General features: G+C 35.8%; 2 protein-coding genes and 1 pseudogene across 2 annotated transcripts; all 3 read left to right on the top strand.

The window, feature by feature from the left end:
- The first annotated feature begins 1,954 nt into the window (after positions 1–1,954).
- LOC149249592 (3-ketoacyl-CoA synthase 1-like) lies at positions 1,955–2,637 on the top strand. Its single transcript, XM_089453416.1, has 2 exons — positions 1,955–2,230; positions 2,278–2,637. The coding sequence occupies exons 1-2, from the start codon at positions 1,955–1,957 to the stop codon at positions 2,635–2,637; spliced, it is 636 nt and encodes a 211-aa protein (XP_089309542.1).
- A 69-nt stretch (positions 2,638–2,706) lies between these two features.
- Positions 2,707–17,099, top strand: LOC149249591 (3-ketoacyl-CoA synthase 1-like). The gene is made up of 2 exons (XM_089453415.1): positions 2,707–3,013; positions 16,930–17,099. Exons 1-2 carry the CDS (start codon positions 2,707–2,709, stop codon positions 17,097–17,099), a joined length of 477 nt encoding a protein of 158 aa, XP_089309541.1.
- Positions 17,100–34,422: 17,323 nt separating this feature from the next.
- On the top strand, positions 34,423–35,950 carry LOC149249590 (3-ketoacyl-CoA synthase 9 pseudogene; annotated as a pseudogene).
- The last annotated feature ends 36,139 nt before the right edge of the window (positions 35,951–72,089 follow it).

The following is a 72,089-nucleotide window of genomic DNA, read 5'->3' as shown; positions in this document are numbered from 1 at the left end:
AAAATAAAAAATAAATCTTCATAGACTTAACCACGACATCACATCAAGGTTCACACCAACTCTCACGTAACATATCTTGATGCATATCCCAAGCTCCACTAAACAATCACATGATTTGTGCCAATAATGAAGACCAAATGACTCTCACATGACAACAGGCAACTAAGTTCCAAAAACACAGTCTAATTATATAGTTTATATATATATATATATATATATATATATGACAACTTTGATTATTGTAAGAAAACTAGTTTATATTTCTATTTCAGATTAATGACTTTGATTGATTATGAGAAAGCGCAGTTCATATTTCTATATTAGGTGGGTGGCTTTGATTGACTACAAATTATGAATAGTAGTTCATATTTTTATTTCATATTGCAATGTGCAAAAAAAAGAAAAACAGTGATATTATCACCCCTTCATTTTTGTTTTTTTGTTGTTTATGAGATAAATAGTTTATATTTTACTTTTTTGTTGGCAACTTTGATTATTGTAAGAAAACTAGTTTATATTTCTATTTCATTAATGGCTTTGATTGATTATGAGAAAGAGTAGTTCATATTTCTATATTAGGCCGGTGGCTTTGATTGATTACAAATTATTGGTAGTTCATATTTTTATTTCAGATTGCAATGCGCAAAAAAAAAATAAATCAGTGACAGTGATATTGACACCCCTTGGTTTTTGTTTTTTGTTGTTGTTTATGAGATAAATAGTTTATATTTTATTTTTTTGTTGGCAACTTTGATTATTGTAATAAAGCTAGTTTATATTTCTATTTCATATTAGTGGCTTTGATTGATTATGAGAAAGGGTAGTTCATATTTTTATATTAGGTCGGTGGCTTTGATTGATTACAAATTATGAATAGTAGTTCATATATTTATTTTAGACTGCAATGTGCCAAAAAAAAAAAAACAGTGATATTGCCACCCCTTCATTTTTGTTTTTGTTGTTTATGAGATAAATGGTTTATATTTTATTTTTTTTGTTGGCAACTTTGACTATTGTAAGAAAACTAGTTTATATTTCTATTTCATTAATGGCTTTGATTGATTATGAGAAAGAGTAGTTCATATTTCTATATTAGGTTGGTGGCTTTGATTGATTACAAATTATTAGTAGTTCATATTTTTATTTCAGATTGCAATGTGAAAAAAAACCAAAAACAGTGATAGTGATATTGACACCCCTTGGTTTTTGTTTTTGTTGTTTATGAGATAAATAGTTTATAATTTATTTTTTTGTTGTTAACTTTGATTATTGTAAAAAAAACTAGTTTATATTTCTATTTCAGATTAATGGGTTTGATTGATTATGAGAAAGAGTAGTTCATATTTATATATTAGATTAGTGGCTTTGATTGATTACAAATTATAAGTAATAGTTCATATTTTTATTTCAGATTGTAATTTGCAAACAAACAAAAACAAGGATTAGTTTTATTTTTACTGTTTATGAAATAAATAGTTTATATTTTATTTTTTTGTTGGTAACTTTAATTATCTTAAAAAAACTAATTTATATTTCTATTTCAAATTGATGGCTTTAATGGCTTTGATTGATTATGAGAAAGAGTAATTCATATTTCTATATTAAATAGGTCACTTTAATTGATTACAATTTAATTTACTATGAGTAGTAGTTCATATTTCTATTTCAGATTAATAGTTCATATTTCTATTTCATATTGTTTCAGATTGACGGCTTTAATTGATTATGGAAGCAGTAGTTCATATGTCGTTGATTATCCATTCAACTCTAAGAAAGCGAGGCCCGACCTGCTTAAAGAAAACTTATAATTAATGAACATTTGTTGGGGCAGAATTAAGGAAAAGACAAAAATCAAAACAAAAGAGACATCTTCAGCAAATTCAAGCGAGGCCCGACCTTGCGCCCTCGTCAATCAGGCTGAGACTGATAGTCTGCTAAACAGTTCAAATCTGGCATGGCTGGACTAGCGTCTATAGAAATTGATTTGGTGGTGGGAGTCTTGTGGTTCGCGTGCGTGAATGCTGCGGCGGCGGCTGAGCCGGAATGGCTTGAGCTGGAATTTCGTTATCTGAAAGAAATAAGGGCGACAGAGATCCTTGTGTTGTGCTCTGTGGTCGTTGTAGTGCTGTTTTATATCATTCCCCCACGATATTCCTGCCACCAGTGTTATCTCGTGGACTTCGCCTGTTACAAGCCGCCGGAGGAGCGAAGGGTTAACACAGAGCTGAGCGTATATCTTTCGGCGAGGAATGAGGATAAGTTTTTCGGTGGTGAGAGAGCAAAATTTCAGTGGAGAATACATCGGCGATCCGGGCTGGGGGAAGAAACGTGCGGGTGGAAATGGAAGAGTGCTTCGTGGCCGTTCTGGACGAGCTGTTCAGGAAGACGTGCGTGGAGCCTTGGGAGATTGACATTCTCATCGTCAACGTCTCCACTTTCGGGCCGGCGCCGTCGCTGACAGCGTGGATCGTGAACCGCTACAAGATGAAAGAGAACGTGAAGACCTTCAATCTCTCCGGCATGGGTTGCAGCGCCAGCCTCATAGCAGTGGACATGGCCAAGGACATTTTCAAGGTCTACCGCGACTCCTATGCTCTGGTAATCGGCAGCGAGAACATAACGGCCAATGGGCAATAAGTCCATGATGGTCACCGAGGCTATGCATTGCTTCTGTCCAACAAAGGCAACGACGCAGCTCGCGCAAAGATGAGGCTCTTGCACGCCGTCAGGACGAACGTGGCCGCCGTGGATGAGGCCTACGACTGCGTGATGGTAAAGGAAGACGACCAGGGGATCTCTGGTGTTTTCCTCGGCCCGTCACTCATGGACGTGGCAGGAGGCGCCACGAGGAAGAACATGGCCACCTTGGGCACCAAAGTGCTCCCCATAACGGAGCAGCTCTACTACGCCTACAATATGATATGCATCAAGGCCTCGAAGATGAATTTGAAGCCTTATATTCCTAATTTCAGGCTCGCCTTCCAGCATTTCTGCGCTCATCCCGGCCGTCGAGGTGTGATCAAAGCTGTAAATGGAATATAGAGATAGATGCTTAAGCTATCTGTGTATATGTGAGCTCAATTAAAAAATAATAAAAAAGTAAAAGTAATATAAATCTATAGGTTGGAGATGTTATATTATAATTTTGTTTTGTAGTTTAGTTTAGTTCCTCTAAGTTAGAAATTATGCTCAAGTAAAGTTGATAAGTAAATAGTTGTTTCAAGTAGAAAAATTTGCATAAATTTTGGTGGGTAGTAAAATTCTACACATTTATAATTTTAATTCTACATAAGTGTTAAAGAAAACATAAATAATGGTGGGAAGTAAATCCTGTAAATCTTATTTCTATCCTATTTTTATGCAAAGATCTGCTTGAATTATGGTGGAAAGGAATTGACGGTAGATATGTTATTTATTTGAAAGTAAGTTATTAATCTTTTATTTTTGGAAGGTTTTTTTGCATAGTTTAAGAATAAAAAATCACTACACAACTATATAAAAATCATGCATGAATATTGCAACCATATCCATAAATTATAACATAAAATATGAAAGTCAATTATCCACATGACATTGCATTATGCAAATGTTGCAATAAGGCCTCAAGTTATGGTCCAATCAAATGTTTGATTTTTTTTTTTAATAATATAGAAAAATAAATATTTATTTTTCAAAGTAAACATTATAATTTGCATTATTCAATGCTAAACTAATAGCGATCAACAAACAAATCAATTCTTAGAGTCTTGCCTTGGTAGGGACTAATAATGATTCCATAATCATATTTAAATTTAATTAATATGCACATAAAAACTAATGCTTACAATAAACCTACAATATAACAAGTTTCTTAACCATGGATATCAACCCCACTTTACCATGGATATTATTAACTTCTAAATAGGTTTTGTTATAATATAATGACTTATCAATACCACATGCCGAAAAACATAACTAGTTTCACAATAAAAAATTAAAATGTAAAATACTTTAGACATTACATAAAACATTGATTACATAGAGTGAAAATTCTCAGTAATATGGACGGAGGGAGGGGGAGAGAGGGAAAATGTGTGTGTGAGAGAGAGGGAGAGAGAAAGATGGATCCAACCTAGATATGGTATGTGTATATAAAAACTAGCCTAGATCCATCTTAATCCCAGATCTATTGCGGAGAGGGATAAAATCTCTTTTCACTTTAAAGGAGGATTGTATCTCAAGATATTTGATAAAATCTCTTTTCACTTTAAAGGAGGATTGTATCTCAAGATATTTGATCCCTCTAAAATGTAGGGTTAATATAGATCTAGGCTGGTATATAATAATTATTAAATTATTTTTGAGTATCATTGTTTTCATTACCTTGATAGACAAACCACCTTGAGATGAAATGAATAATGTTGGCCTGAAATATGTAGCCTATGACTTTGTTGGGTTGCATTGTGTGGATCCTAAGCTGATAAATAAGATTACTATTCAAGTAATGGTTGTTGTTTTGTCTTCTTTGCTTAAACTTCAAATGCCGTTTTAGTAATTGGGTTATAGCCAAAACAAACATAATAGATAGTTGTCCAATCTTGAATCATTTGCTATATTAAATTTCACATTCACTCTTTTCACTATAAACATATTCAACCAAGAAACTTGCCAGACAAAATGTGCCCCACCTCTATTGTTCCAAACTATAACCAACCTAAAAATTATAAAATAACTCCATATGCACCTTCATAACAAAATATATAAAAAGCTATGACTTATTAAAAAAATTAAAAATTAAAAATTATTTTTACTCTTCATTTATTTTCTCTCACAACATACCAAAAAAAATATATGATTTATTTTAAGTTACAAGCAATTTATTTTAGGATAATTTTAATGTTTCATTCCATTCAGAAGATTATAACTTTTAATTTTAACTTCAAATACTAGTATTGGTTGGTATATCAAAATGTGAAATTATATTTTAATGTTAGAAAAGGTATTGAGTTTTATTTGAATTTTTAAATTATCTTATTAAAAGCACGTCACTTATTAAAAGTATGTTCACAAATTACAATGAAAAGGATAATACTAAATTTTCATGCACTTCACCACGACATCACATCAAGGTTCACGCCAAGCCTCACTTAACATATCTTGATGCAAATCCCAAGCTCCACTAAACAATCACATGATTTGTGCCAATAATGAAGACCAAATGACTCTAAGTTCCAAAAACAGAGTCTAATTATAATGGTCGCCACGTACGACGAACCCGCAACAGCGAAAAATGATGCACAATGGCTCGGAAACTCCTATTTTCACCCTTATAGAAATGTAAATGTGCTCTGAGATGCGAGGTAAATAGCGTTTTCTCTTTTCATTTTTTATTCATTTGTTCAGATGCTGTCGCTCATAGGGCGAGCTTATTTCCTTCCCTCTCTTTCCATCCTCCATTCATTTGTTCACGTGCTGTCATTCCAAAGACAAGCTTATTTCCCTAACATGTGAGAGGGCATTTAAGACAAGCTTATTTCCCTAACATGTGAGAGGGCATTTACGTTTCTATAGGGTTGAAAATAAGAATTTCCCAGTGCTCAAGGGTATCTTACTCCCTGCATAACACGTTGTATCTTGCTTTATTTAAGGAATCACAATCAACCAATCGCACAGTGCTCATGTCGGAACTTACTCCCTGCATAACACGTTGTATCTTGTTTTATTTAAGGATTCACAATCAACAAATCGCACAGTGCTCATGTCTTCCAACAAGTTAAGGATTCATTGGTCAAGTATTCCAGAAAATGACTTCCTTCCTGTGCAAGTAGTATTGATGTCAAATAAAATGGAGAAATATTATTTTTAAGGGAAGAAATCGTACTTGGAGCAGCTTTGAAGACAATGTTTTTCTTGGACTACAAGTTTTCTAGAGCTCAAACTTCCTACATAACCGTTAAATCATATCCTCAAAAATAAAATAAAAATATCTATTATCTAGCTCAAACTTCCTACATAACCGTTAAATCATATCCTCAAAAATAAAATAAAAATATCTATTATCTTTAAGTGCAGTCACATTCTAACCATCTGTTTCCTACATAACCGTTAAATCATATCCTCAAAAATAAAATAAAAATATCTATTATCTTTAAGCGCAGTCACATTCTAACCATCTGTCTCTGTAACAAATAAATTGCACCACGCCAACTGCTCGTAGCAGGAAGCCTACAAAGTAATGGACATGTAAGCAATAATATTAATGGAATACAGCTAATTACCCTTTTTCAAAGGATATATGAAAGGAGATGGAGAAAATTATAGCTGTGGAAAGTGTATGAAAAGGCCTTCGAATAGAGAGTGCTTATGATTTAGCTTTGAGAAAAAAGACTTAAATTATTATGAAGTTGTATCATGCTTAATATACCCAGGTATTTGATGGGAAATAAACTCTATAGTCTTTGAGAGTAAGTCTTTATTTTTTGATATGGGTTGGACTTAGCAGTGTAAAATTTTGGATTTCGAGGTTTTTTTAAATGTATATTTGAAAGTTTATGGTATGATAGTATTTTTATGGAATTTTTTTAAAGAGATCAAAATTTAAATTTTAATAATACTAATAGATCATTATATTTTTTAAAGGAATACTTTATAAAATTTGAAATGAATTTAGTTGATAAAAAATATATATTAAATTACAATATTTTCTATTCATTGATAACACTGAGTTACATAGAAAATAGGTTCACACTCATAGCGAACCTTACATTCTATACTTCAGAAAATAAAGAGACACACCAATAAAACTATTCTTGAAGATCGTAAGAGACTAAAGACCATTTTCCAATTATAAGATAAATCACCCAAAAAGACAATATAATTTGTACCATAATACTCAAATCCAAGACGTGGGAGCATTTCCAGAATAATATAGCTTCCATTCTTCTCCACATACCATACATCACTTAGGAATGAAACAATAGTGCACACCCAAAGCACCTTGTTTAATAAAACTTGACTGAGGAAACTTCGAAGTCATAAGTGTTATAGCACAAGATTTTTCTCTCGCATGGAGGGAAAATCAAAACCACACCAACCATTAACATCATATCAAGATCATAGACAATATGTGCAAATAGAGGTACAAGGCGAAATGGATGCCAATAAACGTAGCCGACTAGGGTGAAATGGATGCCAACCCAAAATCCAAAATAGCAGGGAGAAGTGCCAAGATAACATAAATGAACTAGCAGATGATGGGTCTAAAAAATAGCCATCATTAAAACACCTACTATGAATCGAAGGACAAGCATGATATTGAAATGGCTGCTCCCATCAACACTACATAAAATCCAGAGAGGCCACAAAACCACCTAATGCCCAACAAGCCCATATTTGAACAAACAAGAGCAACATCGTGCACGTAAAATAATTATTTTAGGACAAACCAAGTTTCCCCATAAAAGTGCACTTCATATACAAGAATCATAAATCGTTTCATTTAGCGTAAAAGACAAAACAAGTTGAAACCACCATGACGAGATCATACCTAGAGATTGATTGCCAAAATGGGAACATACAAGCATAATACCAACCAATGTTGTTAATGGTAAGAGAAGATTATAGTGAGATCTTGAGCACTGTCAACTAACATGTCAGTAGGATCAACTAGCGGATCAGCGAGATCACTTGAAGTTGAGTCCGACGCTAGAGAGATTTCCACCTGGTCCAATCGAGAATCCACATTATCTAAATAGAATGGTTCATGAGCATACATTTGATATCCTCCAGTGAAGAGAACACATTATAGTTCTCATCTTGTTTGCCTTTAAAAATTAAGTGCAACAAGGTGTCCATTTTTTGGTATAGAGCCAAAGAATTCAGGAAATTAATTATCCATTTCTTGAATTTGCCAGGATTAGGAACCCTGTTCATAACATCTCCTGCAACATCTGAATATGAGTGATACAAACGTTCCCCAATCTTCTTAGAATCTAACAAAAGGATTTCCTTTTTCACTTCTGGAGGAACAACATCAAAGAAAGTACCAACTAAATCATATGAAAAAGGGTGAATTCGTTTGAAATTGACATTACCCACTTCACCCCTTCGACTTACCATTTTTTGGCGAGAAGGCATGATTACAATGACAAGGGAACAAACTGGAAAACCATTGAGAGACCTTATACTACTAAATTAAGAAAAAGGATGAGACATGTCCTTGTAACCCCAACCTAAAAATCAACAAATCATCCCCCAATTGCCACATCAGAGGACCAAATCCATCAAATTGTTAAACTCACCATAACACAAAGACATAACATACAAATTTCCCCAAAACCATAATAATAAATGAAAGCTACAAATACTCAAACAAAGGGCAAGAGTAAATTCAACACCCAAATCATTCAACATCGCTAGCAATGCAAAATGCAGAGTAATTGAAAAGGATATCACAACATTGACACACAGAAACTCAAATTTATTGACTCAAAGTACATTGCTTCAAAGTAACACATATGCACCCAAATGAGACGCTATGATAATGACACACCTCTATTAACATAGCACTAACACTCCCAGAGACATGTAAATCCTATAAGATGAACAAGCTAACATTTACATAATTCAAAGCTGGAAAATGGAGATTGGATACCTCTCAAATCACTACCAAATATCTGAACTAAAACTAAAATAAGGGTTGAATCTCTACATGAGGTCATGAGAAATAACGCGTTGCAACCTTATATTAAAATAGATGAAGGAGGTCGAGGATAAATCCCGACCTCCACTCCCACAAAACACGTACTTTAGCCACCCCGACGCCATAACTAAGCATTTAAATCGATGAGACCCCATTTAGTAATCCCAAGCCCGTCGGTAGTCTAATTCCACACCTCCGCTAGGCTGAGACATCTATGATGCATATAACATAGTTTCCAAGGAATCTCTCCCTCTTTCTGTGTTATCACCCCCATCGAGGAATGGAACACATATATTTCTTGAACATATAGCTTAAGGTTGTTAAGGAAATGTATATTGCATTTCAAAGATACTAATATGAATGTTAAAATCACATTTTAATTTTTTATTTTATATGCACATGTATACATGAAATTAAATATAATAGGAGACTGTCTATCAAAGGAAGGTCAAAGGTTTTGATGGGTTCAATAGGATTTAAGGAGGTTATAGATGGTGAGTCAAGTTTTTTTCTCCAATGTACTTTTTGAAAGTTAGGCTGTGTTTCATTTTAGGCCAAATCTAAAGTTGGATGGAAAAAGGAGTTATCCAATAGCTTGATACTGTCATCAATATTATACAAGACTTGTTTGAAATTAAATACTCGTTAACATAATTTAACCCCACAAATTAATTGTCACCTTCAATTCCTCGCCATAAAATTTAAAAATAAATCCTAATAAAATTAAACCCTGTACAAATCAACTAGTCTAACAACTTATAATGAATCCAAACACTTTTTATTTTATGTTTATCTATTTTTCCACTACCATTTATTGTTTATGGGAACCACTCTTTCATATTTCTGTTTTTGGTTGGAAACTTTGATTGTTGATGGGAAGGAGTAGTTCATATTTCTATTTTAAGTTGACGATTTAATTGTAAATGGGAATGAGTAGTTCATATTTCTATTTTCGGTTAGTCACTTTGATTGATTAGTATACTCTATTTGTACTATTCCTATTCCATTCAAGTTAAAGTAATTTAGCCCCACAAATTAAGTGTCACCCTAAACTCCTCGACATTAAATTTAAACATAAATACTAATAAAATTAAACCCTATACAAACCAACTAATCTAACAACTTCTATGAATCCAAACACTTTTTACTTTATGTTTATCTATTTTTCCAATATCATTTATTATTTATGGGAATGAGTAGTTCATATTTCTATTTTATGTTGATGTCTTTGATTGATTAGCATAGTCTACTTGTACTATGCCTAGTCCATTCAACTTAAAATAATTTAAACCCCACAAATTAAGTGTCACCCTCAACTCCTCTTTATGAAATTTAAACATGAATCCTAATAAAATTGAACCCTATACAAACCAATTAATCTAAAAACTCATAATGGATCCAAACACTTTTTATTTTATGTTTATTTATTTTTCCATTATCATTTATTATGTCACTACCAAGTGACATATTTTTTGTGTTCTAGTATTTATGTTCTAGTATTAGTTTGGGAACAAAACTATATATATATATATAATTTTTAATATAAACATTAGACTTTTGGATTTCCAAGACCCTGAAGTCATCATGCTGCCACCACTAGGGCTATAGAGCACAAGGCGTGAAGTCAACATTCAGTTGTGTCAAGGGTTAGTGAACGACTATTTTCTGTCGACTGGCACGCCTGATATATGTCTCCCGCTCGTAATTCAATATTTAGTACAACACAAATGGGGCCCACCCTGTCACTTTTGTTGAACTATTCTACTTTATATTTGTCCCTCATTTTTATCACCATGTGTTCTTTAGTGTAACCTGTGAAGTGGAAAAAGTAGCTGTTTTAGCATTTAAAAACATTAAATATAAAACTAATATAAATTTAGATTAAATATATAACCATGTAAATTTTCATTACAAATTTATATCCTTCCATTAAAAAACATATATTAATATTTTATACCTTAATATTAAGTAATATTTTATAGTTTAGAATTAAGCACTTAAAAAAAGAGAGAATATATATTTATTTTTATTAATGAATTATGATTTGAAAGTGTTTGAATATATAATTATTAGAAAAATTATTGTAATTTAATTATCAAATTAATAATAGAAATAACCATTACTAACCTCTAATAATGTAATAAATTATCTTTGTAATTTAATTTTTATGTTATATGCTTAGTATTAAGTGATAGAAATGCAATTTACCACAAAACATGATAATCCCCTTCTAATTATTTAGTGCCGGCACAAGAGACAACATAATCCCCTTCTAATTATTTAGTTTTGGCACAAGAGACAACATTCGCCTTCATAACATTATTAACTTCTATTCTATTTGCCCAATCAAGAAACCTGCATGCTTGCAAATCGAAGCTTACCTATCTAGGTATAGGGTTGTAAAGTGACACTAAATATAGGTATAAAAGCTTACCTATCTATGTATAGGGTTGTAAAGTAGAAACTAAATATAGGTATAAAAGCTTACCTATCTATGTATAGGGTTGTAAAGTAGACATTAAATATAGGTATAAAGGTGTTTGTTTTGTACTATTGTGTTATGTAAATATTTTGATTTGGTCAAATTATAGAAAAATAAAAATAAAAGAAGATACAATACTTATTTTATTCCTCTAGAGGTTTGGTCTATTAGGAGTTAGTCCTATTGTGTTATGTAAATATTTTGAATTGGTAAAAAACCCCCGAAAAACACTCCCAAAAAAATCACACTAAAAACAACTCATTAAAATATTTTCACAAATTACCGTTGAAAAAAATAAATACTAAATCTTCATGGACTTAACCACTACATCGCATCAAGGTTCACGCCAACTCTCACGTAACATATCTTGTGCCAATAATGAAGACCAAATAACTCTGACATGACGACTAACATTACTGGAAACTAAGCTCCAAAAACACAGTTTAATTATAATGGTCACCACGTACAATGAACCTGCAAGAGCGAAAAATGATGCACAATTGCTCAAGGGTATCTTCCTCCCTGCATAACAGGCTCTCCACAGAGCTGGGCCGACTTCCTTTCTTTAAGGCAGCATTTCTACACCATATAGTGAACGTGATTCTTCTTATTTGTTGATGATATGTGTTTCCTAGCGCTGAAAGGACAACAAGAAGTCTTCCAGAAAATGAATCTCTTTATGTCAAAATTTCCTTGACAGTGTGGACTTCCTTCCTGTGTAGGTTATATTGATGTCACACAAGGAAGAAATCGTGCTTGCACTTCCTTCCTGTGCAGGTTGTATTGATGTCACATAAGGAAGAAATCGTGCTTGCAAGCCTTGCAGTAGTAAACCTTCTACGTAACGATTAAATCACAGATCAAACCTTCTACCTAACTATTAAATCACATCCTCACAAAATAAAGAAATATCTATCATCTTTAAGTGCAGTCACATCCTAACCATAGGTGCCTCTGTAACAAAGAAATGACGGCAGTCGGCAAACATAAATTGCACCACGCCGACCGCTGGTAGCAGGAAGCCTACAAAGTAATGAACATGTAAGCAATAATACTAATGGAATACAGGGCGATTTGCAATAGAACCGTCCCTTGAAAAACAAATTAAGGAAAAAGAAGGATTTCACTTTTGGAAATGTTGATTTTCTTTGGTTTTGCTTTCATCTTCTACGAAGATATCTTTGTTACAAAAAATTTAAAAGTAATTAAGATGTATTCCAGTCATGCTAATTATGTTAAGCTTAGACTACACGTCGACTTTTATGTTAGGCTATTGCTTTTAGTCACACTATTTATGTTAGGCTTATGTTTCCTAAGAACAACTTAGGAAACCTAATTTTAGATGGAGGGTAAAATGACACTTACAAGAAAGGCCATGCCACTCTAAGATAGTCTTATCTATTTAGTGAATGAGTATTTCACTATGCAATGTTTTTGGCATTGAGAAGCTAGTTGACATCATGTAGTGATAGTTTTAAATAGTATAGTGAATTTAATGGAAGGATTTATGTGTTTTATGTTTTAAGTTCATTTAATGGTATTAAAATACATGTGTATATGGATTTTGAACATTAAAGTATCTTAGTTGTGTTAAGTAAATTATTTAACTTCTTAAATGAAATATGGATTTTGAATATTAAAGTATATCAATTGTGTTAAGTAAAGCATTTAGCTTTTTAAATGAAATACTAAAGGGTTTTGATAAACATTCCAACTATGAGGGGCTTACTAGTGTACCTACTTGCCTTGATAAAGAAATGTTGATCCTCAAATAATTGAAAGAAAAAAATCATCTAGAACATAGACTCTAGGAAATTCAATGCTAATAAAATACCAAATACAAATAAAGTAGTCTTGGAATCTTTCATACTATTATACATAAAAAAAACAGAAATACTAAGGTGTGCTTGTGATGAGTTAGCTAGTAAAAGGATAATTATGGAACTAGTATTGGCTAGTCTTGGGTCAAGGATAATTGTGGAACTAGTATTGGCTAGTCTTGGATCAAGGATAATTGTGGAACTAGTATTGGCTAGTCTTGGGTCAAGGATAATAAACAGGCCTAGTGCACATGGTGCCAAAAAATGAAAATTGTGGAACTCATATTGATGCAGGAGCATCCAGCTCAACATTATCAATGTATTCTAGTAGGTATAGGGGGTCTTGTGTTTCAAGGAAGTTGGTTGCCTGAATATTGAGTTAATGTAATTACTTAATGTTTTGAAGTGATTTTAATGAGAATAGAAATTAATTGAATAGTGTGAGGCTTTATTGTAAATGTTCTCGAATGTAGGAGAACATGAGAGATTTAGGATAGTTGAGTGATGACAGGATTGAAAATTGATTGTAAACCTCATATTAGGAATCAGTTCATGATTTTGTGGATTTGAGAGAATCCTTAGGGATGAGAAAGAGATTTTAGGAATTTGGTTGAGGATTTCATGGATCTAAACTAGAAATTGGTTTTAGAATCCCTTGGTATAAATGTAAGCCTAAAAGGCATGAACAAAGGTTAGAGGAGGTTGAATAGGAAAATAGATAGCAGATTGGAGTGTTTGTAAGCCTATGGGCAGATTAGGAAATAAAGGCCACTGATATTGAAGATCAGGCCAGAGAGATAAAGATCTCAGTCTGTAATTCATTGTTGTAATTATATAGATACATAGATTAATTAAAATCCTATATAAGCGCGTGATTCAGTGTTGAAGGATGAATTGAATGTATTTGAAAAGTGTACATATATATTTATGTAGGCAAGTGAAGTAAACACAAGGAGGAAAAGTCGAGGTGGAGTACACAGAGAAAGACATGAAGAGGAGAACCACAATGGACGGTGAAACCATTAGAAAGATCAAATTCAAGCTCACGAGGAAGTGCGCAGCTAAAAACATTAAGAGACCAGAACTTTGAAGAAAGTCGAAATCCACAGAGACGTTGAATAAATAACGCAAATACATTTTAATTGTATTAGCGGAGAAGTGAAATATCCATGCACAATAGCCGTCGGATCGGGGTGATCGACGGCCAGGATTAAATCGACAGAGTGGATTCATTGGGACCACATCACATATCCCAAAGGGAGGAAGTGATTATGACATGCGATCTATAGCCGAACTCGAAACCTTATCAGATGTAACCTATAAACCTATCGGGTCCGTAATGTATGTCGGATCAGAGCTTAAGTGGAAAGGGTCAATTGCTATGGTGAGATAGCGATTGCCGATAGCGATAATCGCTGATCGGAGGTCGGCCATTGCAGAAATTTTAGCGGAAAAGCTCAAGGAACCGGACCCGATGAAGTTATAGTTGCAGGTACATATTATTTGAGGTCCGCGGATATGTTTCAAGCGGAATTTAGTGTAATTCCTTTGTATTTGAGTTAAAGCATTGTTGAGTCGTGGAAGACATAAAACATATATTAATGTTTCCTCGTGAAACATCAAAGTCGGAGGGGTAATGGTACATAGGTAATGCAACCGTGGAGTTGCGATGGCCGATTGCGATAAGAGCAATCCTCGGTAACTGTGCCAAAGGCTGAGAGTCAGTGGAGGAAGGTATGTTGTGCCTATTTTTGCGTGTATTCCCTTATAAGGGAATTACAATGGATTTAAGCGCCGATAGAGGGACTTTATGTGTAAGTCCACTTGTAAATGAAGGTTTAATTATATATGCGGCTTAAATGGATTGTATGAGGCCATTATTAAGGGGGATAAAGGTTAGGGGGCGATTAAAGTCCTGAAATGAGGGTTTAGACTTTAGTTAGTCTATTAATATATTTCCACATTAGATTAGAGGGAAAAGGGCCTTAACCATCACCATTAGTGAAGATATGACCTGGTAGGTCATATTAATTCCTGGGAAAACGATTTATGCATAATCATACATGCATACTGTGGGTAAGGCAGGGGTAATCCTGCGTCATTTTGGTATCAGAGCTGAATTATAAATGAAACATTTAGTATTAGGCAGAAGAAAGCAATTATGGGTGAAAGTTTCTTGAATGAATTTAGAACATAGATATTTGGAAAGATGTGTATGCAGGCAAGGGAGATCAGATTCTAATCTGACAGCGAAGCAACCAAAGTACAACTGGGAGAATGGAGAAGAATAGTTAAGTTCTTAGAGGCAGGTGAGTAGGAATTAAGGAGAGATTGCAGAGACAGGAAGAATCTACAACGATGTTTGGAGAATGGAGATTCACTCGAATGTGAAGGGCGAATGAAAACTTCTTATGAAATCATGCAGGTATTGTTTTATTTAATTCTGATTTGAGTTTGCTAACAAAGAAAAAGATTGAAGATTGATGGTTGCAGCTAATGAAGTATCTCAACAAAAGGAGATCAAGCCTTAAGAAGCAATAATGGAAGGAAACTGTTAAGGATTTCCGAGGGGAAAGGAAACTCAACAAAGAAGGAATTGTTGTTGATAGCTAAGCTTCACCAAGATAAAGCCGGAGGATTGGAAGAAAGAATCAGATTCTAAATCTGATTGACAGTAGCTGAATGTTGAGGATTTATGCAATGGAAGCATAAAGATCTACTGAAACAGATTTGCAGAAATGGTGAGATCCTGAAGGTAGGTGAAGGTATGCAAATTTGTCTAATGATTAGCAAATATTGAATGAGTGAAATTTTAGAGCAGAATTACAGTAGTTAAACTGTAAGAGGGATGTTTGTAAGTTTTTGAAGTAACAGAGTTTGAAGATACAGCTGAAGGCTAGTGGAAAGGACAGTCCATTCAAAAGTGCAGGTGAATGGGAGGACAAGATCAGACATAGATCTTGAAGGTCAGATGATATGGTTTTATTTTAATTGAATTTGAAGATTGAAAACTTGTAGTCTTTGCATTGAAGCAAAAGTATTGTTGCAACTCCCAAAAGGTAATTCCACAAAGGATGTGGGTAGAATTACTAAGAGATAAAGGAAGACGGTAAGAGTTTCTAAGTGGAAGAAAAAAATGTGGCAGAACCTTGAGGAATTCCAACAGAGATTGGATAAAGAGGACGATTGTGTTCTTAGAAGATACATATGAGTTGAAGCCTAGAAGGAGGAAAGAGAATTTCTCAAAGGAGGTTCCAGAGATAGAGAACCAATTGCTTACCAAAAGACTGGGTGAGGAGAGCTTAGTGAGGTAAGTGGCAGCAGGGCAGACTTGCTGTTGTGGAGGCTTTAATGCAACTCATAGTGAAGTGAGTGAGGAACTCATAGAGATGGAGAGGATGATGACTAGTGACAGTCATAGAAGAAGTTTGTAAGTGATCACAACAGAGGGCAAAAGGAGAAGGATGCCAAAGCAAATGGCATACAGAGACAGTTAAGCAAAGAGGAATATGAGAGGGAGAAGACTGACATATCAGTTCATCTTGAAGTGTTAATGGAGATGTTGTAGAGAAATGAAGCAGACTAGAAGCATGGTTATGTCATGAGAAAGAAAATGAAGTGGCAGAGACTACAAGAGAAGAGGAATCAGAAGGTGAATATGCAGTTAATAAAGGAGCTAAGGGAACTTGAACAGATTATAGATGCCAAACAGAGGACAGAGAGGCTTGAAAGAGTTGAGCTACAACAAAAGGGAGATGCTGAAGAAGATGTTGAAGTTTCAATATGTGAACCAGAAAGTGGACCATTACTTTTTGAAAGTGATGAAGAGCTAGAGGAGTTGAATCATATGAATGATTCGAAGCAGCCAGAAGACTTGATGACTGAAGCATCAAGTGAGACCAGAAGGTCTTGTATTTTTAAAACTAATGATTTGTGTATGATTGCAGGTTTGGAAGAAGATAGGCAGTCTTTTAAATCTGTCAAAGATGTGAAAGAATACCCTACAGAAGATGAAATTTTTGAAGCAGAATATGACAAGGAGACTGGAAAAGAATCAGTTCATTATAGTGGACAAGTGCTGGAAGACATTATTGAAACAAATGATGAAAAGAAGTGACTAGCTGAAAGTCTCAAGATTTATTTGAGTTTGAATTAGCATACTGATATGCTGACAGAAGAAGAGAGATCAGAGCAACATACTAAAGTGCTGCCAAAGGGAGAAGAGGTACAAAGGCCTTATATTTTTTATTATAATGACTGTCTTATAATTGAAGATGTTGTTGCAGAAACTGGAACATATTTAGCACAGGTGGACAACCAAATGAAAGAAGAAGAGGAAGAACATCTACTGAAGGATGTCAAGAAAGATTTAGCAGACGAAGAAGGCCCATGTGATGATGGGTCAATAAAAAGTGAGGAAGTGGGAGATTGTGTAAAATTTCCAAAGTTCACTCCAAGTAAAATCATTGAGTTATATAGAGAATTATACTTTCAAAGGAGAAAGTTAGAAGAGCAGAGGATAAATGTTCAGGATAAATTGTTGAAGAAGGATGAAAAAGAAGTTGTCATAACTAATAATCAAGAAGAAGTTGACAAGGGCAGAAAACAAAAGCAGGAAATTGTTCTAAAAGACAATGTAGTAGTAGCAGGAAAGGTGCAAAACAACAGTAAAGAAGAGAGTAAGGATGAAAAGGAAGCAATCTGAATAAGTGAAGAACAAGAAAGAATGAGAGCTTAGCAATCAAGGGATGAAAAAAATCAGCAGACAGAGGATATACTGGACAAAGAAATTGAGTTGATAAGAAGGTTAATGATGAAAGTGTCTCAGGAGAAGATAACAACAAGGAAGGAGATGAGTGATAACAAGAGGAAGACGGTGGCAGACTATGAAAGCATAGCAAGTGGAGCATTGTAGCACAAGGTATGGAGACCTGGAGAACAAAAACAGATAACAACAACAATATAATGATTGACATGCAAGGAAATATTACAAAATAAAGTCTGGGATCTAGGAGGAAACAATTATCCAGACTTATGACCAGCTGGTCATAAATTTTCTTACATGGGGAGTCTAATGTAGGAGCATCTAGCTCAATATTATCAATGTATTCTAGTAGGTATAGGGGGTCTTGTGTTTCAAGGAAGTTGGTTGCCTAAGTATTGAGTTAATGTAATTACTTAATGTTTTGAAGAGATTTAATGAGAATAGAAATTAATTGAATAGTGTGAGGCTTTATTGTAAATGTTCTCGAATGTAGGAGAACATGAGAGATTTAGGATAGTTGAGTGATGAGAGGATTGAGAATTGATAGTAAACCTCAGATTAGGAATCAGTTCATGATTTTGTGGATTTGAGAGAATCATTAGTGATGAGAAATAGATTTTAGGAATTTGGTTGAGGAGTTCATGGATCTAAACCAGAAATTGGTTTTATAATCCCTTGGTATAACTGTAAGCCTAAAAGGCATGAACAAAGGTTAGAGAGAGGTTGAATAGGAAAATAGATAGCAGATTGGACTGTTTGTAAGCCTACGGGCAGATTAGGAAATAGAGGTCACTGATATTGAAGATCAGGCTAGAGAGATAGAGATCTCAGTCTGTAATTTGTTGTTGTAATTATATAGATACAGAGATTAATTAAAATCATGTATAAGTGCGTGATTGAGTGTTGAAGGATGAATCGAATGTATTTGAAAAGTGTACATATATATTTATGCAGGAAAGTGCAGTAAACACAAGGAGGCAGAGTCGAGGTGGAGTACATAGAGAAAGACATGAAGAGGAGAACCACAATGGATGGGTGAAACCATTAGAAAGATCAAATTCAAGCTCAGGAGGAAGTGCGCAGCTAAAAACACTGAGAGACCAGAACTTTGAAGAAAGCCGGAATCCACAGAGACACTAAATAAATAACGCAAATACATTTTAATTGGATTAGTGGAGAAGTGAAATATCCATGCACAGTAGCTGTTAGATCAGGATGATCGACGACCAGGATTAAATCGGCAGAGTGGATTAATCAGGACCGCATCACATATCCCAAAGGGAGGAAGCGATTACGACATGCGATCTATAGCTAGACCCGAAACCTTATCAGATGTAACCTATAAGCCTATCGGGTCCATAATGTATGTCGGATCAGAGCTTAAGTGGAAAGGGTCAATTGCGATGGTGCGATAGCGATAATTGCTAATCAGAGGTAGGTCGTTGCGGAAATTGTAGTAGAAAGGCTCAAGGAACCAGACCCGATGAAGTTATAGTTGCGGGTACATATTATTTGAGGTCTGCGGATATGTTTCAAGTGGAATTTAGTGTAATTCCTTTGTATTTGAGTTAAAGCGTTGCCGAGTCGTGGAAGGCATAAAACATATATTAATGTTTCCAATAGTCAAACATCAGAGTCAGAGGGGTAATGGTACATAGGTAATGCAACTGTGGAGTTGCGATGGCTGATTGTGATAAAAACAATCCTCAGTAACTGTGCCAAAGGCCGAGAGTCAGTGGAGAAAGGTATGTTGTACCTGTTTTTGTGTGTATTCCCTTATAAGGGAATTACAATGGATTTAAGTGCCGATAGAGGGACTTTATGTGTAAGTCCACTTATAAATGGAGGTTTAATTATATATGCTGCTTAGAGGGATTGTATGAGGTCGATATTAAAGGGGATAAAGGTTAAGGGGCGATTAAAGTCTTGAAATGAGGGTTTAGACTTTAGTTAGTATATTAATATATTTCCATGTTAGATTAGAGGGAAAAGGGCCTTAACCATCACCATTAGTGAAGATATGACCTAGTAGGTCATATTAATTCCTAGGAAAACGATTTATGCATAAGCATACATGCATACTGTGGGTAAGGCAGGGGTAATCCTGCGTTACATACTAGCCAATCTTGGGTCAAGGATAACAAATGGGTATAGTGCACATGGTGTCAAAAAAATATAATTGTGAAACTCATATTGGTTAGTCTTGAGTCAAGGATAAAAAATGGGTGTAGTGCACATGGTGTCAATGACGTAAAATCCATTATAAAAATATTGAGATTATGTTAAATTATGCAACTAATACTTTTTACTTTAATATTGTATAGAATTGTTTTTATACGGTAAAAATAATTTTTTTGTTACTAATTCAGTTATGTTTCATAATTTATAAATATTGGTTTACAATTCCAATATATTGTATGTTATGTATTTGTTAGCTTTTATTGTGCACGTGTTATATTGGAATCTATAAAAATAAAATAAAAAATAATAACAAATTTAAATATGGAATTGTGCTCCAATATCAAATACTTTAGATAAATGTATTTTGACAATAATACAATTATAAAGACATGAATGATAATTAAGTATTTGTAGATAATGTGAAACTCATTTTAGAAGTATTGAATAATTGAAATTAAATATGATTGAAAATTTCATTTATAAAAGATCTTTGTATTATTTATATATGAAAATTTTCATGATCATTAAAAGTATTAGATATTTTTAGTAGTATGACACTTGATATATATTGTATGTTTAATGGAAATTATTAAATAAAAAATTTGACAATTTGAAAAATATTGATTGACATATACTAAATGGCTTGAAACTCAATCATTATGCATCTTATACATTTTTTATTTTCAATATGTGAATAATGAGTTGTGTTTATTTTTCTTAAAATATACTATTAGTTCAAAAAAATATTTGCAATGAAAAATTACTAATTAGATATTTTCACATTTTTAGAATATGATTTTGCATTTTGAAATTTGGCATTTTTTATTTAATCTAGTTTTGCAATTTTGGAATCTAATATTGACACGTTTAGAACCAAAATTTTCACCTTGGAAATTGACCTAGTATTTTTCACTTTGGAAACACCAATTTTTCTTTATCTCAAAAAGGGCTTATAGTGAAACTAATCCAAATTTAATAAAATGTTCATTGCAACCAAAGAATTTATATGAAGGTGGGGGTGGGGCGAGACAATGTGTAAAATGCACATTGTATTCTCTTTTCCCTAGTCCCTTTATTAATGCACAATGTCCTTCCCTGCCCCCACCATGCACATTGTCTCTCCCCATCTTCATTGCACCACTACTTACAAAATTCACTTATTGTCTCCCTCAATTCCCACTCCAAAACTACTTACCAAATTCTCATCATTCGATCCTTATTTATTTGTGATGCATTAATCCCCACATATTTAGATATATATAATGGACATGATTTCAATTAATTGTAACATTGAGAAAGGTGAAAAAAGTAGTAGTAGAATGGGTGACAAAGAAGAGATAAGAAACAAATCATGATTTTAAGGTGACTGCGGAGGTTGTAGAGTTATTTGAAGGGAATGGAAATGGCATATTTGGTGAGGATGATAGGTTGAAGTTGAAAGAGTTAGAAGGAAGTGATAAAAAATATGTCGGTTTGGAGAAAAGGAGAATGACATATGAAAAATTGAGTCATTTGGATAAAACAAGGTGATGAACATACAATGTTTTTCCATAATTATATAAACCATTGAAAATGGATCAAAACAATCTTGTAAATGAAAAAAATTGAATGTAGGGACTACATATTCTAAAGATATCTTTAAAGTGTTAATCAAACAAATATTGCTGAAATATTAAAGATTTCATCTTTCCTTCGTGGCTTTGAGGGGTTTTCAAGGGATGAACTATAAACAATAATTGCATCATTCAAAAAGACAATAGTTTAAGCCCAAATGGGTGGATAGTGGAGTCCTTTACTTTTTTTATTATTATCTTTTATTACATAGCATGCTTTAAAGGTTTTTAAGAAGTTGTGTTTTAATTTTATTTAGTTGATAAAATGTAAAGATGATCACGACTTGTTAGTTAAATAGAAGAATGTAACCATGTCAAGAAAATATGGGGTTAGGGTTTGAAAAATGTGCATGTATTTGGCTTATATTTAGAAACCAAAAAGTTTTGGAAGGTCCTGAGAAAAACAGGATTAAGGAGACACATCATAGAATATAAATATATTGCCCGAGAGTGATATTTAAATTGGATCAACAAACCTAAGAAGCCTAGGGATGCTCTAAACCATTGGAAAGCATTAGTTTCATAATTTTTAGTGATTGAGGATCACTTAACCTAAAAGGTTGGATGAAGAGAAATTGTGAATCTTGGAGTTGATATTATTTTAAGTTTTGGTGACAAATGACTATTATCAAAAGTTACAATTGTGTTCCTACATCAAATGTGGCTATTCATATTGAACAACTAAAAATTGTAAGATGATCAAGTAAATGAATGGACAACTATATTAACTATATCATAAAAGGGAATACTATATTAAGGAATGAACTACACTCATTGACATATGATATGAATAAAATTCAAGGTGAATACACTACTAAATTGAGTTATAAGGTCATGGTTTTGTTAAATAATATTAAATCTTGTTAATGATAGAATGAGGTTATGAGATTACAAGCACCCCCAATATTTTTTTGAGGTGGCTTGCTCTTATGAACGAAGTTTTGACTTGGGAACTATTATAGAAAAGGAACTGACAAGCGTCAAACATTTCCATACTTTGTAGGTTCATCCTTTTACTAATTACCCTTTTTCAAAGGATATATGAAAGGAGATGGAGAAAATTATAGCTCTGGAAAGTGTGTGGAAAGGCCTTCAAATGAAGAGTGCTTATGATTTAGCTTTGAGAAAAAAGAGTTAAATTATTATGAAGTTGTACCATGCTTAATATAGCTAGGTATTTGATGGGAAATAAACTCCATAGTCTTTGAGAGTAAGCATTTACCTTTCTTTCAGAAATTCTATGCGTTGGACTTAGAAGTGTACAACTTAGGATTTAGAGGTTTTTTTAGGTATGTTTGAAAGCTTATGGTATGATACTATTTTGATGGAATTTATTAAAGAGATCAAAATTTAAATTTTAATAATACTAATAGAGAATTATATTTTTTAAATGAATACTTTATAAGATTTTGAATGAATTTAATTGATAAAATATATATATTAAACTACAATATTTTTTATTCCTTGATAAAACCGAGTTACATAGAAAATAGGTTCATACTCATAGCGAACCTTACATTCCATACTTCAAAAAATAAAGAGACACACCAATAAAACTATTCCTGAAGATAGTAAGAGACTAAATACCATTTTCCAATCATCTGATACATCACCCAAAAAGATAATATAATTCATACCATAATACTCAAATCCAATATGTGGGAGCATTTCCAGAATAATATAATCTCCATTCTTCTCCACAGACCATACATCACTTAGGAATGAAACAATAGTGCACACCCAAATCACCTTGTCTAATAAAAATTGACTGAGGAAATTTCGAAGTCATAAGTGTTACCATATAGGAGTTTCCTCTCGCATCGAGGGAAAATCAAAACCACACCAACCATTAACATCATATCCAGATCATAGAAAATATGTGCAAATAGAGGTACAAGGCGAAATGGATGCCAACCCAAAATCCAAAATAGCAGGGAGAAGTGCTAAGATAACATAAATGAACTAGCCAATGATGGGTCTAAAAAATAGCTAGAATTACAACACCATCTATGAATCAAAGGACAAACATGATATTGACATGGTTGCTCCCATCAACACTACATAAAATCTAGAAAGGCCACGAAACCACCTAATGCCCAACAAGCCCATATTTGAGCAAACAAGAGCAACACTGTGTAAGTAAAATAATGATATTGGGACAAACCAAGTTTCCCCATAAAAGTGCACTTCATAGACAAGAATCATAAGTCATTTCATTGAGCGTAAAAGCCAAAACAAGTTGAAACCACCATGACGAGATCATACCTGGAGATTGATTGCCAAAATGGGAACAAACAAGCATAATTCCAACCAATGTTATTCATGGTAAGAGGAGATTATAGTGAGATCTTAAGCAATATCAACTAACATGTCAGTAGGATCACCTAGCAGATCAGTGAGATCACTTGAAGTTGAGTCTGACACCAGAGAGCTTTCCACCTGGGCCAATCGAGAATCCACATTATCTAAATAGAATGGTTCCTGAGTATACATTTGATATCCTCTAGTGAAGAGAACATTATAGTTCTCACCTTGTTTGTATTTAAAAATTAAATGCAACAAGGTGTCCATTTTTTGGTATAGAGCCAAAGAATTCAGGAAATTAAGTATCCATTTCTTGAATTTGCCAGGATTAGGAACCCTGTTCATAACATATCCTACAACATCTGAATATAAGTGATACAAACGTTCCCCAATCTTCTTGAAATCTAACAGAAGGATTTCCTTTTGCACTTCTAGAGGAACAACGTCAAAGAAAGTACCAACTAAATCATATGAAAAAGGGTGAATGCATTTGAAACTGACATTACCCACTCCACCCCTTTGACTTGCCATTTTTTGGCGAGGAGGCATAATTACAATGACAAGGGAACAAACTGGAAAACCATTAGAAGACCCTATACAAGTAAATTAAGAAAAAGGATGAGACATATCCTTGTAACCCCAACCTAAAAATCAACAAATCATCCCCCAATTGCCACATTAGAGGACCAAGTCCATCAAATTGTTAAACTCACCATAACACAAAGACATAACATACAAATTTCCCCAAAACCATAATAAGCGATGAAAGCTACAAATACTCAAACAGAGGGCAAGAGTAAATTCAACGCCCAAATCATTCAACGTTGCTAGCAATGCGAAATGCAAAGTAATTGAAAAGGATATCATAACATTGACGCACAAAAACTCAAATTTATTGACTCAAAGTACATTGCTTCAAAGTAACACATATGCACCCAAATGAGACACTATGATAATGACACACCTCTATTAACATAGCACTAACACTCACAGACACATGTAAATCCTATAAGACGAACACACTAACATTTTCATAATTCAAAGCTGAAAAATGGAGATTGGATACCTCTAAAATCACTACCAAATATCTGAACTCAAACTAAAAAAAGGGTTGAATCTCTACATGCAGTAGATGAGAAATAATGCATTGCAACCTTATATTAAACCAAATGAAGGAGGTCGAGGATAAATCCCCACCTCCACTCCCACGCAACACGTACTTTAGCCACCCTGATGCCATAACTAATCATTTAAATCGACGAGACCCCCATTTAGCAATCCCAAGCTCGTCAACAGTCTACATCCACACCTCCTCTAGGCTGAGACATTTGTGATGCATATAACATAGTTTCCAAGGAATCTCTCCCTCTTCCTGTGTTAGCACCCTCATCGAGGAATGAAACATATATCTTTCTTGAACATATAGCTTAAATTTGTTAAGGAAATGCATATTGCATTTCAAAGATACTAATATGAATGTTAAAATAACTTTTTAATTATTTCTCTTATATGCACATGTATACATGAAATTAAATATAATAGAAGACTGTTTATCAAAGGAAGGTCAAAGGTTTTAATGGGTTCAATAGGATTGAAGGAGGTTATAGATGGCGAATCAAGTTTTTTTCCCCAACGTACTTTTTCAAAGTTAGGTTGTGTTTCAGTTTAGGCCAACTCTAATGTTGGATGGAAGGAGGAGTTGTCCAATAGCTTGATACTATCACCAAGATTATACAAGACTTGTTTGAACTTAAATACTCCTTAAGATAATTTAACCCCACAAATTAATTGTCACCCTCAATTCCTCCCCATGAGATTTAAAAATAAATCCTAATAAAACTAAACCCTGTACAAACCAACTAGTCTAACAACTTATAATGAATCCAAACACTTTTTATTTTATGTTTATCTATTTTTTCCACTACCATTTATTGTTTATGGGAACCACTCTTTCATATTTCTATTTTTGGTTGGCGACTTTGATTGTTGATGGGAAGGAGTAGTTCATATTTCTATTTTAGGTTGACGACTTTAATTGTAAATGGGAAGGAGTAGTTCATATTTCTATTTTCGGTTAGTCACTTTGATTGATTAGTATACTCTACTTGTACTATGCCTATTCCATTCAAGTTAAAGTAATTTAGCCCCACAAATTAAGTGTCACCCTCAACTCCTTGACATGAAATTTAAACATAAATACTAATAAAACTAAGCCCTATACAAACCAACTAATCTAACAACTTCTAATGAATCCAAACACTTTTTACTTTATGTTTATCTATTTTTCCAATATCATTTATTATTTATGGGAATGAGTAGTTCATATTTCTATTTTCTGTTGGTGTCTTTGATTGATTAGCATAGTCTACTTGTACTATGCCTAGTCCATTCAACTTAAAATAATTTAACCCCCACAAATTAAGTGTCACCCTCAAATCCTCTTTATGAAATTTAAACATGAATCATAATAAAATTGAACCCTATACAAACCAATTAATAAAAAAACTCATAATGGATCCAAACTTTATTTATTTTCCCATTATCATTTATTATGTCACTGTCAAGTGACATATTTTTTGTGTTCTAGTATTAGTTTGGCAACAAGACTATATATATATATATAATTTCTAATGTAAACATTAGACTTTTGGATTTCCAAGACGTTGATGTCATCGCGCTGCCACCACTAGGGCTATAGAGCACAAGGTGTGACGTCAATGTTCAGTTGTGTCAAGGGTTAGTGAACGACTATTTTCTATTGATTGGCACCCCTCACATATGTCTCCCGCTTGTAATTCAATATTTAGTGGGGCCCACCCTGTTACTTTTGTTCATCTATTCTACTTTTTATTTCTCCCTCATTTTTATCACCACGTGGTCTTTAGTGTAACGTATGAAATAGAAAAAGTGACTGTTTTAGCATTTAAAAACTTTAAATATAAAACTAATATAAATTTAGATTAAATATAACCATGTAAATTTTCATTACAAATTTATATCCTTCCATTAAAATACATATAACATATATTAATATTTTATATTATGTAATATTTTATAATTTAAAATTAAGCAGTTTAAAAAAATATATATATATATATATATTTATTTTTATCAATGAATTATAATATATTTATTTTTATCAATGAATTATAATTCGAGAGTGTTTGAATGTATAATGATTAGAAAAATTATAGTAATTTAGTTTTCACATCAAAGATAACCATTACTAATCATGTAATAAATTATTTAAAAAATTAAACTTCCTTGTAATTTGATTTTTATGTTATATATTTAGTATTAGGTGATAGGGATGCAATTTACCACGAAACACGATGATCCCATTCTAATTATTTAGTTCCGGCACAAGAGACAACATTCGCCTTCCTAACATTATTAACTTCTATTGTATTTGTCCAATCAAGAAACCTTCATGCTTACAAATCGAAGCTTACCTATTTAAGTTTAGGTATGTAGGTATAGGGTAGGGTTGTAAAGTAGACACTAAATATAGGTATAAAGGTTGTTTGTCTTGCCTTAGTGTGTTATGTAAATATTTTGACTTAGTCAAATTATAGAAAAATAAAAATAGAAAAAGACAAAATATTTATTTTATTCCTCGAGTGCTTAGTAGATTAGGAGTTAGTCCTCTTGTGTTATGTAAACATTTTGACTTGGTCAAATGACAGAAAAATACAAATAGAAAAATATAAAAATTAGTCCTATTGTGTTATGTAAACATTTTGACTTGGTAAAATTATAGAAAAATAAAAATAGAAAAAGATAAAATATTTATTTTATTTTTCTGGGTGCTTGGTAGATCCGGAATTAAGATATAGTGATTCTTATATGTTTATTATTGTAATTCATGTACAATGTTACATTTTGATTTTGGTATGAAATATAATTTATTTATTTATTATTAGAATATTATATTAGGTGTTTTTTTGTTTTTCTTTAATGAATATATTTTAGAATATTTTGAAATATTAAATTCTTGCACAATAAACAAAAACTACATGGTGGAAATGTGCAAAAAAACGAAAACATTGATATTGCCATCCCTTTGTTTTTGTTTTTGTTGTTTATGAGATAAATAGTTTATAGTTTATATTTTTGTTGGCAACTTTGATTATTGTAAAAAAACTAGTTTATATTTCTATTTCAGATTAATGACTTTGATTGATTATGAGAAAGAGTAGTTCATATGTTTATATTAGGTCGGTGGCTTTGATTGATTACAAATTATGAGTAGTAGTTCATATTTTTATTTCAGATTGCAATGTGCAAAAAAAAAGAAAAAAGTGATAGTGCCACCCCTTTGTTTTTGTTTCTGTTGTTTATGAGATAAATAATTTATATTTTATTTTTTTGTTGGCAACTTTGATTATTGTAAGAAAACTAGTTTATATTTCTATTTCAGATTAATGACTTTGATTGATTATGAGAAAGAGTAGCTAATATTTCTATATTAGGTCGGTGGCTTTGATGACTACAAATTATTAGTATTTCATATTTTTATTTCAGATTGCAATGTGCAAAAAAAACAAAAACAATGATATTGCCAATCCTCTTTTTTTTTGTTGTTTATGAGATAAATAGTTTATATTTTATTTTTTTGTTGGCAACTTTGATTATTGTAAGAAAACTAGTTTATATTTCTATTTCAAATTAATGACTTTGATTGATTATGAGAAAGAGTAGTTCATATTTCTATATTAGGTCGGTAGCTTTGATTGAATGCAAATTATGAGTAGTAGTTCATATTTCTATTTCAGATTGCAATGTGCAAAAAAAAACAAAAACTGTGATATTGCCACCACTTAGCTTTTGTTTTTGTTGTTTATGAGATAAATGGTTTATATTTTATTTTTTTATTGGCAACTTTGATTATCGTAAGAAAAATAGTTTATATTTCTATTTCAAATCAATGGCTTTGGTTGATTATGAGAAAGAGTAGTTCATATTTCTATATTAGGTTGATGGTTTTGATTGATTACAAATTATGAGCAGTAGTTAATCTTTTTATTTCAGATTGTAATGTGCAAAAAAAACAAAAACAGTGATATTGCCATCTATTCATTTTTGTTTTTGTTGTTTATGAGATAAATAGTTTATATTTTATTTTTCTGTTGGCAATTTTGATTATTGTAAGAAAACTAGTTTCTATTTCTATTTCAAATTAATGGCTTTGATTGGTTATGAGAAAGAGTTATTCATATTTCTATATTAAGTGGGTGGCTTTGATTGATTACAAATTATGAGTAGTAGTTCATATTTCTATTTCAGATTGCAATGTGCAAAAAAAATAAAAACAGCGATATTGTCACCATTTATCTTTTGTTTTTGTTGTTTATGAGATAAATAGTTTATATTTTAATTTTGTATTGGCAACTTTGATTATCTTAAGAAAACTAGTTTATATTTCTATTTCAGATTAATGGTTTTGATTGATTATGAGAAATAGTAGTTCATATTTATATATTAGGTTGGTGGCTTTGATTGATTACAAATTATGAGTAGTAGTTCATATTTTTATTTCAGATTGCAATGTGCAAAAAAAACAAAAACAGTGATATTGCCACCCCTTCGTTTTTGTTTTTGTTGTTTATGAGATAAATAGTTTATATTTTATTTTTCTGTTGGCAACTTTGATTATTGTAAGAAAACTAGTTTATATTTCTATTTCATTAATGGCTTTGATCGATTATGAGAAAGAGTAGTTCATATTTATATATTAGGTCGGTGGCTTTGATTGATTACAAATTATTAGTAGTTTATATTTTTATTTCAGATTGCAATGTGGAAAAAAAACAAAAACAGTGAGAGTGATATTGACATCCCTTGTTTTTGTTTTTGTTGTTTATGAGATAAATATTTTATATTTTAATTTTTTGTTGGCAACTTTGATTATTGTAAAAAAACTAGTTTATATTTCTATTTCAGATTAATGGCTTTGATTGATTATGAGAAAGAGTAGTTCATATTTCTATCATAGGTTGGTGGCTTTGATTGATTACAAATTATGAATAGTAGTTTATATTTTTGTTTCAGATTGCAATGTGAAAAAAACAAAAACAGGACTATTACCATTCATTCCTTTTGTTTTTGCTGTTTATAAGATAAATAGTTTATATTTTATTTTTCTGTTGGTAACTTTGACTTTGATTATGGTAAGAAAACTAGTTTATATTTCTATTTCACATCAACGGCTTTAATTGATTATGAGAAAGAGTAAGCTTTAATTGATTATGAGAAAGAGTAATTCATATTTCTATATTAAGTAGGTGGCTTTGATTGATTACCATTTGTGAGTAGTAGTTGATATTTCTATTTCAGATTGTTTCATATTGACGGCTTTAATTGATTATGGAAGCGGCTTTAGTTCATATCTCTTGTTCAGGTTAGCGGCTTTAGTTCATAACTCTTCAGAAGAAACAAAACAGAAAACACATCTTCAGAAGTGTCACCTTGCGCCCTCGTCAAGCAGGCTGAGACTGATAGTCTGCTAAACAGTTCAAATCTGTCATGGCTGGACTAGTGTATATAGAAATTGATTTGGTGGTGGGAGTCTTGTTGTTCGCGTGCGTGAATGCTGCGGCGGCGGCTGAGCCGGAATGGCTTGCGCTGGAATTTCGTTATCTGAAAGAAATAAGGGCGACAGAGATCTTTGTGTTGTGCTCTGTGGTCGTTGTAGTGGTGTTTTATATCATTTCCCACGCAGGGTTGGAATTTGGATTTCTCTTTACCCATCATATAATTTTTTTTTGACGTTTTGGGTTCTTATGCTCCCCATCAAGAAACGTTATGTTTAAAATTTTGCCCTTCAAGAGTAATGTTCTTACAATAAATTAACCCTTCACCAATAAATGTTTGATTATATAATTACTTTTCAATAACATAATTATGTTAAATTTTCACATTTATCATAAGGAAAAAAACAAAATGACCATAACACACAAATGACTTATTAAATCTTGAATCCTGGTTTGAAATTGCATGGAACCTTCACAATAAAGTCTTTGGAACTTGAAATCAATTGTCCTTGCCCCAAACATGCCATAGCGTTTGCATATATGAGATATAACTAAGGATATCTTATAGGACATATAAGATGACCAACATAGTAAAACTATTGAATGTTATCAATAACTCAAAAGTAGATTAATTAATATGGTTTATGTTATTATTTAGCATTTTTTTGGATAATGAGATATACACTAATGTTAACAACAATGAATGTATAGTATTTGAACCTTTTAAAAATTAGAAGACAAAAATTATAATAAATGGACATTGTAGATCTCTTAACATCATGTTATAGGATTATGTTATGATTTCCTCCGCTATTACATTCTTAAAGAACAAACACTTATAATATTAAATGTGGCAAAAGCATGCTCTCATCAAATCCTTCCTTCTATTTATCATCAAATTGTAGTAAAATCAATATATATAAACAAAAAACCATTGTGTATTAAAGTAACATTAAATAAAATCATAAAAAACTCACTTTAACTAACTAGTTAGTTTACTTTTTAGACAAAATAATTTATTTGAAAATTCAAAATAATTTTCATCTTGGTGTATTATTTAGAGACTATACTCTTTAATATAACTTATAGACATATCAACTAAAAATTAAATATATTTAAATTATAATACTTTGACAGCTACAATTATGGAGATTTCAACAAAAAAATATTGAACATTTGAAACATGTTTATTTTTCTTATTGAAAGTATATAATAAATCCTAGGTAGAGTACTTTATCGTTATCCATTGCATATATTTCAAGTGTCATTTAAAGACAACAATTTATATTATACCACCAAAAAGTTTTGATTCCCAATAAGACTAAGTTCCATGCAAATTAGGAGATAATTTTTTACATTATCTAATATAAGATTTGATACAAAACATAAATATATGACACCCTAAAAGGGCACAAGAACATACCACCAACGTCCAGTTTTCATATCCATCTAATAAGAGAAATTCATTTTACAAAAAATTATTAGTTGTTTCAATGTGATGTTACAACTTACAAGTTTCCAAATTTCATTGCTCCAATGATAATGTAAACAAAGAAATGAGTCAAGTTGCATGGAAGCTATTCATTAAATCCAAATATAGATGAAGAATCTATAGGGACATTTATAGTGCAAAAGAATCTCTTCATATTTAAATGCATCTTGAGAAAAAGATAAAGGGAAAGATGCTATGCCATAGTAGAATAATGCTCCAATCTAAATGTCTCACATCTTTTACTACATTTTTAAAAATGTTGGTAAGATGTGGGACACCTAGGTATATGAAATGCAAATAGACAAAAAATATAATAAACATCTCATTCTCCAATATGTAGTGTAGTGGGGCCTTCAATATTATAGAACTTTATTCTTTTAAGATTAATTTGACATACAAATGCAATACTTTGACCTTAATTATACTGGATAGAAATATATCATGTTGGAGTTCAATTTTGTTTTTTCATAAACATGTTTATGCTTTGGATTCTTTATATTTTTAATTCTTATCTATGTTTAATAGGTTTGGGATTAAAATAAATATTTACTTTAAAAATAAATATATCGAAATAATAAGTAATTATTGTTTTTATAATTGAATGATCTTCCTTTCAAATATTTTAATAAGGGATTTTTAAGATTTGATCTTTCTGGCCACTTGGTAGATCCACATTTAAGATGGATCTAAGTTGGTTTAATTATTAATTATAATTATCATTATAATTATTAACTTTGTTTTTTGATTTTTGATTTTTAATTTAATTTATTTATTTTTCTAATTTTATTTTGACTGAGTCAAATGTTATAAAAGAAATTACAACATCTCTACCATATTGGAGAGCAGTTTGCTCACAAATATTTTAGAAAAGAAAGAAATCATCATTGTCTTAAAATATACATTGTAACAAAAAAATAGTATTTACATCAAAACAAATTTATTAAATGAAAAAATCATTACTCAAATACAATATTAAAAAAATATCCCATTTCATTGATGTATGTTTTTTATTGATTATTTAATTTAGGGAAGTATATCTAAATATGTTAGGATGATTATGATTACTAATTGAATTATTTCTTATCCATGAAATGACTTTTTTTAATGGTTTTTTGGGTTAATTTTAATCAAAATATGGCAGAGATTTTTAATTTTTAGAGTGTTAAATCTACTAATGCATTCAAAATTTATTTTAAATAACAAAAAATCATAATCTTGCTTGCTATTGTATGACATGGTGAAAAACACTATTTTGTATATAAATTAAAATGCTCTTTTTTTTATCTACAGTTTAAAAAAATTAATTTCTCTTATATTAAATTCAATTAAAATCATAATTTTTTAATATAAATATTAAAATTTTCAAATTAAAACAAATAACCCTTATAATATTAATTAAAAAACACTAATTCTCATCATTATTTGTATAAATATTTTAGTTTAAATGTATTAAAAATTGACTTTATGCTCCAAATTTTTCCTAACACAAGCATGAAAATCTTGCTTCAAATGCATCTCCATACAATCAATTATTCATTACTACTTGCAAATACCAATGTTCAAATAAATCGCATTCATCTTAAACCCCAGGTACACCATTTAAAAAAAAAAAAACCAATTAATTTTTTCTTTCAATGAATTGCTCAAGTGAATTGTTTACATGGGCCAGTGTAAAGTTGTATTTATCTGGTGAATATATATACATATATATAAATAATATGTGTGAGTCTTCCGGTTTAGGCACGACATTTTTTTTAAGCCACTAAAACTTATTGTAATTAATCACAGGGATGTTAACTCCGACCGTAACCTTCTTTATCTAGTCAGAGTTACTCTTACCTTTTTCCCTCGAGTTTTTGTCGTTGGCCTTCCAATGGATGTAACAGGTTCTATTCCCACGACTTGAAAAAGTCTGACCACTCTAGTAAAGGCCAACATGCCTGAGATATAACGACTTTGGCATTACTCTCCTTCCTCCTCTGAACCTCAATGCATTTTGCAATGACCTCTTGAAAATTATCCCCGGGTCTCCTGAAGCAGTGCTCCTCGGAAGCCCCCATTCATTACAATAGAGGAAAGATTTCTTCAAACCCGTCACTGGTGCTATTGTTGGTAGTGCATTGCCTCTTGGAATTCACTTCCCATAAAGTTGAAGATGAATCCAAAGGGTGGTTACTTCCGGCTATCTCCACAAAACAGACCAATATAATCCCTTTAAATTTGCAAGTGATCCACTAAATTAACCGACGGCGGCAAATCATTTATTTGGTTCAACTCGGACTTTACACCCTCAAAAATGGCAGAGAATCTGCAACCAAACATCCACCAAAAGTCCGTTCTGCGATTTGGCTAACAAAATAATGCGCAGAATCAAAGATAAAAGCAAGGCTGGATTTACTTTAGGTTTTCCTCAATGCCTTTCCCAGGAGTTCAAAATTTCATTGTTGTGAACTTAATTTGAAGCATGGGGTGGATGTAAAATTATCCACACATAAGAATTATCACTTACAATAGTACTATGACAAAAACATACCAACGTTCCTAGAGACAGGATGGCTTGCTGGAGGCCGGACAAGTGGCCTTATCGTGGAGAACAAGCGCCTGGCAACTTAGTCTACTACCTTCGCTTCTACTTTCTTGAACGGGTATTAATGACGTTTTCAGCAAAATATTAACCGTCAAAAATACGTTTTGAACGGTTCCAAACACGTCTTAAGAAACGGTCTTCAAAATTTTCTAACCATCAAATACGTTCAAAAGGCCTTATGACGGGCAAAATGCCCGTCAAATTCCATCCCTGCCCCACGATATTCCTGCCACCAGTGTTATCTCGTGGACTTCGCCTGTTACAATCCGCCGGAGGAGCGAAGGGTTAACACAGAACTGAGCGTATATCTTGCGGCGAGGAATGAGGATAAGTTTTTCGGTGGTGAGAGAGCAAAATTTCAGTGGAGAATACATCGGCGCTCCGGGCTGGGGGAAGAAACCGGCCTTCCCCGCTGCTATTTCAACGATAAAAATGTGGCGACGTTGGAGGAAGCGCGTGTGGAAATGGAGGAGTGCTTCGTGGCCGTTCTGGACGAGCTGTTCAGGAAGACGTGCGTGGAGCCTTGGGAGATTGACATTCTCATCGTCAACGTCTCCACTTTCGGGCCGGCGCCGTCGCTGACAGCGTGGATCGTGAACCGCTACAAGATGAAAGAGAAGGTGAAGACCTTCAATCTCTCCGGCATGGGTTGCAGCGCCAGCCTTATAGCGGTGGACATGGCCAAGGACCTTTTCAAGGTCTATCGTGGCTCCTATGCTCTGGTAATCGGCAGCGAGAACATAACGGCCAACGCCCACTATCGGGGCAACAATAAGTCCATGATGGTCACCAACTGTCTCTTCAGAGTCGCTGGCTACGCGTTGCTTCTGTCGAACAAAGGCAACGACGCAGGCCGGGCAAAGATGAGGCTCCTTCACGCGGTCAGGACGAACGTGGCCGCCGTGGATGAGGCCTACGACTGCGTGATGGTAAAGGAAGACGACGAGGGGCTCTCTGGCGTTTCCCTCGGTCCGTTCCTCACGGACGTGGCGGGAGACGCTGTGAGGAAGAACATGGCCACGTTGGGCCCCAAAGTGCTCCCCATAACGGAGCAGCTCTACTACGCCTACAACACGATATGCATCAAGGCCTTGAAGATGAATTTGAAGCCTTATATTCCTAATTTCAGGCTCGCCTTCCAGCATTTCTGCGTCCATCCCGGGGGTCGAGGCGTGATCAACGCTATCGGGAAGAGCCTGCAACTAACTGACTACGAACTGGAGCCTTCTCGCATGGCGCTGCATCGCTTCGGGAACACTTCTGTGAGCGGGATCTGGTATGAAGCGGCTTACATGGAAGCCCAGCGACGATTTAAGGTGGGGGATCGAATTTGGCAGATAGGACTGGGTTCCGGATTCAAGTGTAACAGCGCAGTGTGGGAAGTGATGAGAGAAACCCATCCTTTGCAGAGCACTGTTTGGGATGAGTGCATCCACAGGTATCCCTGTGATACTCGTAATAATTACCCCGATGATTACTGTGACAGATGGTGATGATCAGGTTTCCTTCTGAATAACTCTCCATTCGACGAGACTCTGGACATTAAATCAAAAGGAACAACACGCGTAAAAATAATAAAGAATGAAAGTGAAAATAAATTTTAAAGCAGTTTAAAAATAATGGTCAATTGGATTGTCTAGGTTACAATTATGTGATTATCCTCTACAAGTATGTACAAATTTTTATTAATGATAGGATGAATTTTGATGTTTTTAATGTACTATAAGTATTATTGTAGATGACTTGTAATACGATATTTTTAAGTGATTATATTTGTAGATTAATTAAAAAAATAGCAATTAAAAATAGAGGAATTTTTAAAAGATATAACAAAGGTTTTTTTGTTAAGACAATTGTAGCAATGAACTTCAAATCTGATACATATATTTAGAAAATACTTCACCAACTCATACCAACTAATGTAGTAGAGAAATTCACCTTCAAACCCACTAAATGTGAGATGGAGCTATGGGAAATACTCAACCAAAAAATAGGAGTAACAAACAACTTGAATAGAGATACCACGTCCCATAAATAAATTAAGAACTTGGCCCCTTTAAGGTACTATGTTCTCAGCTAACAAAAAGGGGTGCATGCATCTAGGAAGAGAGGTAACTCGACCCCTCTCAGCAATAAAGCTCAACCCAACAATGATGAATGCCTACGACCACTTCAGTTAGGGAACTCAATGCCTCCAAATATTGAAATCAACCCTCTTTTTACAGTAGCAAACTCACCCCCCTTAGCAGAGATAATCGACCTCTTTATTGGTTGTAGGATTCAACCCTTTAAGGTGTAGGTCATGGCCCCTTCAGAATGGTAGGACTCGACCCTTACAAAAGTGTTGAACCTAGCCCTCTTCCATAAGAATCTCGACCTTGGATTTATGGGAATGTTTGGTCCTCAAGAATGTGACTTTGATTTGGATCTCTACCTCCAATAAGCTCAACCTCCAACAAATATATAGAAAGCCCAATATTAGAAGACAAAATCAACTGATAAAACTATTACCTCCTTATCTTCTTCAAATATGAGTGATCTTTCTCTCAAAATTAGCTAGGGTGTATAGTTTCAACACCGAAAATAAAAACCAACAGTAGGGTTTCAAAAAACCCTAGTCCCTTCTTCAAGATCTCTCCAAATTTCCTTTTTCTTAAATGGCAAAATGCTAGAATGAAGAGAGACTCCTCATTTTCTTTCTTTTATAACTCATTTACCATTTTTGCCATCATTTTACCCTTTTATTTTAATAAAGTCACTTTAGTGGGTTTTCTCACCTTATATTTTTGAAGTGACTTTTCATTAGCTTATGACCCTTTTCCCCTTTTCACCACTTTAACCTTTGTAATGTTTTCTCCTAGGTGAATCATATTCCCTTGATTAATTTTTTCCACCCTATCCTACAGGAGCCTTATTAGGCTAGTGGCCCCCCTTCCTTATGACTCTTAAGTGGACTTTCCCTCAAGCAACTTTAGCCCCAACTATTGGAGCACATGTTCCCCTTCCCATGAGGCATCTTCAACTAGTAGATCTTTCCATTTCACTAGGTACTCCTTAATAGTCTTGTTCCTCAAAAGTCACTCCCTCACCTCCTGAATTTCTTGCAAAAGTAGAATTAGCTCCCCTTCATCGTCCACGATGGAAGCTCTATAGAAGCGAGTACATGATGGCCCTGAGCCATTTTGAGGTAAGAGACAAGGAAAACATTGTGAATATTACATCCCTCTAGTAGCTCTAGTTCATAAGCGAGCTCCTTACATGGCTCACAATCCAGCGCCCATAAAATTTAGGTATAAGCTTCTTTTCCCCTTTCTTTTTGATAAATGACTACCTGTATGGCTACAAACAAAGATACACTTGATCCAAAACCTAAAAGCTATGTTATATCTGATGCTTGTCTGCATATATTTTTTGTTGGTTCTCGGCAATCTGCAAATTTTCTTTGAGGACCTGTAGTATGTCTTGGTTCTCCTAAACCCAATTCTTATCCAAGGAGCTTGACTATCTTCAAATACCTAATCCACAAATGTTGAGGCTTCATATCCATAAAAATCCTTAAAGGGTGTGTTGGCTTGTATGGGCTTGACCCAGGTTCAGAGGTGATTTAGCTAAACAAATCCCTGTACTACTCGCCCTTTCGGCAACAATCCATGGAGCGCGGACTCAGGTCTCACCCAAAGTAGTATGGGAAGGTGCTAGAACCAGGTTTCTACACCCTAGGGAAGTCTTATGAGCTTATGGTGGTCCACGGTTTGACCCTACGTGCACGTCGCTACGCGCATCTATTAGTCCCTCGCAACTTGTGATGTTGCCTTTACGCAAACCTACTCGGGGTGCGATTCGTATTATACCCAAGTTCCTTACTATTTAACCTATTATTACCCGATTACTTAACTTATCTATGTAAGACTAGTGATAATTAACAGTATATCTAGCAATCATATAAGTACGCACGATAAACAAAACAGTATAAATGTATAGAATGCAATACACAAGTAGATGCATAGAATTTGGAATCAACTTCTCTTTATTATTCTTCATTCAAGGTCACAGACTTGACACCGCCCTGTGCACTCAGTTGCAGGGGTCCGAGCACTCAGTTGCAGACTCTACTAGGCTTCTGTGCACTCAGCTGCAGAACTTATTCTTACTACTACGACCCAATACACTTGGACTCTTACTCTATGCTCGAACCATTCATATTCACCTATCTCTCCTCTTTGCTATCTTTACAACTTAGAGCCTTGCTCTATTTATACAATCCCATGGTCCACGGACCATGGGTAGGCCGACATGACATTACAACACATTATAAAACTTAGGGTGGACAACCCTATGACTCAACATATACTTCGCGCTCGCAATTCGCGAAGTTTTACAATACATTTGATCAAAACTTAGGCTTTGAGCCCCAAAACATGCTGTGGGGGGGTTCCATGCCTAGCAACCCCCAACACAATCATCGTGACTCGTCCCTGAGTCGCTCAATTGGTGCGGCGATCTTGGCGCGGAGTCCCTCCAATTGGTCCCGCACTGCTCAGAGGTCCGCAATGCACTATTTTATAGTTTGCTGGAATTGCTGCATGCACTCTTCCGATGCTTCTTTGTGAGGATCAAATCCCTGTCTTAGCGTGTAGAGCCCCTACATCTATGCGAGCTTGCCCTTGATATCTGCTGTAATAGTGAAGGCCTCGTCAATCAATGGCTGGACATGCGATTTGAGAAGTGCCTCTTTCTATCTTGCGGCATCCGCTTGCTCTTTCAGTGCCCTTGCTTGCTGCATCTTTGCTAGCCATTGAGTGAGGACGACTGTCTGCGCAATTCCTCGTACATTGTCGTACTGCTCCCGAAGCTCACGCGCCTCTATTTCTAGGTGCTGTATGTTGGGGTCCTCCTGCAAGGATGTGAGGACGCCAAAGGCTTGGTCCAACATACTGGTACAATCCTACACGACCCGTCTAATTTCTTCCAACCCTATTTGGATAGCGCTAACGCACTGCTCTCTAACTTCTGGAGAAGTGGAAGGTTGCTCCTTCAGCCACAGCTCGACAATCTAGAGATTTAACTCCAGCTGCACTCGCATTGTTTCCTTGTGCGCATTTCGGACTTCACTTGCCAAATAGTGGATCCGCACTTCTATTGGCAGGTCCATAGTGATGGACAACTCTGGGACACACCAGCACGCTTCATCTACTGTCTGTACTAATTGATGGTTTTGTGACACCAATTCGTTACGGTGTAGGATGAGCTGTTCGATGTTGATATTTTGCTCACTCATCACCTGAATCGCGCAGCCCTCACTAGTGTGGAGCTCTGCTGTTATTTCATCCTGTAGTTGGTATAGTGTGTCTCGCGGAAGGGCAGCCGAATTAAGGCCAAGTCCCTTGATTTTGCCAACCGCGGCTTCGTCGATCTCATTCTCTGCTGCTAGCACCCCTTCCGGTAGCACTATGGCATTGGCCATCCTTGCACGTAGCATCTGCTCTGCTGCTTATGCGCCTGCTGCATCGTAGGTGGCTACGGTTCCTTCCTATGGGGGTCGCAACTGTAGTTCCTACAGCTGCACCCTTAGGGCCTCCAACACAATCCACTACTCCGACATGAATTCTTGGAGTGCTTCCTTGGTGACCTCGCGAACCGTGTCGTCGATATCATAGAGGTCACCTTCCGTTAACGTGATCGGGTCGATGGCCAATTTGGAGGCCTTGACCTTTTTCCATGGACCCGATCTCTCTCTGACGCGTGGCCTTTTGAGTTGGGTGGAAGTTGTGCCCGGGTCCGTGCCTTCTTTTGCAAGGTCCGTGCCCTCTACCTCCTGTCTTGTAGACAATTCCTGGCCCTCATCTTTCTACATTTTTGTGGCCCTTGTTGGCTGCGCTATTGCTGCTACTTCGGTAGCCTTTACCTGCTCCGTGTTAGGTGATAAAAGGTGTCTTTTAAAACTCCTATTTATCCCACATTAATTATCAACCTGGGTAAGTCCTCTTATTTCAAGAGTGTACACAATATGTGCATGCTATAATCCTAGAGAGTAATGCTTCCTAAATTGTAGTATAGATCTTTCAAATACAAGAGTAAATAGATGTTTTTAATAAATCCCAATTGCAATTAAAGAAAACTTAATCCTCTAATGAAATCAAATCATACATTCATCAAAGTAACAACAATCATCAGTTGAGGATACAGTAGTGATAAGTCATTCCTCTTTTAACTGATTTAATCTAAATCAAACACAATCCTCAATAACCAATACAAGCAGCAAACGATCCCAATCTGAGAGCTTTGACAACAATAGTCAATACTCTTTACAGTTGATGATCTCAAACATAATATGTAATTAAATAACTGAATCTGAAATAACAGTAAACTGAATCAACAACACTACTACAGATTATACAAAGCAAAATGATTATGTTAAGATTGGAAAATAAGAAACAACAAAGTGATACAATTGCAGAAAGTAAGAATTCAATCAAACCATCACACTGCAGAAATAAGAAATGCATGATACAAGAATAGCAAGTGAATCCACCAGGGGTCGGGCCCTTAACTGCCAGTGAATACCGCTGGATTACTTCAGGAAATGCGAAGGAACAACAACTCTACTTATATATTAATCATCAAATCAGGCAGCATTACAGTAATTTGTGTCTTCTCAGCAACAAGAATCTACAAATAAAATTACAATTCGGAATAATAATACTCTCTCTGTCTCCTCCTATCCTATCCTATCTATCTCTAATCTAATAATCCCCTAATTCTCCCCCCCCAACTTTGATCTCTGTTTTCATTTAAATACACAGAGAGTAGAGAGCAGTTACAACAGAGATGATTACAATATGATTCCCATTACAAAATGGGATTGTTCACAACAAATTGATCAACAAGATCATATTTGAAATATTTTTCCATCAACATTCAATAGGAATAGGTTGAATTTGGTGTTACAGCTGAGATAATTTAGAAACCAGCTGCAAGAGTGAATCTAAGAAAAACATCTTTAGAAAACCTTCCGTTTCTCTTAATACGGACCGAATTTGGGCAAACTGCTCAATACAAAACTAATTTGGTCCATTCTGGACAAAACCCATGTTTTTGATTTTCCAGATTATTTCCCAATTGCCCAAAACGTCCAATGCAAAATTGTCACTTCTTATTCCAGTGAATTTCTGAGTTGGAATATTTAATGATGAGCTAGAGATCAAATCTTCAATCTGGAAAATATCTTGGAGGCTAAAATGGTGAGCGATGTTACAACCAATTTATTAATAAATCATCATTGGTAAAATCATGCATAATAATCATCAATTTATTAAAAATAATGGAGAAGAAATAATATTTATCCATAAGAACATAAATAATTATAAAATGGAATTATATGATAAAGTATGGTAAATAACGTGATAAACAATGGTATAAATGGATAAAATAGCTGTTAAAAAATGATAATAATAGTGACAAACTAGCGACCCAACATACCCCCAAACTGAATGTATTGCATGTCTTCATGCAACCCAAAGCCTCTTTATTAACCAAGCGATAATACAAAAAATGTTCATCTCAACTCGTGAAATGGATTGAACAAATGAACTCTTCCTCAAATAATGAATATTCAATTTTAGCAATCTTGATGAAGGCGTAACAACAAACTTCATTAACCATTTTCTCAAAAACTACAAACCAGATTTTGCTGAAATTTCGCAAGTAGATTTATAATATATTAATGCTTCTATGATCCAAGAATCAGATCGTTTTGATGCATGGATCATGAGATATAAACAAAATGGCTGTAAGTGATGGTGCATGATTTCCGAAATTTTATGAACTAATTTAACTTGAAATTATCTGGGTTTGTGTATTTTAATGATACGTCTGTGTTTTCTAGAAATCACAAGAATTGAGTTCATAGTTTTAAAAATATATGGAAATCAATTTCTTCACTGTATAAAAATGAAATTGTATGCCTTAAATGAGAAAGAAAGTAGAAAACATCCATCATGCATAGCAATTCCTCCCCCAAACTGAAGAATTAGCATGCCCTCATGCAATGCTAGAAAACAAATAGAGGTGGTTGCCACAATCTGTTGAAATCTATGCTTGGTGTAAAACAACATGGAATAAAGAGGTGTCGAGAATGAATAAGAAGATCAATGGATGATACAGAATATTAATGACATGGTCATAAGAAAGAAATGAATGAAAGTAACACTCCCCAAACTGAAAAAATCTATGTCTTTGAAAAATGGGAAGTGGGAAAGATGTGGAATGATGATAAATAATGCTCAATGGATTTTCATGAAGTTCTCTTAAATTTTCAATAAATCAGAAAATTATGCTAGTTTACCTCAATTTTTACATCCCAAAAAAATGTGGAATGACATGTATGGACTCGTATTTGTTGAAGCTGATGTAGGCGGAGTAGATACTGAAAGTGATGCAAAAGGTGGAAGCCATGAAGGCACATCATGTCTGAAAAATTGTGCACATTCGCGAGTTGCTCGAGCCTTTGCTGTTAGGTGCAATAGTGTGGCCTTCCTACGAATAGAATTCTCCCCCATACTTGTTGTTCTCCTGTAAACAATTCACTATTCTGCATACAATTCACAGTGTTAGTTTTGAATAGCAATGATAAGATGCATGCAAAAATGGCAATCATAATTTTTTTTTGAATAACCTCCTCCTTCCAATTGGAAAGGGGCATTCATGACCATAAAGCATAGGAAAAGTGTTGTTCTGCTGGCAAGGCAAGGGAATGAATAGTACGACAGTAAATGAAGCAGAGTACACATATCAATGATAGGACAACAAGATGTATGGTTATAATGAGAGCAGAGTGTGTAAAGATAGTTATGAATAAGAGATATGAGGCTTTGGATTGATGATAAATTATGTGAAAAGAAAAGGACATCAATATGCCAAAATGATGCTTTGCTGATGGTATTTTAGCTGAAAATGATGCGATTGATCGAAAACCAATTTCTCATGTGTTAAGGTTCAAAACAAGGAAAAATTAAGGAAATAAATTCTCTGAAAAAAAGAGAGAAATAAGAAAAGGGTATTATAGTAACAATTGACGATAAGATATAACTTCAATACCATAAGCAAAGCCTCTGCTTCTAGCAGGCATCCATAGCCTCGACAGGGTTGCTTTTTAACCCGTATGAGCTAGGATCCTCAATTTATAAATGGAGAGTTCCAGTGTTGTTCTACAGAAGAGATCAGTGTGCTGGCATGGTAACCAGATAACCACACTGCCATTCACGAGATGTAGCAAAAGTGATCAGGCCGGCTCGTGATGAGACCTCTTGTTCCAAGGATATTTTGGCTATCCAATGGATCATAACCCTGGTGTGGTGGCCATAATGGGAATGTCACTTCGTTACAACCTTATGAACATGGTAGGTTGGCTCGTAATGAAACCCCCTATCCTCTATCTACAAACAAAATTTTACTATTATTACAATTTTTTATGATAAATAAAGGGAGGCTTAGTACTGTTTAAGAGCAGGGATGGTGGAAGAAGTTGAAGATGTCAATAGAAAAAAATATACCCATAATCTCATTTATTACAGACAAAGAAGATTATAACCAGGAAGGGTGGAACCAACATGGTATTAAGATGATCAACCAGTATCATGTGCAACATAAAACAATGCAGTAAAGTAATATATAAATAATTGTGTCCCTTTTCTCAAAAAGAATCTCTCATCCAGAAATTGTCTTGTTAAAGATCATAACGTTAAGGGTTTTCACCTGCTTCAATAGACTCCATAGTTCTTATCCTCATAAAAGTAGTGTACTTTATGCCATGAAAAGGAATCAGTAAAATGGGGTTGAGATGGGCTAGGAATAATCCCACAAGAGGAAGGAATGGTGTTTTGAAAAATATTCACAAGGTGATGTTCCTTGTAGGGAACAACAAGGAAAAATACTCACAAAAAGTGTTGTTCCCTATAGGGAACAACAAAAAAATACACATAAAAAGTGTTGTTCTCTATAGGGAACAACAAAAAAAATACACAAAAAGTGTTGTTACTTATAGGGAACAACAACTATTCCATATAAGGAACAACAAAAAATATACACAAAAAAGTGTTGTTCCTTATAGGGAACAACAAAAAAATAAACACAAAAAAGTGATGTCTCTTATAGGGAACAACCGTTGTTCCCTATAGGGAATAGAAAAAAATACATGCAAAAAAGAAGAAGTTGTTCCTTATAGGGAACAAAAAAAAATACACATAAAAGAGTGTTGTTCCTTATAGGGAACAACAAAAATACATGCAAAAAAAAATGTTGTTCGTTATAGGGAACAACAAAAAAATACACACAAAAAAGTGTTGTTTCTTAGAGAGAACAACGAAAAGAAAAAATGCATGCATAAATTTCTGTTCAGGAATAGCGGCTGTTCCTTAAAGGGAACAATGAAAATAAAGAAAAAAATGCACGCTGAAATTGTTGTTCCTTAGAATTTAGAAGGAATAGCAACTGTTCCTTAAAGGGAACAGCGAAAAGAAAAAAAATGCACGCAGAAATTGTTGTTCCTTAGAAGGAACAACGACTATTCCTTAAAGGGAATAGCGAAAAGAAAAAAAAGCACGTGGAAATTGTTGTTCGTTAAAGGGAACAACAATTATTCCTTAAAGAGAATAGCGAGACAAAATTCACACGAAAATTGTTGTTCCCTGTAGGGAACAACAAAGGAAAAATAGAAAAAAACTAATGTACAATCTATTATCCAAGCAAATCCAATCAAATAAAAAGAAAACAAAAAAAGGTAAACTTATGTACAGGTTTCAAAAGAATAAATTGTTTAGTGGACTGGTGTTGTCGAAGAGTTTCTTTCTGCAGCAAGAATTTGTATCGTGGCGTCCTCATTGTTCAATCGCTAATGGAGCAGAAACTACAATTTGAAGTAAGCAACACCTGAAATACAAAAATATAAGACAAATCAGAAAAGAAACAACACTTTATTTTAAAAATAGTATGTAAATAAATAAATTAAGTTACAATAGCTATGATGTTATTTCTTAAGGGAATATCAATCTGTCAATGGAAAAAAATGATCTCTTGGAAAAATGTATTGGCAGCAGTGACATGAATCTTCGAATGGAAATCAATTCTTCATTTCTTCTGTATGAACCCCGTTAGGTAATGAATTGGACAAAATGCCCTTGTTTCAATAAAATTTCTTTCAAGAATCCCTCGTCCATAAATTGACCTTCTTTATTCTCCTAAGACCGGCAAAAAACGAGTGTATACCTGCAATAAAACATTAAATCATGGAGAAAAAGAGGTGATCAGGCTCCCCTAATCCAAGAATTATGCAAAAAACTAATAAGTAGTTACTCTATAAAACAAATCCACGGAAAAAATAACAAAGTAAAATTTATTTATTACCTGCGGGAGAGCAGTGGTCGACCATACTGACCAGCAGTGTTTTGATCACAACTCCTTTGTTTTTGGTCCGATTCGAGTTATCCAATAGCGAAATGAGAGCTAATTCAAAGTTATATCACAAATAGAAACAACTTTTGAAAATTCCATGATATGATATGTCAATTTTACTTAGAACAACCTGCATAACAGAGTCATTTTCGATTACCTATCTTAGACCAACAGTGGATATTTTAAGCATAGATTTTTTGTTTGATGACGGATTCGAATGATTCAAATTGGAAATGAAATTAGATTCATTTATTTATCTCCAATAGAAACAGGTTTTGAAAACAAGAAGAATTGATAGGTCAAATACTTTAATGAACAACTGGAAAAACAAAGTTTTAAGAGCGTTGATTTACGATAGACAAATAGTATTTTGGTCATAAATTTCTCATACGATATCGAAAATGAGTGATTAAAATTTATTTGTAAACTATATTCATAGGGGAATATACCATAGAAACAAGTTTTTAAAATATAGTCATTTAGGCCTCCAAAAACTGACTGTCCCAACTATGTTCCTGAGTTGCCTACTAGACACCTAGTCAATGTTTTGGTTATAACTTTTTCGTTTCAAATCCAAATTGAGTGATTCAAATTGGGTTGGAAATTATACATCAAGGGATACTTAGGATAGAAACATGTTTTAAAAATATAGTCATTTAGGCCTCCAAAAATTGACTGTCCCAACTCTATTCCTAAGCTGCCTACTAGACACCTTGTCAATGTTTTGGTTATAACGTTTTCGTTTTAAATCCAAATTAAGTGATTAAAATTGGGTTTGAAAGTAGAAATCAAGGGATACTTATGATAGAAATAGGTTTTAAAAATGTTCTCTTTTGGTCCCTCAAAACATGACTGTCTCGACTGTGTTTTCAGAAATTTCATCAAGCCTACAAGCCAAAAAATATGATATTTAAGCATTTTTTTCAAATTGGTGATAGAAATGAATATGAGTGTTTGTAGAACTGTTATTTCCATTATAATTCATATACATACACAAATTAATTAAAATATCTATCACCGATGTTGATTTCCACAGCGTGTTGTGTTGAGATTGCAACAAGATGATGGAGCTTAGTGAAAAGAGTCGCCTTCACTAAGTGGGCCCACAGGCTATTTTTGGCGCAAGTCTATTTTTAGACTATGTCTATTTTTAGACATATGGATCATGTCTATGGATTGCAGGTTGCTGTTTATGGATGATTGGTCAAGTTGGAAAAAATAGATGGACTTCTATTTTTGATCAAAGTGTGAGTGATCACAGTGTCAGTGATCAAAGTCTATTTTTAGACTGGTTGTCAAAAATAGAAAAGTCAAATATTATTGTCTCATAATAATATTTGGACTATAAACTTGATCTTATTCTCTTGGAGCACTTCAGTTTGAGCTACAGAGGTGGCACATGCAACTGTCAGAAGGAAATACACTTTTCTTATGAGTCAGTTGAGTTGTTGCATGCATTACTTCAGTTAGAACTCAATCAGTTGAGTTTGGTGGAGTTGATTGTGGAGTTGATGGAGTTGTGTTCAGTTTGACTTGGTTAAACTAGTTGTAATTAGTCTAACTGCAAATAGACTAATGATGAGTTGTTAAACTAATTATTAACTCATGATGCAACTAATGAATACATCAGTTAACTCAGTTGCATGTCAGTGCATGTTCAGTTCAACAGGGACAGGTGGTAGAGAATCAGATTGCTATCAGTTGTGACTATAGTTGTGCACCAGATCTTGCACAATCAAGGGATTGAGTAGGCCAATGAGTTTGCTCATGTATTTGCCCAGTATTGTAGCCTTTGCTCACGTCCAACAAAGTGTGAGTGATTATTTTGAGGTGAAATACGAGTTTGGTGAGCCATTCTCATCAGTTCTTGAGCAGGTATTGAGCAGTGGAGGCAGGCAAGCAGTGGAATAGATTTGGAGATCAGATCTGAGTTGTATTGTGTGTAACAGGTGGAGCTGGTACTGGATTGCTTGTGATAAGCATTGTACTTTGTAATGTTACATGTTCTCAATCATTAATATACAGATAGTTGGGGTTTTTAGCGAGATGCTTTCCCCGGGTTACATACTGTGTTAATGTGTGAATGCTCTTGATGTTTTATTGTTATTGATGCTGCTATATTGATGATCAACGTAGAGGAGCTTATGTATTGTGTATGTATTCCGCAATAGTACATGATCAGGATAATCTCTGTTGAATATGTGCTAAATTATTCAAAATTTCTACATGTTGCAACAAAAACAACTATTTTTACATAAAAACAAAATGTATTTATTGATGTCCTTATATATATATATATATATATTTTACACTAACCTATTCTAATTTGAAAAATGAATATGATTACGTATAAGAGTACTTCCAGTGGAGCCATTTTCGAAATAAGGCTTCAAGTATGCACATACCCAAATTTGAAAAATGCATGTTAATAAATATTAGGGTATGAGAAGCCAACTTCCCTTGAAAAGATGGTATAAAAAATTGTTGAAGTATGGAGTGATGCTGCAAACAAATGATGGAGTGAAACCAATCTTCAATATATCCTTTACTTTCTTGATTTCCCATAGCCATCATATCATGAAGTTCTTGAGCTTTTAAAATGGTTTGTTGATGCAAACTAAAAGAAACCTCATTTTCTTCCATAACTTCTACAATTTTTGAATTTGAAACATTTTGAATCTCAATATAAGTTTTCTCCAATGGTGCATGTGAGATAGAATGGGTGGGAAGGGTTGGTAAATTTTGCAGTTCAACACTGTAAGCATGTTGTACTGGTTTATTGTGGTGAGGGTGTGGAATGAGGTGAGCAGGAAAATGTGTAGGGAATGGAGAATTTTGATGATGTAGTTGATTGGGTTGAGTGGATGATTTTGATAGGCAAGCAAGATTTTGCATAAGAACTGGTGAAGAATATGGAGGATGTGTTTGTGCTACAAGATGAGGGAGAGTAGTCATTCAATCATAATACGAACCATGCCAAACTTGTAGACAAAATCTGTGGGGGTTATATTGAGATTGACATGGCTGCCCTAACACATGAGTATTCCATAATGGATTATGAAAGTAAGAAGATGGAGAGGAGGTGTTTTGAACCATACCTGTAGGTCATGCTTCCCATGGTTTTGACCTTGTTGCAAATTTCTCATCTCTTTGATATGCTACTTTCATTCTAGATAAGGAAGAACAACTATCTATGGGATGATCCTTTTGATAATGAGGGAAAAACACTTCTTCAATTTCTTGATTTTTCTAAACCTGCAAAACATCCAATTTTGAATTTAGAGAGCTAATAAAATCAACTTTAAAATTTTCAAATAAAACATTGATTTCAGCTCTTATGTCTCCTGTTCTTGTAGCAGATTTGGAAAAGAAAGAGGAAAATTCTCTAGAATTCTTACCAGCTTTGGAGATTCTTATTGAATACCTTATGCACAATTCACAAACATCATCATATGACAATTGAAAAACATCACCATTTCCTATCAGATTTAAGAGTTCTAAAAATTCATCTTTGATTCCTTTGAGTAGGAGTGTTTTTAAGATCTCTTTTTCCAAATACTTATGCCTTGATTTTGAAGGTTGTATCGAAATCGCTCCACATAGTACTCCAAGCTTTCATCTTCCCTTTGTATCATATCAAAAATATCTTCATTAGATTTGCGGTAGTCTTGGTACTTCTTCAAGAATATGTTCTTTGTGTCCTCCCATGTTTGGATGAAATTCCTACCTAGGCTCATGAACCATCAGAGAGTTGCTCCTTTTAGAGTAAGAGGAAACACTTTCAACCTTTGAACATTAGTACAATAATCATATCCTCTACAAAGTATTTCGAACTCAAATAAAAATGTATCTGGATCTTCATTTGTCAAACCATGAAAATTTGGTAGAGAAGATGGGGGAATTATGTGCATTTGTGTCACTCCTCCTAGATCTTTGATAGGGAATTCAAAAGTAGAAATGTGAGCCATTTCTTACCATAATAGAAGATGTTTTTCATGTGTTTCTTTGAGGCTCCTCCTTCAAATGTTCCTGTCAATTGGTTAGTGAAATGGGTGGTGCTTACATCACCACTTGAGTGGAATTATGAGATTTTTTCAAAAAAAAAATCTACCTCTAAATTTCATACTTCAATTCCTACGAAATTCTGCTGAAAAGCGGGCGGAGGAGAAAACACTTTACTTGCTCGTTACGCAGGTTCTTACCTTCCGTTTTTAATACCCAATTCTTTCACAGCAAACAAACATCAAACACCTACTTCAACTTCTATGCAATTGTGTTGAAAAGCGAGCGGAGGAGCAAGCACTTTACTTGCTCGTTACGTAGGTTCTTACCTTCTGTTTTTAATACCCAATTCTTTCCCAATAGCAAATATCAAACATACACCACTCTCTGTGAAATGGCAACACTCTCCTCGGAAACGATGCCAAAATGTGTGGTGATAAAAGGTGTCTTTTAAAACTCCTATTTATCCCACATTAATTATCAACCTGGATAAGTCCTATTATTTCAAGAGTGTACACAATATGTGCACACTATAATCCCAGAGAGTAATGCTTCCTAAATCGTAGTATAGATCTTTCAAATACAAGAGTAAATGGATGCTTTTAATAAATCCCAACTGCAATTAAAGAAAACTTAATCCTCTAATGAAATTAAATCATACATTCATCAGAGTAACAACAATCATCAGTCAAGGATACAATGGTGATAACTCATTCCTCTTTTAACTGATTTAATCTAAATCAAACACAATCCTCAATAACTAATACAAGCAGCAAATGATCCCAATCTGAAAGCTTCGACAACGATAGTCAATACTCTTTACAATTGATGATCTCAAACAGAATATGTAATTAAATAACTGAATCTAAAATAATAGTAAACTGAATCAACAACACTACTACGGATTATACAAAGTAGAACGATTCTGTTAAGATTGGAAAATAAGAAACAACAAAGCGATACAATTGCAGAAAGTAAGAATTCAATCAAACCATCACACTGTAGAAATCAGAAATGCATGATACAGGAATAGCAAGTGAATCCACCGGGGGTCGGGCCCTTAACCTCCAATGAATACTGTCGAATTACTTCAGGAAATGCAAAGGAACATCAACTCTACTTATATATTTATCATCAAATCGGGCAGCATTAAAGTAATTTGTGTCTTCTCAGCAGCAAGAGTCTACAAATAAAACTACAATTCGGAATAATAATACTCTCTCTCTTTCCTCCTATCCTATCCTATCTACCTCTAATCTAATAATCCATCTCATTCTCCCCCCCCAACTTTGATTTTTGTTTTCATTTAAATACACAGAGTGCAGAGAGCAATTACAACAAAGATGATTACAATGTGATTCCCATTAAAAATTGGATTGTTCACAACAAATTAATCAACAAGATCATATCTGAAATATCTTTCCATCAGCATTCAATAGGAATAGGTTGAATTTGGTGTTACAGCGGAGATAATTTGGAAACTGGCTGCAACAGCAAATCTGAGAAAAACGTCTTCAGAGAACCTTCTGTTTCTCTTAATACAGACTGAATTTGGGCAAAATGAACAACAAAAAACTAACTTGGTCCGTTCTGGACAAAACCCATGTTTCAGATTTTCCAAATTCTTCTCCATTTGCCCAAAACATCCAGTGCAAAATTGTCACTTCTTATTCCAGCAAATTTCTGAGTTGGAATATTTAATGATGAGCTGGAGATCAAATCTTCAATCTGGAAAATATCTTGGAGGCTAAAATCGTGAGTGATGTTACAACCAATTTATTAATAAACCATCATTGGTAAAATCATGCATAATAATCATCAATTTATTAAAAATAATGGAGAAAAAAATAATATTTATCCATAAGAGCATAAATAATTATAAAATTGAATTATATGATAAAGTATGGTAAATGACGTGATAAACAATGGTATAAATGGATAAAATAGCCATTAAAGAGTGATAATAATAGTGACAAACTAGCGGTCCAACACTCCGCGGCTGCTTGTGCTGCCTCGCAGACTGCCCTTACCTCTGTTGTTGCTTTTTCATTGCACCTCTTCTCGGCCAACTATGTGACGCGCAACTTGGCTTCATCCTTTCTTTTCTATGCTGTTGTCCTATCCAACTCTGCCAAATCCGAGGCACGCCACTCGAGAGGCCATGATTCTAACACTAGGAAAATTGCATCATCAGTGGTGATGAAGGGGAGCTTCGTCCATTGCTTTGCCGAATCCTTTTGCGCCTTGATGTAAATATTGTGCATGTCTGCCTTGAAGTCTGCAAAGCTCCAAAAACTATTGTGCACTGTGGGGGATATGCACGACCTCCTATTAATCCACATCCAAATGCTCGCCTCCATGAGCACCCAGAAGATCTTTGTATCGAGAATCCACTTCGCGTCCTTGGTAGCCCAGAGCGACACGTACTTTGCGGCCTCTGGTATGTCTTACTCAATGCTTGGGAACTGACTATCCTCTGGTAGTTCTCCCATTACCAGAAAAATGGACAAGAGCAACCACACGTAGTGGAAGGTCTTACCCTACTCTTGTGCTTCCTTGCAGTTGATCAATAATTCCTCGCAGAGGAATTTGGCCCTGTTGAATTAGACCCCCTCTGTGCATTGTTCAGCCAACGCAACTATCGGTGCTCGTACTTCATCGCCACGACATTTTCTCATTACCTTCCCGGCCAGGAGTTAGGTAGCTATGCGCACCCCTTTATCCTTGATATTTCTGATGGCGTAACCCCTCTTTTTCTTCTTGAGCTTATATTTCTACTTCATGGCTTCCGCGAGAGCCAAATCGCTGCTTTTTCCTGCTATCATCGTAGGGTCCTTTCCCTTACAGGGAAGTGGAAAAATTCTATGGATGAGACCCACCGTGATGGGAATAGGCTCCTCTAGCCATAAGTACCCATCATGAACTAGGAAAAGCAGCTACCCGATGACGAAAATAGTGATGGGCACGCGGTGAAAGTGTGGTATCCACAACAGATAAAGCAATCTGGCCTTCCCCACACTGCACAACCATTTTCGCAGCTCTAGTGTTATGACTGGCCCCTCCGTGCTCTGCTTCATGAGGCTCTCCATCTCTAAGTGTGGGAACTTCTCGCTGTCCGCGAGGTCCTAATCTTCGAACTTCATTGGGGGCACGCATCCCATGCGCGAGCCCTCAAACACAACTCCATCAGAGGAGCGAGGTTTGGAGTGCGCTCTTTATGGCATCTAGATCCTTTGTTATCTTGGTTTTCCCTTTTCGCAGAGGGACGTACTTGGGAAATTTTGCTGCAAAGCGCACTAGTTGGATATCCTCTTCCATGTCTTCTGCTTCCTCTACCTCATTAATGAAAGCCTATAGGTCCTCCTCCTCATCATCTGACTCAATGGTGACAACCTTGCCCTTTTATTCCATTGAGAGCTTACCGAACTGCGGATTCCTCGAGGACATGCAGACTGGTCCCACTGCCTGCTTATCTTATTTCGGTCTCGGCGTCTGAGGTGATTTCGAGATTTTCGGTGCAACCTTAGTACCTTCAGGAACACCGTGTATCTTGGGGTTCTGCACGACCTCGTCAGCGGCTCCTTCTGCAAAGCCCAAACCTCTTGTGGTAGCTGCCATCTTGGTTGAACTATCTGTGGTTGTTCCCAAACTTCGGGGCTTGAATATCGCTCGACGCTCAACTCTCTGTGCTCTAATCAACTGCTCAAATCTCAAGTGAACAAGTGTTGTCTCGTGGATAGCCCCTGGAGTTTTATAACGCATTTTGAATTCAAATTCGACCATTCCCCCCAATTCTAGGCCATCAATGCTTTCTTGGTGGTAGATTGTCCCAAATCTTGCCCTTAATTCGCATCTTAAATGCTTGCCGCCCACTCCCTTTTGCCTTAAATCTGACATCTCGTCATGAATAGTGACACCAACAGTCACTCCCCAGCCTACCCACGTGGCAGCACAACCCCCTGTGCGTGGGCGCAAACCTTGTGACATGTTGATTCTACGTGCACCTCCCTTATCGCACAGCTCCCAAACAGACTCTTTTATAGTCCTGCGCTCTCTTTCAACTGCCTGGAGCACTGAGACTGTGCTTCCTACAGCTAGTTAGGTGGTTGCACCACCTGTGCGAGGCTTCAACTTGCCTTCCAGTATAGTCCGTGGAAAATCCTCAATTTCCCTCGTGATAGTTGGCACTGCGCATTCTATCGTATGCAGTGCACTTCCCTGGTTACTGTGTTTGATGAGATGCGGTCGTAGCCATGGCAACAAAGTCATAAATTCTCGGTGACAGTCTTCTAATTCATTTGTATGATCATCCACACCTTGCCTTGTCATCCTTGGTTTATCGACGAGAGATGATTGCTTGATCTCATTTTCCAGCCTCTTGACCTCGATATCCATCAAAATTCTTTTCTTCCTCAATCATACCTGGTCTTTTTCAAGTTCGCGAAGTCTAAGGTTTCGCCAAATGGCTTCCTGAATCCTTATGTGTTCGACCTCACGTAGCTGTGTGATTTCTTCGTCCTGGTCTTCGCGCACTGTCACATCTGCGGGAGCTATTATGTGTGGATTCCTCTTTGCATTCTCTTCAGAAATTATGGTCTCTACTCTGTTCCGCACCTTTGGAATCGTTTCCGCGGTCAGGGTTTTACACATGGTCCTATAGGCCCATCGAACTGCTGGTACGTGTAAGTCCCAATCAGTGCGTCTCGCCTGGTGAACCCTATTCAGTACTTCGCACACCCTATCGAATGCCTCTCTGTGGATAATTGGTAGTGTGCGTCACCTTTCCTACTGTTGTGGTTTGTTTTGATTCTCTATTCTGGGAGTGGTGTGCGCTTGTGTGGACTATATAGCATATATCCATACCCATCGAGAAAGGTGGATGCACAAGTTGTTCCACCCCTGCTGACTTGTTCTCGCTCTAAGCTGGGGTTTTCCAAAGCGTAGGTGCATCATCCTTCTACATCCGTGCCATTCCTCAAAACTTCCTTGATGCATACCCCACCATTATGTGGGTGTTGTGCACAGTGCCCACTTTAGAGCATCGAACCGCTGCTGTTTTGGTAATATACTTTCAAATTTGTTCAGGAATTCATCCACCGCTCTTAACCCATCATATGTAGGTAGATCCCTTGCCTCTATTGTCATGCAGTGTAGTGATCTAACCATCATGTTGCAATTAAGCGTTGTTACTTTGTGCAGCCGATTCTGCCATCACTCTATCTCTTCGTTTGAATCCGAAGTGCAGGAGCTTTCACGCTCCCACAAAATCCTTCCATCTGTAATCGGATTCACCCAATCTTCTTCTCACGTGGTTATCTTGTAAATATAATCGAGATCGTCATCACTATCATCGTCGTGCACTGGTTCAGTGTATTGTGCTCCTTCGACTGGATCTAGCGGTATTATTTCGCGTAGTGATTTTTTTCAAAGATCATTTTGCGCTTCTTCAGATTTATGACTCCATTCATATCGGTGGTCCAGTCTATTCCTAGTATCACGGGATAGGGATTACTGTCATTTACAATTTCTATCACTTCAAAATCCACTTGCACACTCGCACCTTCAATGTCTATTGTTACCCCTTGCAATCTTCCCATGGGTAATATGTTCTGTTGGTTCGCCATTCACAACTGAATAGGAGACCACTGTAGCACGGGTCTACCCATGCATTCCCATGTTTGTTTTGGCAGTACATTCATGTCCGATCCCAGATCCAGGATTACCTGATTTGCACAGTCAACGTCATTCCCTTCCTGTGTGCAATGCATGCTTTCTAAGTTTCCAGACTACGCGTGATTCTCCTGACCCTGCGCACCTAGTGATAAGTTCCTGTAATCCTTTTACTACCTTGTTGTCGTTTAGCAGTTTCATGCATGTCTCCAGAAAGGTAGTGAGCATTGAAGGATCCATCCCTGGTTCTAGTTGAGCCTTACTACTTGAAGTGGAGGCCTCTGTGAAGCTCTTCTTAGCTTCGATCAACGTCTCCTTCGTGCGTTCTAAATCAAATTTAGGTTCCTTTGTAGGAGCCTTGCAGACCGATGCACTTTCTTTTGAATACTTCCCTTTATCATCGCTAGTGGTCATACTGCTCCTGAGCATCATGTTTACATTCGGGTCTTCTTCACACGGCTCAGACCTCATCATCTACAAATTCTGAGTCGGAGGGGGCTGAAGTACCCCTTTTTCATGCAGTCTCGCTATCAATGTAGGGTAGTCTTCTGCCTCATGATCAAATTGAGTACAATACAAATATGATGTCCTTGTTGGGTTTGTATAAATGCGGGCATAGTGCCTTGTGCCCCCGCAATTGTAGAAAATTAGTTGTCTGCGACCCCTTCCTGGTCCCATTCCACCTCGACCTCGACCGCGCCCCTGAAATCCAGCGCGCGCCATTCCTGCATTTGGGTCGAGGGCTTGCGTTTCTACCTGCACCCTTTAGGCAGGAGACTGATCAATCATTAGTTCGTAGCTTCTGCAAGTGTGCTCATCATGGCCTATCGACCTGCAGAAATTACAAAACAATTGTTGGGACATCTGTGTATACTTCTGCAATAGATGACAATTATCCATAGTTTGTTTTCCTCCTATCTGACAGATCGCACATCATAATGCAGGCACCGTGCTTGGTCCTGCTTGTGCCTTAGGTCTTAGCGGCATCTGCCTTGCTCCTACCAAGTAATTCGTGAACACTGGATAGTGATCCTTGTCATGCCCTTGGCCTTTGCATTTTATACACCATACCTCCTTGCGTGCCTCTAGCCGAGGTGTCCTGTTGCATCTCCAGACATAGATTTTGTAGTTGCGTGTGGATTTTTTGGACTCCCAGACTAGGGTCTTGTATAGGGGTCTCATGCAATAGCATCATCATCTCCAAAGCAGCCTCGGTGGAAAGTTTTTGTTGTGACAGCGCCGTCCTTAAGTGCAGTGTTCGTAATGCTACAAACCATGCACGGTGTTGTCCATCAGTCAACTTCATGTTGGCTTTGCGAATCATACCCTTCAGTATTTGGTCCAAATCCTGGGGGGTCTCGCCCGGGAGCGTCGCGATCTCCTTAAACCCAATGATTGATTGTGTTTCTGACTTTTGCCTGCTAAATTCCCTGCTCAGCGTGGTTTGGATTTTTGTGATCCCTGTGTTTGGATGGTCATTAGAATGCTTAATGTACCGTGTTAATGTGCGATCCTGCAACACGCTCACCAGCGTAGCCTTCTTGATATTGTCATCCATGACGCCTTGTGATTCCCATACCGCCCTTACCACGAACCAGAATTGGTCTGGATCTTCATTCCCCACTCCTTTGAATAGCGATAGTTTGATCGCACTCACCATACTGAATTGTGGTGGTGGAGGAGGTGGGGTGGGTGTAGATGGGGGTGAGGAGGGTGAGACAGGTGGCGGTGTAGGTGGAGGTGGTAAGCGTGGAATTCGCTGCCTTATTAGAATAATCGTGCTTCTCGGAGAAACTTTCACGAGCTCTTCCTCGCTTTCCCGCGAGGGGGAAATTAAGGGACTGGTTTCCAATTATTCACTACTTCCGCTTCTGTAGACCTTCCCACTTCCCGTAGTCCCAAACATTAATTTATTCGCATAACCTGCTTTTCAAACAATAACATCTTAATCCAAGTGTTCAAATATTTAACATACTTACATCGCGGTCCCTTGACGAAACATTGCTCTGCCTCACTGTAGCTGACGGTCATGTCTATCGCGAACTCAGTGATAAATCCTCCTATAATTCGGTTGATCCAATGGTCCACAACTCGCGTGAACTTATCTCTTGACGCTTCTAGTCTGTGCACTAATTTCGGAGTCCACATGATTGGTTTGTTGAGCCTACACCTTCCTTGACTGTCTGCTAGCTTCACAATCCACTCATATAGCTCAGAAGGAAAGGATCTAAAGAAAATTTCATGGATTTCCGTATACAAGTAGCGCTCCAACCACTGTTCCTTAGATACTCGCAGATTTCTGTTTTCCTGTGCCGCGAACTCGTGAATCTTCTTGTCCATACACCCTTCAATTTATTTCTTTGTTGGATTCCAATGGCACGACATCAGACATCCCTTATGCAAATCCCGGTCTTGGCAACAGAACCATTTGTTGGATTGTATGAGCTTGACCCAGGTTTAGATGTGATTTATCCAAACAAATCCCTGTACTACTAGCCCTTTCGACAACAATCCGCTGAGCGTGGACTGAGGTCTCACCCGAATTAGTATGGGAGGGTGTTAGAACCAGGTTTCCGCACCCTGGGGATGTCTAATGAGCTTTTGGTGGTCCGCAGTTTGACCCTACACGCACGTCGCTACGTGCATCTATTAGTCCCTCGCAACCTGTGATGCTGTCTTTGCGCAGCCCTACTCAGGGCACAATCCGTATTATACCCAAGTTCCTTACTATTTAACATGTTATTACCCGATTACTTTACTTATCTATGTAAGACTAGTGATAATTAACAATATATCCAACAATCATATAAGTGCTCACGATAAACAAAACAATATATATGTATAGAATGCAATACACAAATAGATGCACAGAATTTGGAATCAACTTCTCTTTATTATTCTTTGTTCAAGGTTACATACTCGACACCGCCCTGTGCACTCAGCTGCAAGGGTCTGCGCACTCAGCTACAAAGCCTCTTCCTACTACTACGAACCAATACACTTAGAATCTTACTCTATGCTCGAACCATTCATATTCATCTATCTCTCCTCTTCGCTATCTTTAAAACTTAGAGCCTCGCTCTATTTATACAATCCCATGGCTGACATGACATTAAATCACATTATAAAACTTAGGGTGGACAACCCTATGACTCAACCTATACTTCATGCTTTGCACCCGCAATTCGTGGAGTTTTACAATACATTTGACGAAAACTTGGGCTTTGAGGCCCAAAACATGTTGTGGGGGGATTCCATGCCCAACAGGGTGTGATCCCATTGACATGTGGTAAGTGGTGTTATAATAGTGCTCTCCCAAGTGTAACCACTTTATCCATGCTTTCTACTAGCCAGATACATAGTTTTTGAGATAGCCCTCCAACCATTTGTTGATTATCTCAGTTTTTCCATTAGTCTATAGGTGGTAGCTAGTGCAAGGTGTTAGCTCTGTCCCAACTAGTCTGAACAACTCCTGCCAAAATCCTCCCATGAACGGTTATCCCTATCACTCACAATAGTTTTTGGCAACCCATGCAATGTAAACACCTCTCTCAAGAACAAATCTACCACTTGTGCCGCTGAATATTTGGAGGATATGATGAAGAAGTGTGAAAATTTCGTGAGCTTTTCCACCACCACATAAATAAAATATTTCCCCTACACCTAGGGCAATCTTGTGATGAAATCCATGGAAACACTTTCCCATTTTTGCTCTAGGATGGGAAGCGATTGAAGCAACCCTGCTGGGTGAGTATGCTTTGTTTTTTTTTGTTGGCAGACGTTGCATTCTTTGACAAATATAAACACATATGTCTTGAGGCCCTTCCATGTGAAACTCTCCCTGACCTATTTATAGGTCTTCAAGTACCCAGGGTGCCCTACTAGGGGTGAGCTATGTGTTGCCTACATACTCTTCTCCTTGAGTTGAGATTTTGGTACCAAGTGAATCCAGCCTTTGTAATAGATAATTTCATCAATGAATCAATAATTTTCATCCTAGATTAGCCCATCAAGGATCTCACAAGCAGATTTTCTTTTGGAATATTCCATGAAAAGCAGGGATTTCTAGTCATATGAAATCTCCATGAGAGAGAGGGTGGACGACATTCTGGAAAGGGCATCTGCTACCACATTGTTCTTTGAGGCCCTATGTTTAGTCATCGAAGGGGCAGTTAGAGGACTGATAGAGGGCAGACCTTCAAGGCCCTAAGTTCAACATTTTGAGAGCAACTAGAAGGTTGATAGAGGAAAGAATTGGAAGGCCCTATGAACAATGATCTAAGGAGAAACTAGACATTGTTAGAGGGTAGCGTAAGTTCACTGACATTGGAGCAGCGATGCCATTGATAGAAGGTGTTTTGGTCAGTTGAAGATGCAAGCATTCTGAAGTTGTAGAACTACTTGTGAGTAGCAGAAGAGGTGGAAAAGGACCTTCTAGGTGTTCAAGGTACGTGGACCGAAAGGGCTAAGTTGAGCACTCCTTCAACAAGTAAGTCAAGTGCATCTTGTTCAAGGGTAGATTGAATGTCTAAAATTGTTGATCTCAAGCCCTAGTTGTTCTTGTATCAGGGCTAATCGTAAAGGCCATGATCCATGGTACAGGAGCCCTATGTTTGTTGTATTAAATTTTGTAATATAACAAGTTTTGGGTTGAAAAATTCTCTTGTGTACTACATTGATTCACTGTTGTAGATTTTCCACTGTGCAAAGTTCTTGTGTTGTAGCATTTTAGTGTGTTTATGATCATGCCTTAGACATAAATCTGATTCTGAAGTGCCAAAGAAAAATAAACAAAACCCAATGGTTGTCTAAGATTAGTACAATGGTTTTAAACTTACAAAATCAATTCCTAAAGTTCTTCGAAAATATATATCTTCCATAGGAAAAAAATTGTAATTTCTATTCATTTGTAGAAATTATTCAAAATTACATTCTGTATATACACACACTATGTGTATTCCATAATGTTTTTGAATATTATTTTGTAAGCTTGTAATCTTCTTTTACATACTTTCCAACTTTTGCCCAAAATTTACTAAGAACACTTTTTGGATAATTACATAAAAAATGGTGAGAATTAAGTTTTTCACCCTGCTAGGAGATGTGGTCTAGTAGACTGTAAAATAAAAAATATATAAAAAAAGTCATTGTTCAGGAAGATTAAGCCCTCCCTTCCTGAGTAACGAGGCCCCTATAGGGCCTATGGTAGAAATCATATGAGTTGTCGTCTCACTACTCCATGATCCACCAAAGACCTTGTTCCATTTCCAACCCCTCTTTCAAGAGTCGATCAACTACCCAATTTCTTTCCCTATAGATGTGAGAACATGTAAAGAAATTAAAAGATTCTTCGAGCCGCAATGTTTCTTCTAAAATAGGTATGAGTAAGATGTTTCTATAGGATTTTGTTTTGTTGATCCAATTAATTATTAACATAGAATCCCCATAGACATGTATCTGTGTGCATATTCTTTCTAATGCGAAGAACAACATGTTTTTACAGGCCAATATTTAAGCCTAATTATTTGTCCCAGGGCCGATTATTTTACATGGAAGAAGTGAGATTTTGAGAGAAAGAGAATGAATACTCCTTTTCTCCTCTACCCTGAATTACTAGAGGCTCCATCAAAATAAGCCCATGACATAAAGCGGTTAGGATTTTATGTTACTATCACTCTTGTTGTTCTACTCCTTTTTTCTGTGAGAAGTGGGAAAAAATTGCTAGAGCTTTTGCAACTACGTGCTCTAGGGTTGAAAGTTTGTCTTGAAAAATGGTTTTGTTTTGAGCCAACCACACCCCCTAGCATATGATCAAAGGGAGTGCTTTGTAAGCATGATAGATAGGATTAGAGAGCTAGGCCCTCCAAGCTCCCTCCAAATCCTCCCCTTCCCATGCACCAATTTGTCCCACAATATTTCTGCACACGTTCCATACCTTCTTATAGAAGGGACACTTCATGAAAACATGCATGGATTATTCTTCACCACCCTTGTACAAGGAGCACCATCTCAGCCCGATCACAAATCTCTTTTGTATCATGTCCCAATTAGGGACCTTCTTCTCCATAAGAAACCACATGAATAGTTTTTCCTTTATCGGGCACTTAGATTTCCACACCACCTTCCACCACCATTTTGATTTTGCTAAAGCTCTAGCGACCATCAAGAAAATGTATCCGAGCTTGGGGGTGTAGGTTCCAAAGGGGAAAATAATCCAAACTAATTCACCCTCTCTATCTATCAGTTGTCCATGAACATTTGTCAGAGCATTTAGGAAGCCACTTTATGCATCTTGGAAGTATGCCTCTAATCCCAGCTCTTCTGTTATGAAACCAACTCACAAAAAGATAGAAAAGATAGATGAACGCCTTAGAAATAAGCCTCTTTTAGGGGGAAACCTCCTTTACATTACACAAATGAACAATGCTTGGATGATAGAAATGACAAGACCTCCTTTCTATATATAGGAGTCTAAGGGGTCATAATATAATCAGAGCCAACATAACAATAATAATGTAAGGGCACAATAATAACAATAATGGGCTTCTATGGGGCACAATAATAACAATATGGGGACTACCTGGGCACAACAATATAATAAGGGGGTCGTACTAATAAGAATAAGGGGTAACACTACTAGTATAGGGGCCTAACATTCCCCTCTCCTTCAAAAAGTGTTGTCCTCAATGCTTGAGTAGTTCTTGATGCTTCTATATAAAATTCTTATCCTCCCATGTGGAATCTTCAGTGGGTAAGTTCTTCCACTTGATGAGATACTCTGAAATTGATTGATTTCATAGCTGTCGAGTTCTTGTTTCTGTGACTGCTCCAGGTTCCAATATGATTTTTCCTTCCTCTTCAAGTTCTGGAAATATTGTTTGAATTGGGATCTTCTGCAACTTTTGGATGGGTAGCCACAATTCTTCATCCTTGCTTCGTTTATCCAATCTGGTTGGATAATAGAAATAGCACAAAACAATGCTTCCACGTCCTTGTTCTTTCTTGAGAGTGCATCTGCAACAAAAAATTTCTTCCCTTTTATTGAAGTGTCTTCCCATTGGGTATGGTCGTCATTGCTTGAGATGTAGTCGTAAAAATACCCAATCACCTACATCAAAACTTTTTTCACTACGATGTTGATCTACCTGTTGTTTCATTCGATTCTGCACCAAAGTGGTGTTATCCTTTAAAAGTTGGAGAACTTGTTGTTGATGCTCGATGCGATCTTTCACTTCTTGAACCTTTTTCTTCTTTATATGTCCTTCTATCTTAAGAGTTTGAGGAGTGGTAATTTCTTCCAATGCTTTACAAGATATGGTCGGATTCATTTCTTAATGCTCGATGTGATCTTTCACTTCTTGAACATTTTTCTTCTTGATATGTCCTTCTATCTTGATAGTTTGAGGGGTGGTAATTCCAGCCAATGCACTACAAGATATGGTTGGATTCCTTTCTTCTTTCTCGATGTGATCTTTCACTTCTTGAACCTTTTTCTTCTTGATATTTCCTTCTATCTTGATAGTTTGAATGGTAATTCTGGCCAATGCATTACAAGATATGGTTGGATTCATTTCTTCTTTCTCGATGTGATCTTTCACTTCTTGAACCTTTTTCTTCTAGATATGTCCTTCTATCTTGATAGTTTGAATGGTAATTCCCGCCAATGCATTACAAGATATGTTTGGATTCGTTTCTTCTTTCTCGATGTGATCTTTCACTTCTTGAACCTTTTTCTTCTTGGTATGTCCTTCTATCTTGAGAGTTTGAGGAGTAGTAATTCTTTCCAATGCTTTACAAGATATGGTTAGATTCATTTCTTCTTTCTCTGGGGTTGGTTCCTGGTGTATATCCTCTTCTTTTGACATTTCTTGATCATTTTCTTCCTCCTCTCCACAATCAATGTAAAATAATTTCTTCTTAGCACACTTATGAACTTTAATGTATTTGTTATCACAATTGTAACAAAGCCCTTATCCTCTTTTTTCTTCCAATTGTTGTGGTGTAACCCTTGTAGGTTATGGAAGGTTAGGAGAAACAACACTTCCATTTTTATAGTTGTGAGGGGTAGACTTCCTTGTTGCCATAATTTTGCTTTCAACTTTGTAACAAATCCCTTTTTCTCATCTTCCAATTTTTGTGGTGTTGCTCTTTGTATCCTCATAATGTGCTATCATTTCCTCCGTGAAAATTGACCACGTAACAAGTTGTTTACAAGAACAAAGCCCTTTATACCATAAAATTGATCTAGTTCTAAATATGAAGATGCAATACGTACCTTTTGTAACATTTTCACCTCATGTAGATCAAATATTGCTCCATCTGCAGTATCCAATTTATCGGATCCTTGCCATCAAACTTCCTCATATCGCCTTTTCTTGATTTTAGGAGCCTGATCTTGAAATGACTGTAACTCTGTAATTTTGGATCTTCCAGTTCTGAAATCGTGACCTGTAGTAGCCCTCTACGTCCTCTTTCCAATGCCACCAGTCTGATCGAAATTGGATTTTCCAAGAAAGAGTTATGCACAATCTCCCAAGATGACCTGATTATATACCTTTTTAGAAGAGTGCACTTGTATGAAGTGCCGCGTGTCACTGTTTTGACCTTTGTACTGAAATTGATACACAAAAAACTACAGGCCATCCTATTTTTGAAACTTCTTACAAAATTTCAATATGTTTCTCAAAACACAAGTTATGACAATTTTCCCATGGTGACCTGCTTGGAATGTAATTCTGGGTTCTGCAAAAACCCTAACTTCCTCAGACTATGTCTCTAAAAATATAGCGAGACAGGATTTGAATTTTGGAGCCAACGTTTAGACCGATTTATTCTCAAATGGGTTTTTGTATGAGCTTCTGAAACTTTGTAGCGAAAGCGTTATAGCGAAAATCCCACGATGACCTATTTTAGCTTAAATTCTGGAACTTGCAAAAACCCTAACTTCCTCAGACCATATCTCCGAAAATATAGTGAGACAAGATCTGAAATTCATACCCGAGGTTCAGTAGGATTTCGTCTCAAATGGGTTTTTTTTTTTCACTTCTGAAACGTCTCAGAAAAAAAGTTATAGCACAAATGCCACGATGAACTGTTTGGAGCAGCGAAACCCTAGAATCCAAAGCTCTGATACCAAATGTTATCAAAACCAAGTCACAAAAAGATAGAAAAGATAGATGAACGCCTTAGAAATAAGCCTCTTCGAGGGGGCAACCTCCTTTACATTACAAAAATTAACAATTCTTGGATGATACAAATGACAAGACCTCCTTTCTATATATAGGAGTCTAAGGGGTCATAATATAATCAGAGCCAACATAACAATAATAATGTAAGGGCACAATAATGACAATAATGGGCTTCTATGGGGCACAATAATAGCAATATGGGGACCACATGGGCACAACAATATAATAAGGGGGTTGTACTAATAACAATAAGGAGTAACACTAGTAGTATAAGGGCCTAACATCTTATATGGATCTCCATCCTTGTCTCCAAATGCTTCTGTTGATTGGTCTAATGATATGAGAAAGTTTGGAGAATCCTTTGTTTCTTAGGTAATCAATTAAAGGTTAGGAGAGTATATTTCGTTAACCACTACCTAGCCATGGATTAAGACTAGTTCTTACCCTGTCACCATTTCCCACTCTTCATGCTAGTCCACTGTTGATGAGTTCGAAGAAGTTTAGTGTTGCCCTTCATATCACTAAACTGTTAGCCTGTGGCTTATCCACCCTTCTTATCCAATCTTTTAGAAAACTTAGAGTGATGTATTTTTTAATGACTATCAATTTCAATAGGCTTTGCGTTGAGATAAATCTCCATCCACACTTAGCAGCGAAAGACTTTGAGAACAATAAGATATTCTTAAGGCCCCAACCTCCCAAGATCTTTGGCACTGCTAGTTTATCCCATTTGACCTAGGAATAATTAAGTAACCTGGACATCTAGCCCTGGGCTCTTGTATTTCTAGAAGCTATGTAAGATCATTTTTAGTTCTTTTGCAAATACTTCTTCCATGATGGTCATGTTCTCCTCGTCATTAACAAACCTTGGGAAAAGTTGTGTTGTTCTTATTACTTATGCAATTGAGGCCCCAACTGGAGCATGAAAAATATTCTCAAAGTGACTATTTACTAGGGCCGCTAAGCCTTCAAAGTTCGAAACCTCCCTTCTTGTGGGATCTTGGAGACTTCATATGGTATTGCATGCATGGTGTAAACCTAGAAAAAATGGGTATTTTCATATTCACATTCCAACCAAATGGCTTTACTTTTTAGTCGCCATTTCACCTCCATTTCTTCTAGGAGCACTTTTTTTTCTAGTATAATGAGTGCCTCTATAGAAATAATAAATTTGAACCCTTCTTCTTCTTGATTTGCAAGAACCTAAAGCTGCTTTTCGATCTCCGCAATTCTTGAATGGTTTCCAACTTCTTCTCCTTTTCCCATTCCTTCGTTTTCTATTTGATAAGTTTTAAATTGGCTTTGAACTGTAGTGTAGTTGAGGAGCCCTATTGGGGGTCAGAAGATTTCCAATGAGTGTTGACTAGGGTTAATAAATCCTCTTCTTTTAACTAGGAGGAGTTCATCTTGAAAGGGTTGACCATCTTCTGCAATGCACCTTTTATTTCCAAAAATATTTGGGAATGGTTTGATTCTCCTGGACCCTATCCACTATTTGATAAGGGTAAATCTATCTACCAAGGATTTTGAAGGTTAGAACTGATTTATTATCTTAGCCACCCTGTCAACCCCTATGCATGGATTCCTCTAGGTGGGGGCTAGTTTGACTGGTTCCACATCCACTGATTTTCTCCATTCTAGTTTTTTTTTAAATAGTCCTTACCCTTGGACCCCAAAACTAAGATACACCTAGGGAAAAATTCAAGTCTCCTCCTATTGCTAAGGCATTTGACCTTATTATGGATTTGTCAAAGATTTTGTCCCAAAGCTCCTTTTGGTTGAGAGAGGGCCCATATATATTTAATAGTGTAACAAATGTTCCAAGTTCCTCTAAAAAGACCTCAACTCCTAATCCTAAATCCATGCTCTAATAGTTTGAAGCTTGGAAATTTTTTCTTTTCCAACCCACAACTATCCCCCCCGATATTCCACTAGCATTTATACTTAGGAACCTCCAACCATCCAATAGAGCTTCTAGACACTTTGCTATTGAGTCACCCTCTCCTAAGGTTTCTTGTAGAAAAATTACATCCAGACTACTAACTTCTACTAACCTCCTCATAACAAGTTTTTTATGGGGACATGCTAAACCCCTACAATTAGAAGAGAGAAGTTTTAGTTGGGAATCCCTCCCGTGGCTGTCAATGCTCTAAGCACCCCATGATTGGATTATTGTTTTCCTGTTGCTAAGTCTTCTCGTGATTTTTTTAATTGAGCCTTCCTTCCCCTTCCCCTTCCCCTTCCTTCAGTGGTGGAGAGGAAGAGATTAACCAATCCATTCATAATACACTCCTTTTGTGGAAAAATTGGCTAGGAGTGTAGATCACACACAACTTCTCTTGCTTCTGAGTTCTCAAAGCAATATTTTAAGGTAGAGGAAATAGGGGAGGAGTAATCACTCTACACTTGTGGACACGGGCACATGGATTGAGCAGGGGAGTAAGGTAGTGAGGAGGGTTGCATGGTAGAGTGGGATACTTTTACTTCCATAAAATCCCCATAACTCCCAACATATAACCTTGAATGAAATATTACATTTTCATTAAAAACAAGGGAAAGAGATGTGGGGGAAGGAGCCAAGATTATATCTTCCTTTGTCCCCTTCATTCTTTCAGCTGTCGAGTCTTAAATCATGTTCTCCTCTTATGCCCTTGGGAGATATTTTCCCATGATTCCATGAAATCCTGAAAGTAGGTGAGCATCTGGTTCCTTCGAAACTTGTACTAGATCCTTGCTCTTAGTGTTGGAGCCTTGTTTCTTTCTAGGGATTGTGTGTGCCTTTTTGTGTAATAAGGGCTCACAATATTTGACCAAATATTCATACCTGTGGAACATCCTACATCTGAATGGGATGCTTTCGTAATCCAGGATTTGAATTCTTTCATCCTCTTGCCTGATATAGATATCTTCTTCCAACCCTTCCCGTAGATCAATATTAATCATTATGCAGGCTAGGGAAATGTTCCTCGTTGTGAAGTAGGAGGAATCATGTTCTAGGTAAGTGCCCAAGGAGTTTCCAATATCTTTGAAGACTAATGCATCCCAACATTATGGAGGTAGGCCAAGAAGTCTTACCCAAATCAGAACTACATCCATTCTTTCCAGGTTGGCATCGAAAAGAGGCATCCAAAAGTTGAAGATTACCGAGGTGGAATCAATCTTCCAAACCCTTTGACCAACCCACTTTGCATTAGCTACTTCCTTGAATTTCAAGTGAATCCAACCCCTAGCCAATAGGGAAACATCTGGGGGGGCTCTTGACTATAGGTGCAATTTCACTATCCACCCAAGCTTTTAGGGAGGATATGCTGAATTTCCTACCCTGAGCATGCCTTACTAGAGATTTATCTGCCATTTCTTATGCTTTCTACATCGTTACATTCACCCCCAAAACCAAGGATAGTATTTCTCTTCTTGCCTTCTTTACAAACCAACTCTTTCTTTGTTTTCCACTCTTCTCCTATTCCACCTTTTCGCTGAAGTTTCCCTTAGAGACTGAGAGGGGTTCCTTCCCTGAAAACCTTTCTTCATTTCCTTCTTCATTCTGACCTTCTCCTTCCATTGATGCTAGAATATCCCTCAAGAAGTTGTTCAAGGATGGTTGTGCTGTGGGTACCTAGAGAGGAAATGTGGTTGGAAGAGACCTTCTAAAGAAAAAACCTTCACTAAGTCGAAAACCATTAGAGAAAATTGCATTAGCCTAAAAACATTGGGGATTTGGCCCTAGATCCAAGTTTCTTAACCTAGCAGCAAGGGGGGTTAATTCCATATAACCCCATGGAAAGCTTGAAGAGTCCTGGCTCCAGTCCTCCGAGCCAAGATTTAGAATCCATTGTGTTCCCACGGTCAGAAAGAAGGAAGCTGGGTTAAATTCTTTTGAACCTGCAGATGGCAATCGAGTCTTTTCCATGGCTTTTCTAGTTAGTAGGGGTTCAAAATGGGGATCCATAACTGTCTGGATGGACCTCAAAATTGTTGCCTTCTTATTGATAGACATGTTCTGAGTGTATGCACAAATATGATATTTATTACTTTCTTCCAGTTCATAATCTACCAACTCTTCATCGTCCATGAAAAACCCTGGATTGGTGACTGATAGGTCATCCAAGATTCCACCATCCTTGTTCTTGGCTTGTCCCGAACACCTTCCAGTTAGAGGATAAAACCTATTCTTTTTTACGAAAAAAACGAAAAAAAAACTTCTTACCATTGTCAGAAAATGCCTACACTTAATGTCCTCCCTATGAATGGCATATATGCTAGCTTGTTTCTCCTTCACTACCTATGGCCCTATCCTGTCAGTGCAAACCCTTGTCCCTTCAACAAGACACTTCACACTGCCACACCAAAATAGACCTTAAATTACCTAAAAAGTGTATTACAATAAAGTAAAATTAAAAATGATTCAATAATAATTTTAGGTAGATTTATTATCAATATGTAATAATGATAATCGTGCCCTTTTCCAAGGACATGATGGTCATGTATTTATATTCCAGTCATTGTAAGTCAATATCATGAATGAGAAATAATAAGATATATAAATTAATTATAACTATTTTCCATGGTATCTTACATCAAACTCTAAGGGATGCTTTCCATAAATGTTGGTTATTGTTCGATGGGATATGGACTATCTCTTAGGTTCTTAATATCCAAAATATCCCATTTAGGTGCTCAAATTGTTGTAATATTGGAGACATCAAAAGAGAATCATCATTAACTTTTTGGAATGGATTCGATACAAAATAAATTTATACAATCCCCTCTTAGTCAAGTGGATGGAGAAAAGATGGACATTTTGGAGTTTAAAGGGTCGATTTCAAATTAAAAGATACAAAAATTAATGCAAACAACTATTGAGTATAAAGAGGATGATAAGCCATCTTAATCCAAGCCAACTATTGAGTATAAGGAAGAGGAAGTAGTTGGTTTACTATCCTTCATTCAACATGTTATGGGAATAACATATGATATTCGGTCACAAAAGGGTGGTGCCCCACCTTATCAAATTCCTTCTAGACTACTCCAAATTAGACCTCACAAGGCCCTCTTCAAGGTATGGTCAAACTCTTGAAATAATCCCCTACTATTTTGGATCTTTTGTGTGATTATGAATATAATAAAAACATGCAAGTGTTTGGTGTGGGTGGAACTGTTTTAGGTAGAGCTAGATATATTCTAGAAAACATAGAGGGGTTGATACAACTTACATGTTAAGGATTTTGGAAAAGTGGGGGCCAATGATGAGGAATTTGTGTCTTGAAAAAACTTTAAGTATATCTTGAGGCTTCTAGGAAGAAAGGTGTAGATGAAATTGATCCTAAAATGAGGGGAATTTGGGTCAGCTCAATCAGTTGTTGGGTTTTTGGGGGTAACAAGGTGTTTCATTATAATTGTGGAAGTGGGGAACGGGGGGGAGAATTGTAGGAAGGAAACCCTTCATACATCATGGTAAGTAAAATATGGCGAGGGAATTAGTGAGACAAACAAAAGACAACCCATGGGGCCCTTATAATGTGATGTGCCTCAAGGAAGGTATCAAAATTATTTTACATGTCTTTGAATGCAAGGGGTTTGAATACTTCCCCCTAAAAGTGCATTTCATAAGTTGGTAGATATCACAAACTAGACATAATTCTAATTCAAGAGATAATGATTAAGCATACATATGCAATTGATATTCTAAATGGGTTTCTTAAAAACTAGGAGTTTATGGCTCAAGATTGAAATGGTAGATTAGGAGGGTTAATCATTACATGGAACAAAACAATTTGATGAAATTTTGAGTATGCTACACTTTTCTATTTGGATTGAATTGTTCTCATTAGAACTTGATAGAAATATTTCTATTATGAATACTTATGGTTCATTCCAAAATAAGTAGGCTTATTGGGATGATTTATTTTTGTCAAATGTTGTTAAAAAGAACTATGTAATTATAAATGTGACTTGAATGTTGTTATGAACCAAATAGAAGTCCAGGGAGATGGTGATATGATGGATCCTCTTACTCCATATTCCCTTCATAATATTGAAGAAGCCAATTTCTTTGACATGGAGCTTAAAAAACCCCCTCCAACATGGAGAAATAATAAGTTGGCATAGGAGCTTAGTATTGAAAAAATACTTAACAATTTTTTAACAAATGAAGCATTAATATTTAATGCTGCTAGGTATAATAGATCCTAGACTAGGACTGGTGGGCTCATCTAGCCCTTAATAACCTTGTAATTAGAAGAAAGGAGCATGGTAGAACTTGCTTCCAATCTTTCTAGATCTTAGGTGGTGGATTGCTAAAGAAATGTCAACCATGAATGTGACAATAATTTTCCAACTAGAGCTAATGTTACCTCTTACTCTAAGAGGTAATGCATTATATAGATATAGATAAAATAAATTTCTTCAACAATTATTTTTAATAATGATCACAAACAATGTAAGATACAACATAAGATAACATTAAATTTTAAAGTAGTAGAAATTATGGAATTTTTTAGGAACCAACCCTCAATGATGACACTTCTTTAAGCTACCCTTCATAGGAAACAAAGGTGTTGTGCTTGTGCATCTCTTAATAACCCCTCAATTAGAAGAAGGGAGTAGATGTGTTAGATCTTAGGTGATGAATTGTCGAAGCCTACTGAGTGCTAGTTCCTCTTACTTTAGGAGATAATGCATTCAAATAATGGTAATAACAATCTATTTTTTAAGGCCGTGTTTGAGTCAAACACCAAATTGGTGTATGAGGTCTCCTTGCTTGTGAGACAAGGGAGCCCCTCCATATAGTAATTTGTATGCTAAAGTCTATGGAGATGTACATACCCTATCCCTTTGGATTTGAACATACAATCTTCTAGGAAAACTTCACAGTGAAGCTCCAAACACTTCCATGCATTTCTTGGATAGTAGCTAGTGTAAATATGTTAGTGTGAATTAGAATCCTAGCCTAGTAAAGACATTGAGTGGTAAAAAGCTTAAAAATTGATCCCAAAACTTCTTAAAATTTTTTAAAATGCCTTTAGGAGGACACATGGCGACCTCCGGCTTAGCCACATGTCACCTTCTAATTGGCCCAAACACAAACACATGGACCAATAGGACTTCACCAACTCAACGAAATATTTTGAGAATATTCCAAGAATATCTTAGGAATATTACCTTTGCAACTTAGGCAGTACAGATGCCTAGTCAACATCCCTCTCAGCCATCTGCAAATTTTTTTAGTTGTTTGACAAAGTGAAAAGATCACGTTTCTAGGAGCATACGGCGATCGTTTTGCGCGAAACGAGTTGCACCAGATTTAGGATGACACACACTTCAC

The sequence above is a fragment of the Pinus tabuliformis genome, chromosome 7 (genome assembly GCF_031772625.1).
Source record: "Pinus tabuliformis cultivar Carrire ecotype Pingquan chromosome 7, CPIR1, whole genome shotgun sequence".
NCBI classification, from domain to species: Eukaryota; Viridiplantae; Streptophyta; class Pinopsida; order Pinales; family Pinaceae; genus Pinus; species Pinus tabuliformis.
This window is presented reverse-complemented; position numbering and strand designations above follow the sequence as displayed.

What these genes read in the sequence shown, in the direction of transcription:
- LOC149249591 (XM_089453415.1), top strand. Translation starts at nt 2,707, where the DNA reads ATGAGGCTCTTGCACGCCGTCAGGACGAACGTGGCCGCCGTGGATGAG. An exon ending in CGCTCATCCCGGCCGTCGAG is followed by an intron (nt 3,014 to 16,929) that starts GTGTGATCAAAG and finishes GTATGATTGCAG; the next exon opens with GTTTGGAAGAAGATAGGCAG.
- LOC149249592 (XM_089453416.1), top strand. Translation starts at nt 1,955, where the DNA reads ATGGCTGGACTAGCGTCTATAGAAATTGATTTGGTGGTGGGAGTCTTG. An exon ending in GGGTTAACACAGAGCTGAGC is followed by an intron (nt 2,231 to 2,277) that starts GTATATCTTTCG and finishes CGGTGGTGAGAG; the next exon opens with AGCAAAATTTCAGTGGAGAA.